The 72,089-nt window shown below is 42.3% G+C and overlaps 1 protein-coding gene across 4 annotated transcripts; it reads left to right on the top strand.

Moving 5' to 3' along the window:
• The first annotated feature begins 13,562 nt into the window (after positions 1–13,562).
• CCDC180 (coiled-coil domain containing 180) lies at positions 13,563–67,612 on the top strand. Of its 4 annotated transcripts, none has more exons than XM_075185347.1 (37): positions 13,563–13,655; positions 16,666–16,784; positions 17,016–17,206; positions 18,704–18,792; positions 23,682–23,791; positions 23,887–24,015; positions 25,414–25,524; positions 26,081–26,176; positions 28,751–28,914; positions 30,416–30,535; positions 31,671–31,750; positions 33,767–33,855; positions 35,452–35,574; positions 35,874–36,047; positions 36,176–36,291; positions 37,621–37,747; positions 42,650–42,991; positions 45,776–46,017; positions 47,065–47,240; positions 47,766–47,946; positions 48,114–48,260; positions 49,624–49,768; positions 50,845–50,961; positions 51,194–51,292; positions 52,842–52,928; positions 53,778–53,965; positions 55,154–55,224; positions 61,536–61,605; positions 61,787–61,861; positions 61,994–62,060; positions 63,195–63,339; positions 63,414–63,574; positions 63,908–64,045; positions 64,441–64,552; positions 65,434–65,539; positions 66,378–66,522; positions 67,338–67,612. In XM_075185347.1, exons 2-37 carry the CDS (start codon positions 16,716–16,718, stop codon positions 67,467–67,469), a joined length of 4,734 nt encoding a protein of 1,577 aa, XP_075041448.1. In that variant the 5' UTR covers positions 13,563–13,655; positions 16,666–16,715; the 3' UTR covers positions 67,470–67,612. The 4 variants fall into 4 exon arrangements, with proteins under 4 accessions (XP_075041448.1, XP_075041447.1, XP_075041450.1 ...); XM_075185346.1 differs by having other exon boundaries at positions 65,413–65,539; XM_075185349.1 differs by lacking the exon at positions 42,650–42,991 and having other exon boundaries at positions 65,413–65,539.
• The last annotated feature ends 4,477 nt before the right edge of the window (positions 67,613–72,089 follow it).

Genomic DNA, 72,089 nt, shown 5'->3' with positions numbered 1-72,089 from the left:
TTGTTTAAAATCAGGCCCACAGCCAAATGGCAACCACAAAGCCCACACAATCAATCCAGTTCAATGCATTGGTGTCAGACGCAAGATGACCTTCTTTTGGGGTCCGTCTCCACATTACCTTTAAATCCACATTGGGACACCAGATAAATAATGACACTATCCTCCCTTTTCAGTGTGTATTGTCTCGCCGCCGCATTAAGTATAGAACGAAGGGGGGCAAGGCGAGAGCGGGGGAGGCCGGTGAGGAGAAGATTGCAATAGTCCAGCCGGGAAATGATGAGCGCGTGGATAATAGTTTTGGTTGCTTCATTAGATAGGAAGGGCCGGATGCGGGCAATGTTACGAAGTTGAAAGCGACAGGATTGCGCAAGAGATTGAATGTGGGGGGTAAAAGAGAGGGAGGAGTCGAGGGTGATGCCCAGGCAGCGTATTTGGGGGACGGAGGAAATGGTGGAGTTGTTAATAGTGATGGAGAGATCCAGATGGGATAAGGACTTTGACGGAGGGAAAACAATAAGTTCTGTTTTTTCAATGTTAATTTTGAGAAAGCGAGAGGACATCCACGAGGAGATGGCAGAGAGGCAGTCAGATACACGAGAGAGTAGGGGGGGGGAAAGATCCGGAGAAAAGATGTAAAGTTGAATATCATCGGTGTATAGGTGATACTGAAGGCTGAATGAGGTGATGAGAGCACCAAGAGAGGAAGTATAGAGTGAGAAGAGTAGAGGGCCAAGAACAGAGCCCTGAGGGACTCCTACAGGGAGGGCAGAGGGGGGGGAAGATGAACCTGACATAGATACAGAGAAAGAGCGGTTGGCGAGATAGGAGGTGAACCATGTAAGGACAGAGCCAGAGAGAACGAGAGAATGAAGTGTCTGCAAGAGGAGGGGGTGGTCCAGGGTGTCAAAGGCTGCGGATAGGTCCAGGAGGATGAGCTGGGAGAAGTGACCCCTGGATTTAGCAGAGAGGAGATCATTTGTTACGTTGGTCAGGGAAGTTTCAGTAGAGTGGAGGGGTCGGAAGCCAGATTGGAGAGGGTCAAGGAGGGAATTGTCAGAGAGGTGACAGGTGAGGCGGTTGCAAACAATACGCTCGAGAAGTTTAGAGGCGTAGGGGAGAAGAGAAATGGGGCGGTAGTTGGCAAGTGTGGTGGGATCGAGATTAGGTTTTTTTAGAATAGGAGAGATGAGGGCATGTTTGAAGGAGGAGGGGACTGTACCAGTGGAGAGAGACAGGTTGAAGAGGTGAGCTAAGTAAGCGCAGACAGTGGGGGAGAGGTAGCGAAGAAGGTGAGAGGGGATGGGATCCAGGTGACAGGTAGACGGGGGAGAAGAAAGAATGAGGGAGTGGACTTCATCGCCCGTAGTAGGGCGGAAGGAGTCCCAGGGTGGGATAAGGGGAGAGGGAGGAGCAAAGAGAGGGGCCGGTGAGGAAGGGGATGAGGATATATCGAGTCGGATAGTCTCAATTTTGGAGGAGAAAAATGAGGCAAAATCTGTAGCAGAGAGGGAGAGTGGGATAGGAGGAGGGGGAGGGGTGAGGAGAGAGGTGAATGTGGCAAAGAGGCGGCGGGGATTAGAGGACTGAGAAGAAATGAAGGACTTAAAGAAAGATTGTTTAGAGAGGGAGAGGGCGGAGCAGTAGGAGGAGAGGATAAACTTGAAGTGGAGGAAGTCAGCCACGGAGCGAGATTTCCTCCAAAGGCGTTCAGCAGCACGAGTGCACTTCTGGAGGAAGCGGGTGGAATTAGAGTGCCAGAGTTGGGGAATTAAGCGGCGGCGGCGGACAGAAGTGGCAGGGGCAACAGCGTCCAAGGCAGTGGTGAGAGAGTGGTTGTAAAGAGAGGTGGCGTTATCAGGGCAGACCAGGGAGGGAAGAGGGGATAGCAGAGTTTCAAGAGAGGAGGAAAAGGAAGTAGGGTCAACAGCAGCAAGATTACGCCTAGTGAGGATAGTTTTAGGGAGGGGGGAAGCAGGGGAAGAGGACAGATTGAAGGAGAGTAGATGGTGGTCAGAGAGTGGGAAGGGAGAGTTGGATGAAAACAGTGTAGTGTGTACCCAGCTTTACATTTTGAATAGATTTTGTCTGTTTGGCAAGGCTCAGACCATTGTGAATTATTAAAACATTACAGGCTAGTTAAGTTATTGAGACAAATGAGCACTTGGACATCCATCACTAGTTGAACTAGATAATGTGTTGTCGTGTATTTACAAGGATAATAGGTTGTTGTTCTGTGACTGAGGTAATAGTTAGCAATATTCACTGTGTCTTGTATTACTAAACATTAATATCCAGACACACAGCAGACAGTGCACACACCACTACAGCCTTAGGCTCTTTGGAGAAATATCTGCCTATTGGAATAAGGACTGGAATGACCATTGATCTTAGTTGTTCTGCTAAAGTTAGGCCATGTCTGCTGATTAAGTGTGCTTGCAAACAACAGGGTGAATGTGAAGCACTGGCCGGGTGCCAGCCACTGTGCCTTCGTACTACCAGAAAAGGTGTAAGGCTTTCTTATATTTTAGAAAAATGCCCAAAATCAGACCAGTACTGATTGGAAGTTACAATTCATGTCCTTGGTGCATACCTTGAATGGAATAAACTAGTCCATTAGTCGCTTTAGAACCTGTGACTGGTGTTACATTATTGAGAGATAACATATTTAATTTATGAAATCCCCTTGGTTTGAAGTATTTCCATACATAACCAGGAACACTGCAGGTTGAACATCCTTTGGTTGGCACCATTTACTCACACAGACCATGAGACACTGCAACTGGTGTAATATGTCTGCATTTTGAAGCCAGTATGAGCAATTTTCAAAAATCCACCTAATGTCTCTGCCATTCACATGACATAATTATACATTATAACATATTACAAACCTGAATCGTTAAGTACATTTGTGCAGAAATTTGGAACTTTAGTCTCCTGTTCCAAACCAGGTTTAAATAAAAGACATAACAATGTGATCACTATGGAGAAATTAATGTAATGCATGGCTGCTTTGTCATGTAGATTGTACGCTCCTCTGAGCAGGGCCATCTCTCCTCCTGTTTCCACCACTTCTAACTCTGCTCTCCAGCTACTTTGCCCTCCTCCTCGAGGGTCCTCCTCCCCCCTCTGGGGGTCTCCCTGTCTTCCGCGCCCTCCTTTTGGGCCCCGTCATTTGCGGATACTCCCCCCGTCCTCACTAGCTGTGCATTGAGCTTACTGAGTTACTGTGCTTTATGTTTACTGTACTGTGCTGTCTCATCTTGTATTGTAATTCGTTTTTGTCCCTGTACGGCGCCACGGACACCTTGTGGAGCCCTATAAATAAAAATTAATAATAATAATAATAATGTAGGACACCACTAAATAGTTTTTGGGCAAAGACTGATATTTAGAGTTGACATTTGTGTGCTACATGAAAAACAAACAGTATTGAACCTAGGTGCAAAATCTGCAAACATTTTTTGCACATTGGCATTTTCACATGGTTTAGTCCAGGACACTTCAGTAATAAATGTCGGGACTAAGTTGTTAAAGGAATCAGGCCCTACCAGACAAACTTTGTAGGGATAATTGCTACATGGATTCGGTGTAAAAGTCATATCTTATATCCGTAAGGGTTGAAACTAAACATGTACATGCAACACAGATGAAACCTTGCCTTGCACTACAGTTAAGTTGTACACACATCACAGGAAGACACAATAAGGGGCAGACAGGTCTAAATATCTTGCTATTTGTCTGAAATGTGTACATTAAGCATCCATGATACTCACTTAGAAAGGTTGTAGACTACTGTGACATTATACACTTGTCCCTGTGGAACAAACTATTGGAGTGTCCTCCTGGATTTTAAGTACTCACGTGTGTACCTTGGAGGTTTGGGTTATTGGCTTGTTGTGGGTGAATGCTTGGGTATGTGTATTATTTCCCTCCTCACAATCTTTGCCACAAATAGACATAGGCGTCTGAAACATCCGCGTGAGATGTGAGCGCGCCCATACGTGCTCAGATAACCAATTAGAGCGCAGAGTACTGCAGAGCACTTCTTTATCTGAAAATGAGGTCCGCAGTGTTCTCTCGCAGAGAGTTACGTGTTCTGACCGAGGGCATGAGTAACATGCCCTCGGGCAGATACGTGTAGAATGAGGTGAAGCTGCGAGCGTACCTCCGAGTCCGTCGGCGTATACGCCTCCAATTCAACCGCCGGTGGACGGTAGCGCAATTGCAGAGGCGGTGGAGTGACCGCCGCCACCGTCAGCCACAGCTGCTCCACGAGCTCCGGGAGGAGGTCATAAGAAGTGAGTTCTCTATTAATCGCAAAACACGTGTGTAAACATATATTTTTGATATATGTATCCAAATATGTTCACCCAAATCACCTGACATGGCCTACCAGTACATATCAATCCTCCTCCACACTAGAAAGGTCATTCCCCTTCCAATGCACCCAACCTGCTTTGGCTCCTGTCTCCTAAATTTGGCTGCTGAACATTTACTTTCCTAAATGATTTATTGAGAAACTTCAGAACATTAATGCAGGTTTTTGAATCAAGCTCTCCAACTCTTGACCCCAGTGCTGTAACTTGCTGACCTTAGCTTAAAAACCATTTGCAGATTATAATGGCAGATGTGTTTTTATTATTGCCAAAACATTTGAAAGCCAGCTTTGAAAACCAAAAGCCCTTAGCTCATTTTCCAAGATTTTGAAGGTCCCATAAGGTGCAACTGGCTATTTGCAATGTGAGGGAATCCCAACAAAGGACGATTTCAAAAGTATTGTCATCATCCACAGTATTTGATATCCCTCAACCAATTAAGTGGCGATGTACAGAGAGAACTCATTCACATCTTTACCTGCCCCATTGTATCTTACAGACTAAAATCCCCTACCATATCCACACTGGCAAATTTTCAATTTCTGCAAATTAACCGCCCAGTAGTATGTTTTGGGAGTGTTGTAGTCAACACATGCAGCTATGGAGCAAACATGCAAACTCCACACAGCTAGGGCTATGGTCAGCACTCAAACTCCTGACCCCAGTGCTGTGAGAGCAAAGTGCTAACCACTAGGCCACTGAGATATTCCACATCCATACACCAAAAACAAACATTTGTTACAGGTCATATGAAGTGCTTTGTGTCTATCATGTTTAGCTCCTTTCTTTTGTAGTAGTTAATATTTGTCTCTGCTGGCAATGAGAAGTTTATTTAAAATGTCTGATCACATGATTATAGTAATACTATTGTTTATTAAGCCAGTGTTTCTTTGAACAATACCCTCCGGACACCATGGAGGAGGAGGAGGAGGCCGACCAGGAGGAGGCGAGGCCAGACGTGGTTGCAGCGGGCAGCCAAGAGGCGGAAGCATTAAATGCTGGACATAATTGGATAACATTGAGATGACCATTATACTTGTAAAGAATCCCTGCTGACACACATGTTAAATACAAGTGGACATAAATGTCAGAGGTTTCAATCATAATGGTCATACAATTTCTTTTAAAAAAATGATAAAAAAATACACGGCCAGAGGCAGCTAAATACATGGCCACGCAGGGCAGGGCCCACACAAGCAGAGGAGCCCGATAGGTTTGTCAACTTGTCAGTATATTATATTGATTTTTATTTTAATTATAAACCAATTCGCTTGCAATAAAGCGAGCTAAAGTTTTGTTTGAACACTTAAAATAAGCATGAACTGATTTTTCGTGAAACTTTTTTATTTTATTCCTGTGAGTGGTTGTGTAGGAAGGGCCCCAATGTAGTGCTTTGCCCTGGGGCCTATTATGCTGTTAAGACGACCCTGTCCACGCCCCTCGCCCCTGGGCACACCAGAATTTTATATATCTATAAAAATGCAACACAAAAGCCTTATCAATGTCTAATGGGTGGCCAAATGCATTGGGAGCAAGAGGCCCAACAGTTTAAAGTTATGTAACAGTACACATCTGTAGTAAGTCCTGTCTGCTTGTAAAATTAGTGTGCCATGGAATTATTTGTTTTACAGCACACGTTGAGCAAGAGTGGATGTTGCCAGCCCTCCCCCCAATGGCCCAAGAACCACATTGACTGATATTTACAAAAAATTAAAAAGCATTTAAAAAAAAATTGTTAAATATTCCTACAAAAAAGAAAAAAATATGGGCATGGGCATATGTAAATTTGTAAATATGTAAATAGTTTGGGCCCAACTAAATGTAAATAGTTAAATTTTTTATCTTTTTCAAGAAATAATCACAAGTTAAGAAACTAAATCATTGGTGTGTGTGTGTCTTTATTAATATATTACAAATGCACAACATGCGGTCTAAGGTCAATAAAGAATGGATATGGATTCCAAAAAGACTAACATTCAAGTGACAGATTTTTGACACAAATCCATTATCGTTGCAACATTTATATAGCCCTACTAATTGTGGCTATCAGCAAATAAAGATACACAAAGTGTATTTTGGGTATTAAGAGAATGTAAAAAAAAAAAATTCATCAGAGGGTACCGGCCTACCGAAAAACTTCCGAATAAGTCCCATCACCAATCCGCCCCTGACTCTCAGGCTCTCTCTCAGTAGCACAGACGGTTCACTTGTCACGCTCACCTTATTTTTGTCACCGTGCTGGTTGCTCCCAAGAGAGAATCACTTGGCTGGGGGACCTACCTGGAAATCAGGAGTCTCCAGGACATTCTGGGAGAGTGGGAAAGTACGGGTGAGAATTATCCTTGCAGATGAGGGCATGCATGAGCTGGCTTGATGGCATGCGCAGTGGAAATTGGAGCCTGGGTTTGGGGTTTTGGTTCAACTAACGTGGGGGAAAAATAAACAGAGTTTAAAAATACATTTATTTATTTTATTTTAAATGAAAAGAAAAACTTCCGTCCACAGAGAGTGAACCTGCATTAGCATGAGTGTAGGAGGAAGCAGCAGGCCGTGCACCTACCAAGACTGGAATATTTTCTAACTTGAGACACTTCATAACAATGGACATGGGAGGATGGAACGGGTTTTTTTTTACCCATTCAAACTTTTTTTTATTATTTTACATAGGCTACCACAAAGACAGATAACAGTAAAACATACAGCAAATAAAACATTCTTAATTATTAACGAGACAATTTTTGTGTACTATTGTGTTAATTAAAAGGACATTGTATTAAATTTTTAAATTTAAATAATATTCAGTTTATATCCAATTGATGAGGATGATTGTTATTATTTTGCTGCAGGATTCATGTGGAAATAAAGCATGTTTTAAATATCTTTGTATATTACGTACATTGTACATATCTACTTATCTAGTTGATAATCCATCAATCATTAACGTGCCCGTAACTCCAAGACCCAATGCTCAACTCTTCAGGGAACGTAGACTGGGGAGGAGGAGCCTATTTCCATGACGCACCGGTATTTAGGGTCTGTGATCAATTGTCCTTGTAGGGAAGTTCTGGAGGATGTTTCATACAAAATCGTATCTGTTATCATTAATGTTCTGGTCATTTTGTATAAACAAGCTCCTTTTTGTTAATATATAGCTCTTCTACGTACAGTATATAGCTGGTAATGTTAGTAGCTATGGACATATTACAGCTTACAATGTTTATAGTAAGCAGTGTCAACAATTCTTTTGCATAAAATGTGTATTGCACATAATATAGAGGGAGCCCGGTTTTATAGCTCATTTGCATGTTATATTATAGCTCAAAATGTTTATTGCTGGAAGAATATAGGTCTCAGTAGTTTCTTTTGCAAAGAACAATAAATATCTCATTTGCATACCATATCTAGTACTAACATAGTAACATATGTAACATAGTTGATGAGGTTGAAAAAAGACACCAGTCCATCAAGTTCAACCTATTTTGGATCTCCTGCGATTCCTCACTTATATTTGAAATTGATCCACAGTAAGCAACCGCCAATCTGTTTCAATTGTGAAAATTCCCCCAGACCCAATATTGCAGTCCTATTTTTACCCTATATCAACTACTATCCTTCATTTCAATTAACGGTCGTATCCCTGGATACACTTTTCCGCAAAAAATTTGTCTAACCCCTTCTTAAACATATCTATTGAATCTGCCATCACAACCTTCCCTGGCAGTGAATTCTATATATTGACTGCCCTTACTGTAAAGAACCCCTTCCTTTGCTGGTTGTGAAATTTTCTCTCCTCTAACCTTAGGGCAGCGGTTCCCAAAGTGTGCGCCGCGGCTCCCAAGGGTGCCACGGCGCTGTCACTGGGGTGCCGCGTCCAGCCAGAGGAAAAAGAAAAAAAAAAGAAAAAAACTCCTCTGGCTGGCCGCGGCGGAGGGGGGGGGGGGGGCAGTGTGGCAAAGGTAGGGGGCAATGTGGCGATGGGGGACAGAATGGCGGCAGAGTGAGAGAGGAGCATAGAGAAAAGGGCAGAGAGAGAGAGTGGCAGCGTGAGAGGGGGGCAGAGTGAAAGAGGGTGGCAGAGAGTAGCAGAGAGAGAGAGGCAGAGGGGCAGGGGCAGAGTGAGAGGGGCAGAGTGAAAGTGGCATAGAGAGTGGCAAAGTGAGAGGGGGGCAGCGGGGACAGCATGAGAGGGCGCAGAGGGGACAGCGTGAAAGGGCAGAGTGAGAGGAGGCAGCGTGAGAGAGGGCAGAGGGGCAGTGTGAGAGAGGGCAGAGTGAGAGGAGGCAGCGTGAGAGAGGGTAGAGGGGCAGAGTGAGAGGAGGCAGCGTTAGAGAGGGCAGAGGAGCAGAGTGAGAAGGGGCAGCGTGAGAAAGGGCAGATGGGCAGAGTGAGAGAGGGCAGAGTGGCAGCGTGAGAGAGGGCAGAGGGGCAGCGTGAGAGAGGGCAGATTGAGAGGAGGCAGCTTGAGAGAGGGCAGCGGGCAGAGTGAGAGGAGGCAGCGTGAGAGAGGGCAGAGGGGCAGAGTGAGAGGAGGCAGCGTGAGAGAGGGCAGAGGGGCAGCATGAGAGAGGGCAGAGTGAGACGGCAGACGGGGCAGCGTGAGAGGGAGTAGAGGGGCAGCGTGAGAGGGGGCAGCGTGACTGGATGCAGAGGGGGCAGAGTGTGTGGAGATGAAGGAGGTCACAGTGTGAGTTAGTTGTTAATTATTCTTTGACAGAAATATAATTGAAAAAAATATATAAAAATATTATTTTTTCCTTGGATCTATGCGTATTATTTTTGCATACAACTAAATAAGTATTTCTGTCCTGACCTAAATACTTATTACGTTTTTTTGACCCAACTACTTATAAAACAAAACTGCTCGGTAATTTTTTTGGAGGGGTGCCTTGAAAAAATGATGGAGACTCTAAGGGTGCCGCCAACTGCAAAAGTTTGGGAACCACTGCCTTAGGGGGTGACCGCGTATAGTCCTTGGGGTAAAAAGTTCCCATGAAAGCTCTCTGTATTGACCCATAATGTATTTGTACATAGTAAACATATCTCCTCTTAGTCGCCTCTTTTCTAAAGTAAACATGCCTAAACTGGCTAACCTTTCCTCATAACTTAATGGCTCAATACCCTTTATCAATTTTGTCGCCCTTCTCTGAACCCTTTCTAGTTCCAAATTATCTTTTTTATAGAGTGGTGCCCAGAACTGTACTGCATATTCAAGATGAGGTCTTACCAACGATTTATACAGTGACAAAATTACACTGTCTTCGCTTGCATCTATGCCCCTTTTTATACATGCCAATACTTTATTTGCCCTTCTCACTGTCTATGAGCACTCCCAAATTCTTTTCCTTTATAGATTCTCCTAACTTAATTTCATTTAATTTATAGATTGCGTTCTTGTTTTTGATCCCTAAATGTATAACCTTACATTTATCTATGTTAAACCTCATATTCCATTTGGCTGCCCAATCCTCCTCTATTTAAGTCCTTCTGTAGAGAAGCTACATCTTGCTCTGATTTTATTACCTTACAGAGTTTAGTGTCATCTGCAAAAATAGAAACTTTACTCTCTAAACCATCACCAAGGTCATTAATAAATATATTAAAAATGAGTGGCCCCAGCACGGAACCTTGGGGTACTCCACTTAAAACTTTTGACCAATTAGAAAATGTTTCACAACTCTCTGTTCCCTATTCTCTAACCAGTTTTCGATCCAAGTACAAATGTTGTTTCCTAGAGCAAGTTCCCTTATTTTGTAAACCAACCTCTTGTGTGGCACTGTATCATAGGCCTTTACAAAATCTAAGTAGACCACATCTACTGTGCTGCCCTGGTCTAAGTTCTCACTAACTTCCTCGTAGAAACTAATTAAATTAGTTTGACTTATCCCTCACAAATCCATGCTGATTCCCACTAATAATCTTATTGCGCACCAAGTAATCCTGAATACTATCCCTTAATATACCTTCCAGTAGTTTCCCCACTATTGATGTCAGGCTTACAGGTCTATGTATCTGGTTGTGATCTCGTCCCCTTTTTAAACACAGGCACCACATCTGCTATTCGTCAATCCCTTGGTACTGAGCCTGATGAGATTGAATCTATGAAAATTAAGAATAGCAGTCTATTTCTGAGTTTAGCTCCATAAGAACCCTTGGGTGTATGACATTTGGACCTGGAGCTTTATTTATCTTAACATTCTTTAGTCGCCTTTGGACTTCTTCCTCTGTCAACCAAGTATTAATTAATGGTACAGTTTCATTTCCATTTTTATGTATTATTCCTACTATTTGTTCCTCTCTAGTAAATACTGAAGAAAAGAAAGTGTTTAATACCTCTGCTTTTTCCTTAGTATCATTTATCAATTCACCCATCTCACTTTTTAGGGGTCCTATATTAACTTTTATAATCCTTTTGCCATTTATATACTTTTTTTGGGGGTTTGTCTTACATTCTTTTGCAACTATTTTTTCATTTTCTAATTTAGCCAATCTAATTTCCTTTTTGCATGTATTATTACATTCCTTGTACCTACGGAAGGACTCCTCAGACCCTTCAAACTTAAACAATTTAAATGCATGCTTCTTACTTTGCATTTCTTCCCTTACCTTTTTTTTTTTATTTAGCCACATTGATTTAGACTTATAACTGTAAATTTATAGCTGTCAAGTGTTTATAGCACAAAAGGAATAACTGCTTATAAGGTTTGTGATGAGTACTGTTAGAGGGTTTGTGATATTTTTGCCCAGGAGAGCAGAGAGATGGCTGCTTGGAAAGTACTGTAGAGGAAAAAGCTGCAGTAAATGCCAGCAGAGTCTGCCACTTCATTGGAAAGAGCTGGCAGACTAACAGAGAGAGCTGCCAGTCTTATAGACTTAGCTGTCTGTCTAAAAGACAAAGATGCCAGTATCAGGGTGAGAGCTGCCAGATTTTGCTAAGGGTCCCGATGATGCCCTGTTCCGCCCTTGCCTCACTTTGAAATTATCCAACATCCCCACCAGGGGCTCCACACGATTTTCAGGTATTTCCAATTGACCTGAAAATTGACCCACAACCTAAAATGGATGCCTGGATGGTTTTCAGAGCAGTTTGCTTACATCATGCACAAATTCTGACAAAAAGCTCATCTGATCGAGGGGATCTGGACTGTCAAGCAACCAGGAATTCTCTGGAATATTTGGTACTTTAAAAGTCTCATAAATTTGGAAGTCTCTGGAATATGGGCAAGTATGATTAAGTTTATCTTGATAAATCTGCATATTAGATATGCCAATCATCATCTTCATCATCCTGACACAATACTCAGACAGCTTACATTTCCTCCTTCTGTGACCCACCACCGCCTACTCCTGTGCCCTGAAGCAAAGTTTTTGTGCCAAAAATAGGAGCTTCATACTCATCTTAGCAATAGTTATTAATATTATCTGTATACAGCCTTTACCTCCAATAATATGATTAAAAAAGTCTTAACATTTGTAAAGTGTCCCCTTCACTCTTTGGGCCTCAGCGCTGGTGTACTAGCTGCACGGTGGGTAATACAGTTACATATGGTATAAAACAGTCAAAGGGACAATTTGCTGCTGAGCTTGTGCATGTAAGCTTTTCACATGAGATACTGCATCGGAGGACCTTGCAACTCTACAATCCTCACCGTATCATATTTACCAAATGTGAGTCTAACATGTTTTTTTTTTTTGCAATTTAAACATTTCAATAAATATTAATTTACAAAGATAAGAATTGTATTTGACATGCAAAAAATTGGGATTTTTTTTTGTGCAGTCGGTCAATATTTAAAAATGGGGACAACTTCATCACAAATCTTCAAAATTTGGTACTAAAATTAGGGACACTATTTTATATTTACCGTTTTGCGCCCCCTGAAGTATCATCTGTCGTCGCAATTTACTAATAAAGTCACAGCGGGACAGCGCAAGCGATAGGAGACTGTCCCAACGATGACTTTTTACTACTGAATTCTCCAGTTTCTCCAGAGTCTTTACTGCGCATGCGTAACCAAGGCGCAGAAGTCATTTGAGGAAAACAGCGTAGGGTACAGAAGAAACGCTGCTGCAGAGGGATCCAAAGACCCCTCTCCCGCGATGCCCTCCCCAAAGGATTGAATGCGTTAGGCATCGAGGTCAAGCATTGACTATGATGGGGACTACGGTTTAATGTGGTAATTTACCTGATACAGGCGATATTTTCTGCGTTATGCTGTTCTTAAATGGCGTGGGGTACAACATGGCAAATCCGAAAGTTTTGACAACACTTAGGTAGGGAATTCAATTCCCCCTGGAGTAGTGCTGCGTTAAACCTATTACCGTTAATACGGTAAATTTAACCCACATTTCTGTTCGCGGCTCCCTGAGCAGCGAGCAAAAACCAGCGTTAAAGATTACCGTACTAACGGTAATTATGGGCACTATTACCGCAGTAACGGTAATAGTGTGCAGGCCACGTTACTTTCGGTAGTAACGCTGCCAATTAAATATGCCCCTTAGAGTGACTTTAAAATGCCGATTCTTCTAATCCCAACGTACAAGATAGAGACTGCAATACTTACAGACAACATTTCCGGCAAGCTTGCTATAAACGCTGACAAGAGAAAAAGCCAACATTATGATGGTCGTCACTTAAAATGGCGACAGTTACATTGCTGGTATTAAGGGGGCAATGCGAGGACCCAGCGCCTGTACAATGTCTAAGCCTTAGTAAAAAAAGAATTGGCATTTTAATGTCGCTCTAAGTTTTGTTGCAATTTTTTGGCTGCAATAATGACTAGCACCACTTATATGAACATTTTATTTAAAAAATAATAATTCTGCATGATTTAGGGGTTCGCAAATAGGGGCCTTAGTAGTAACTAGGACATTATAAATAAGTGGGTAACGAAGACTATTAGCACTCTATGGAAAGGGAGTCAAATTAGGAAGTATGCAATGCTGAATGTCAGAGACAGCACACCTGTATAAGCACTACAAGTCCCAGCAAGCCTTGTCAGCCCTGTGGCATGCTGAGACTTGCAGTTCCACATCAGCTGGAGACTCACAGGTGGCTTAAACCTGCTAACTACTACTGCAGCAGTAATTACACTGATGGGAGCAGGGGAGGAGCTCTGGGTTATACAGCAGAGGACATAGAGGGTAACATCGCGAGATTTACCGGCGGTGATACAGGACTGGTCTCGCGAGATTTCCGGGTTGCCTGGGCAACGGGACGACGCTAATCCGGGAGCGACACTCAGGGGTCCACTGCAGCCGGGATGTGCGGCTAGGACTCGGGTGAGACATGGGAGAGCCGGTGCTTTATATTTATATTACTGATCATGGACACAGAGACAACACATTCCACTGACAATGCAAAATATTATATTAATACAGTGTATGAAGTTGTGCAGATCCTATGTACAGTGGGAAATATATTAATACAGTGTAAGAAGTTGTGCAGGTCCTATGTACAGTGGAAAATATATTAATACAGTGTATGAAGTTGTGCAGATCCTATGTACAATGGAAAATATATTAATACAGTGTATGAAGTTGTGCAGGTCCTATGTACAGTGGGAAATATATTAATACAGTGTAAGAAGTTGTGCAGGTCCTATGTACAGTGGAAAATATATTAATACAGTGTATGAAGTTGTGCAGATCCTATGTACAGTGGAAAATATATTAATACAGTGTATGAAGTTGTGCAGGTCCTATGTACAGTGGAAAATATATTAATACAGTGTAAGAAGTTGTGCAGGTCCTATGTACAGTGGGAAATATATTAATACAGTGTAAGAAGTTGTGCAGGTCCTATGTACAGTGGAAAATATATTAATACAGTGTATGAAGTTGTGCAGATCCTATGTACAATGGAAAATATATTAATACAGTGTATGAAGTTGTGCAGGTCCTATGTACAGTGGGAAATATATTAATACAGTGTAAGAAGTTGTGCAGGTCCTATGTACAGTGGAAAATATATTAATACAGTGTATGAAGTTGTGCAGATCCTATGTACAGTGGAAAATATATTAATACAGTGTATGAAGTTGTGCAGGTCCTATGTACAGTGGAAAATATATTAATACAGTGTAAGAAGTTGTGCAGGTCCTATGTACAGTGGAAAATATATTAATACAGTGTATGAAGTTGTGCAGGTCCTATGTACAGTGGAAAATATATTAATACAGTGTAAGAAGTTGTGCAGGTCCTATGTACAGTGGAAAATATATTAATACAGTGTATGAAGTTGTGCAGGTCCTATGTACAGTGGAAAATATATTAATACAGTGTAAGAAGTTGTGCAGGTCCTATGTACAGTGGAAAATATATTAATACAGTGAATGAAGTTGTGCAGATCCTATGTACAGTGGAAAATATATTAATACAGTGTATGAAGTTGTGCAGGTCCTATGTACAGTGGGAAATATATTAATACAGTGTATGAAGTTGTGCAGATCCTATGTACAATGGAAAATATATTAATACAGTGTATGAAGTTGTGCAGAGCCTATGTACAAGTCAAAATACAATTATAAGTATGGTGATTATTGTGATTACATAGGTAAATATTATAAACGAGGCTTTGGCAACTTTTGGCCCTTCAGCTGTTGTGGAAGTGGAACTACAAGTCTCAGCATGCATGCCCTCTCAGCCTGTAGTTTCAAAGCAAACTGGTCGAGCAACAGGTTGCCATCCACTGTTTCAAACTGAAATGTGTTGTATCTGCCTGACAGTCATTTTTGTTTTGTGTGATGATCTTTATTTATTTTAAAAGACAACCAGTGGTGGGAGTACCGTTGTTTCAGGGGTGCGGTGACTAAGGTGCTCTAGAGGTGAGGGGGGTTCATGCATATGCTCAGAAGAGCAGAGCGGGGGCCTTTGGAGTAGATGGACCAACATTGTTGCCCCCACCCCAAATGTTCTTAAGTGGTTTGGAATGGAGTGTTATGCTACATAAGAAAACTATTTTTCCCTAAGTGGTAGAAGAACCAAGTAGGGGGGAGGTTCTTTGGGACTTTATTTTATCTTATGTACAGGTAAGGAGCAAGGGAGGGCTGTCAAATTTTAGCCCAGGGTATGAGACTTGGTTCAGCAGCTTTTTAGGAACACATTAAAGGAAAAAATTGCGGGTAGCCCAGGTACTCAACCCTAAGTAGCCCACATTGGGACCGGCAGATGACCCCCTTTCCCGACAGTCGATGGTGAGGGGGTTTCTAGGGAATAGGAATCACTACATGGTAACATTTGACCAGTATCCAGTAGAAATGTAGATGTTGTAATATGAAAAATGTAATGGGAATATAAGTAAATGGCACTACTGCATTTTTTTACAATAAATGCAGTAGGAGAAGTGGCGGTATGGCACACCCTTATATACACCCCCACTTCCACCACTGCCAGTATCAATACAATGATTTATATGGGGGTTACAATCACTGTGACTATTAAAAGGGCAATGTTTGATGAGCTCCAAGAAGCATTGAGGCGTGTAGACTGGGCAAGTGTAAATGGATCGGATGCATTTCTCACAAGACATAGTATTTGTAGCTATAATTAGTAGAGGACGTTATGAGTTTGATTGAGCCAGAGAATTTGACACTTTTTGGGTCAGGAAAGCATGTTCCCCTCCTGTGAGACCATATTGGTAACATTCTTTTTTGGGAGTTTTGCCTTCCTATGGATCAACACAATTAGAGTTTATGAAAGGTTGTACTTGATAGACCTGTGTCTTTTTTTAATCTTACTAACAATGTGACTGTATTTTCAGTGTCAAAAACAACAATTAGATAGTTAAGACATACAAATAATGTTCAATGTAAAACAAGTTTTATATAAAGAACAGTGTAACCTAAAGACAAGCAAATATTTCACTATATTTATAATAATACCGTTTTTAACAGTATGATATATTTCTAGGCTTTAATGTCAGGTATTTAAATTCCATTGGCATTGGATTGTGCTGTCTTTGTAATTAAACTGTTGCTATCACATTAAATGTATGTTACCCTCTGCACAGAGAAATAGCGTGGGTTGGCGTTCATACCTTTTAAATAAGCACTTCAACCAGCCCAGATTCTAACACTACAGTTTGTGATAACTCATTATGTCATATTGTAAACATATGACTGTCCTACCTCCAAAATAATGGCTATGGGGATAGCAGAAGTCTGTATCAGCAGAAGTGAATGACAGAGTGGATAAATAGGATACTTTCTTTTGAAATTACTAATACACAGGCAGTTTATAGTTTTATATTGTATTTATATGTGTTGCCTAAATGTGTCGCTACCTTTTCTAGATGGCGGAGGTTAACACGTTGATGGTGAGTTTTTATGACGTGTGGATATCATGGCTCTGGTCGGGGAAGTACATGTTGTTCCAAGCGGAAAAGTCTACAGACAGATCTTTGATGCAGAGGTACGCACAAGACACTAAGAGACATTATTGTGGTTTTAAAAAAAATGTTTTATGCATTAGAAAATAAAACTGACTTTGGAGATGCTGACATCTTGCTTGCTCTTCCGATGTAAATGACAGATCTTCATTAGACACCAATAAAACAGTGCCTCTAGTGGGCAGTTTAAGTAATTGTTCAGACCAGTGTTTCTTTAAACATTAAGGCAATGGGATCCTTTTATCATGTTACAGGTTCAGCTGGTGCGGTCTCTTGGCCAGGCACGTGCTCGGGTCGCACAGCGTGAGCTGGGTTTGGACAGTGGAAAGATTCCCCTTATCAGAGATGCCGACACCCACTCCGCTGGCTTCTTGTCCCATCGGCAGCGTCATTGGGTGGACAGCATGCCGTATGACGGCTCTACTGAAAACCCACTTGCGTACAGGTGAGTGTGTAGTGAATAGTATAATACAACATATGTTAGTGATCGCTCCTCTGCCTTTTGGCTACGATCAAGTGCAGTTGTGGCAGAGCTGTGCTTGGTTTTCTGGCCAGGGGCCCGGAGGGCAGCGTTGGAAGCCCGGAATTAAATGTGTCTCCGGACTAGTGACCCTGGGGTGCCAGAGAATCACAGTGTCACACTTGGCACGTGACTTTTAGCACCCTGAACATTTTTACCACTTCCTTACACACCGCCTCCTTTTGCCCTGGCCCTCTGGCTGGGCGGGAGAATTTTGATATTTGCCAGGTCATTGGGCTGGAGCCGTAACTACACGGCACTATTTATTTTTACTCGTTTGTCACCTTCTTTTATGTTTTTCGTTTCATGGATTTTTAGGGGTGGGGGTAGGCCCTTATGGGATCTGTATTCCCAAAGATCTAGGGGGGACTGTGTGGTCCTTTCGGTGAATGGACAAGTTGTTGAGTCCTGGGTGAAGCTCCGGTGGTTCCCTGGGCAAATGGGCCCCCCCTAGCCTTGCGGTGAATGGGGGTCTGAAGACCCTTGTCCTTCTCCCAAAAAATAATACATTTTTCTTGCTTATGCTTAGAGCATCCAGTGATTATAAGAACTAGGAGCTATTCAATACATCATTGAACTTCTATTCATTTAGCTTATAGATATAGAAGTTCAGATACATTGATGGGTTTAAGAAAATAGTGTAATGATTTTTATTAGAGCATAACAACAGATCAGTGCATACGGAGACCATTAGCAGCTGCTGAGAAATATAGGAGCAATAATGATTAATTATTAAAGTGAATGGTAAAAGTACCCAACAGCAGCAATGTGGATTAGCAGTGATTCACTGCTAATTTAACAGTTACATAATATGGTGTCAGTTTTCAATGACTCATTTTAAATGTTTCGCTAATTATTGATAATCGTGCAATAAAGTAATATTTTTCACTGTTTATAAAGTATACCAATAAAAGATTGATATGATTTTAATTTAATCAAATCATTAAGTGCCTCGAAAATACACACTTTCCTTTCTTTTATAGATGTATCAATAGAACATTGGGTGCATTCACTACTATGGTTCCAGAACCCTGGGTTTGGGAGATAGGTTTTAACATTCTGAAATCTCACAAGAGTGTTGCTCTACCATCATGGCATCAAAAGCATTCTATCTGAAGACACACCGAACTGGAACTGAAGGAGCCTCTTGTGGAAGTAAATGAGGCGTATAAGGAGGAGGTTGTCATTGATTTTAGTTAGATTAGGCCACTGCAGTTAGATTACCAAGGTATCTTCTTATCAGACCACCCGCGTCAGCAAACCGGTCTACCTTGATTCTTCAAGTTCCTACCTTGGCTGCTAAATCATCCTGCTTCCTTATCAGTGTTTTGTTCTCCTTTTCACTTCTGTTCATCTTGATATCAGGAAACACTTTCTTTTTGTTTTCTGACTTCATGTACAATCCGCTATTTTTTATCACAGAGAGAAAACAGCATCAGCTCTTCGTAAAATACAGGAAAGTGAGGATGTGATCGCAGCCAGGGAGGTGAGAGGTCTCTGTGATGTTATTGGTAAGAAAACTAACGTTTTTGTTGTTATTTTAATTTTAATTGATTTCAAATAACAATTTATTTATTTTTCCATTTTAGACAGAAGTTTGACATGTTGATTAGTAAAAGAGGCAGCAGGTTTTCAATATCAGTGTTGATTAATGAGTTTTTTTTTTAAGAATTTAATACTAGGAATATTTTCTAATATAACATCAGGTATGTAAACGAAGATAAATTGTCGCCATTTGTAACAGAATACAATCATGATATGAAGGGAAACGGTGAATTTGAAGAGAGAGGGAAGGAAGGACGGTCTTATGGACAACACGGTGGCTCAGTGGTTAGCACTTCTGCCTCACAGCGCTGGGGTCATGAGTTCGATTCCCAACCATGGCCTTATCTGTGTGGAGTTTGTGTGTTCTCCTTGTGATTTGTTCTCTGGCTTTTGTAGCTGTAAGCCATGTTGTTCTAATAAAAGTATTAACGTTTATAGATGATTTAGCGGGACTATTCAGAATATTGGACCCATGTTATACTAATAAATCTCATGCCTGAAAATGCATATTCAATTTTGTTGGAGGAAAATATTTAATAATGATAGGAAACAAATCTATGTTATCTTTTCTCCAAGAACACAATTATTTTCGTAAGCGGTCATGGTTGACAGATTAGGTTCCACAGGTGTTGGGACTCTGCCCTTATTTTTTATTTAGATCAAATATTTTTATTCAAGTGTTGTCATTACATGAAATAACATGACATACAAAGAAAATTAATTGTAGTTCCAATGCAAATAGTGATTACACGTCAGTTAGTGCAAGATAGAATATTGCTCATACATTTCCGATTCAATAACATAGCGTCACCAGTATTTGTAGATTTGACATAGAAGTGTCCTAGGGTTGTACAGTAATCAGTAGTCATTAAGATAACAGCACAGTGTTGATAAACGTAATAATAGTAACCTTTGCCCAGCCAGTGAGATAAGAGATAGCGTAAAGTAAATAAGCAGTGGGGGTGGAATTATAAGAGGAGTTCGAGCAGGGTGAGGGGAGGGGGGGTGCAAGGACCTCCAGTCTGGATCAGAATCAGCTGACAGGGACCATATTGCATATTGTGATGTAGCCAATCGTGACCAAACTTGACAATATTTTGGCATAATATTTATGGGCTGGTAAGTAAATCGCTCATGTCCCACAGCTTCATTAACTAGAGTCACCCAGTCATTGAAATTAGGGCCGTGACGAGTCATCCAGATTCTAGCGATAGTAACCTTAGCCAGAGCAAGAAGATTAAGTACATAGCATGTTGCATTCCTACCAAGCAGCAAGTCTACCCCCATACCAAACAGACAGGGCCTATGAAGCATTAGAGGAATCTCAATACCTGTGTTACGTATTCCCTCCATCACTCTCGACCAAAAATTTCCCACCACAGGGCAGCTCCAAAACATGGAGAATGGGACTCTGCCCTTATTTTGACTCAGGCCTGCAGTACCTCTGTGCCACCAGAGGTGCTGCTGTTATACCCAAACATTTTCTCCTCACCTGCAGGAGTTAATCTCTCCCCCCTGTTTAATCACCTGCTGGTGATTCAATGGCTGTTTATTCCTGCCCCCCTCCATGCACCTTCCTGGTTTACTAACCTTACCTGCTATCCAGCCACACCCGGATTTTTGTTTGTTTATACCCTGCATTATCTGGACTTTGTTTTTGCCAGAATAAAACAGTTTTATATTTCACCATACTCCTGACTCCTTTACAGAAAGACCAGCTCAAATTTAAGCAGTTTACTAGTGCCTGTTTCACGATAGCCGGATTATGGGAATGGTCCTGATTGCTGCTATAGTGACAGCTTACCCCCAGAGAGGTGCGGAGTCTAATGGTGGAGAGGTGTTCACCAGGGATTCCCACAAGGGAATATTGTCTTGACAACTCTCCACCGCAGGTCACGTTCGTCTAGGGGGCGCAGAGCAGCGAATGCATAGAACCACCGAGTAGTTGTTTAGCCAGAACAATAGTAGAGGTGGAACAGGACCAATGATGAGCGATGCTCTGCAGTTAAGCCACAGGTCTTGACTGTGAGATAAGCTGAGTCAATATGGTGGTGAAGCCATGAGCTGCAGAGAGCAATAGCACTGAGATACACACAGGTGTTATAACGCTGGAACAGGACCAATGATGAGCGATGCTCTGCGGCTATAATGCTATGAAGCAATGAGCTGCACAGGTACTATTGGGAAGCAGTAAGCAGCACAGGTATTGCTGAGTAGTGATGAGCTACACAGGTAGTTGCAGAGAAGCAGTAAGCAGCACAGGTATTGCTGAGTAGTGATGAGCTACACAGGTAGTTGCAGAGAAGCAGTAAGCAGCACAGGTATTCAGAGCTGCACAGGTAATGCTGGGAAGTAGTGAGCTGTACAGGTATTGCTGAGTAGTGCTGAGCTGCGCAGGTAGTTGCTCAGAAGCAGTGAGCAGCACAGGAGTACTGAGTAGCAATAAGCTGCATGATCCACAATGTCAGGAACAACAGGAGTCAGAGGAGATGCTTCCTATCAGGTAGAGAGACCTGATGATCTGACACCCATTAAAGGGAGGAGAGCCCTTATAAGGGGAACTGGCTGTAGATGATCCAATCACTGCAGAGCAGAGGTTTTAAAGGTTCCCAGGGAAACGCATACGCAGACCACTAGGCAAGATGGCGTCTGTTAATAAAAGAATGCCAGGCTGAACAGCAGATAGCGGTAACCAAGGGAAACCAAAGCACACAGTGAACCACACGGCAAAACTGGTGAGATGCATGATTACTTGTTTTATTTTCGCCTTGGCTCTACCATTGTTCACACAAACTACATATTTTTTTATTTTTTTTCTGCTGAAACCATGGCTGGTTTCATACAACCAGAATCATCATTTATGCAGGTATTACAGTTGGAAATAATATGGTTCCGCTAACAACTCATTCAGCTACAGACTTTGTTACCTGACCTGCTGAAATGTGTCTCTGCTCAGTTTGTATCCAGTCCTGGTAATTATACCTGTAATAATCAGATTCCAGCAAATGTCAGTGCTTCACACTCTGTATACAATTACCAGACCAAAGTCCTGACTACAGAGACACCTAGATCTGTAGGTGGTCCTTCCCCGCCCATGCTTGACTAAGAAAGAACATTTTCTTAGAAGGACTTATAACCTATGTTTCTACTGTGCCAGAACGGGAACATGTTTTGTCCGGCCTGCTATAGGGCGGGTGCTGTCCCTCCAGCATGGGCAAGAGTTGCCCCACAGTGCTGTTCGGTTCGGCCAGGGTTGCCTCACAGCGCTGCTCGGTCTTAGGTGCCTAGCATTGGTGCTCTACCCAGGCCTCCTTCAGATTTCTATGCCTAGTCTGGGCCTCCTTCCCAGTTGCTGGACCTGAATTTAAAGTCTATGAAATGGCTGGAATCCGTTTCTTAAAGTGGGCTATGCTAGGACTCTCTCCTTATTTTGAATTGGGCCTGCAGTACCTCTGTGCTACCAGAGGTGCTGCTGTTATACCAGGACATTTTCACAATGTGAAGACCACTGAGAGTGCGTATGTGGAACGATGTGATTTATTTATTACACGGGTTACAATAAATGGTAAGGCAACAAATACAAGTCAGCAGGGTATGGCAGTTATAGCATGGAGTCTCAGGAAGCCACAGATGAAAAGTATGGTCAATAGTAATATAGTACAAAGAGACAGTGCTGAGAAGCCGGATAAACCACGGGTGTCAGGATACCTGGTTTACTCTGGAGACACGAGGCACCGGTTGAGTCACTGGTGTCAGGACTACAGGTTACTCGGGAGGCACGAGGCACTTGGTGAGTCACTGGTGTCAGGACTGCAGGTTACTTGGGAAGCATGAAGCATTGGGAGATTCACTGGTGTCAGGACTGCAGGTTACTTGGGAGGCATGAAGCACCAGGTGAGTCACGGGTGTCAGGACTGCAGGTTACTAGGGGCACAAGGCACCCGATGATTGGCAAGCAGAGAAAGTGTAGTGGTCTGCAGGGCGGAGTACTCAGGGGTCCAGATAGGCAGACAGCCAGGAGTCTGGATCAGGCACAGAGATGTAACAACTGCAGACTCAGAAGCTAGATAGCTGGAGATGCCACAGACTGTAGGTGCTGGATTGCTAGTGGTGCATTGGAATGCAGACACAGTAAAGCAGGAGGGTCAAACAAGCCAGGGGTCAAAGTCACACGGTCCACCACGATACCAGGGAGAAGGCAGAAGAGAAGTCACAACAAAGCTGTGTCTGGGTCATAAGATGAGGTACAAAACGAGGAGCAAAGCAGAGTTCAAAACCAGGAAATCATTAAGGATTAATACACAGGAAAACCAGCAGCAGTAAAGGCAACAGATGAACTGGCAATGACTGCTGGACAAGCCAAGGCCTTTAAAAGCCAGAGAAAGGTGTAAAGCATCCCGGAGTAACAAGTTAACTCTAGCAGGTAGAGAAACAGTCTAAATACCACAGTGGCTCCTTTGCTGGAGCACTGGTACTACAGGCTGTATACATGAAACGACAAAGTCCACATAGTTCTTGGCAGACAGTATCTGGGGAAGGCACAGCAGCATCTAGATGCAGGGTTGCAGAGGCAGATCGTGACTCTATTGATTATAAACTAGTGACATCATGCCTCAGTGAAATAACTAGTTCACTAGTGAATTAATAGGCTGAATATTGGTTCAGTCCACAAAATGGCCACGGTGTGTAGGCTCTACTTGAAATAATTTGAGCCACTTCTTGCTTAATTGGTTCCAGGTGCAAGATGTTGGCATTTAGGTGCAAAACTATTGTAAATTAGGGGTACATAGCATGAAGATTTTTTATAGAAAACATAACCTCTTTAATATTTATAATTTTTTCATCATTATTTTAGTTCCTGAGAAGAAAGACAGTGGTATCCTACAGCGTATCACCTCGAACAGACAAGAGCGGCATCACCATGCAGTGTCCAGTCTGCAGAAGGAATTATCTGACATTAGCAAGGTTATAAAGAAATGCATGACCCTTGGTTGGCATTTGTATAACTTTTTTGTGCTAGTTTTCATAAGTTGTTTTTTTTTACTTTAATCTCTTTCCAGGAAATGGAGATCTTGGTTTTGGAGGTCGGGAGGGTTCTTCAGGAAAAGATATCCAAGTCCGATGCAAAGATTGACCTATTGTTCCAGCAGTGTGAAGATAAGAGTGACAATAAAACCTTCACACTGATAGTAAATATCTGACCTTCACGTTTTTTAAATTATCATCTGCTTTCCGGTCGTAAGTTTTATTGAATACTATAAAGGATAGGTTAAAAGACTGTCCCAATACCTCACTGGGAGCAATTGAGAATGATCATCCCATTTCTGACCGTCAATGTGTCCAATTACCTGTCAAGTGAAAGTATTCTATTACCATGGAAACGACTCCCACAGTCACATGACTCCCCCTGGTGATTCTCATTCCCTAGCAGACAGTGTAGAACCACTGATAATTATGTACAAAACTAACTGCAGGGCAATATATCAAAGTAATTAATTTGTGTGTTATTAAATGAATTGAACGGGTCAGTGTGTTTACTACTATAGAAATGTAGTACAGAGCATTACGTACATACACCAGTTGTCATCACACAATGGAGATGTCCATTTTTTGGGGGGGCTCAAACTAGAATGCAGCAAATCAATTCACTGTGTCCCTCAGTAATGTCACTGGTTCTAATAGCGTGCATTGTCCTTAATATTGGTTCAACTGTCTGCCTCTACACTGTGTGTACTTTACGGAATAAAATGTATTGCTGGCCACAGTCATTGCGATATCACAGCAAATGTGGGACTATGACCACTGTCGTACATACTTTCCCGGAATGTCCAGGAGACTCCTGAAATTCAAGTAATTGTCCCGGGTACCTGGGAGAGCAGGCCTTTCTCCCAGATCCCACCCAATTCTAGTGAAGTTGGCTGGGTGGTGGCTTTGATGACAAAATCCGCCCTGAATTGTGCATTTTGACCACCCCTCGCAGTGCTGTGCTGCAATTGCACCATTGTGCCGCAAGGACAGGACTAAAGTGATGCAATTTGCTGTGCCACACCCCTGCTGCACTTGCCATTTGAGATTTGGCAAGTTTGCCGTCATATCCTGTCTACAATCATGTTGCATTCCAAAACATTAACAGGCCCCAGTGATGCCGGCTATTCAGCCACTGAAAAACTGGATCTCGTCTAATGTGGACAGACAGGGTCATCCGTTTGGTCAGCACATGCAGGGGCAGGCTGGGCAGGGGGGCATCTGCCCCCCTGTGCTGGTCCCATGATTGGCTACCGGGCTAGGTCACTGGGCCACCTGCATTTTTTCCTTTAAAATAGACTGCTGACTCAAGTTTTGGACTCCGGGCTGAAATTTGACAGCCCTCCCCTGAGCACATTCCCAGTTTATCTCTTTATTGTGGGTATCTCTGTAGTTTAGGATAAAATATTAACCACAACAAAACATCTTATTTGAGATGTGGTATTAAAGCAGGTTCAGAGCTATAACTCTGCACTTGCTCCTTCCAGCCAGCTTTATAAAGCTTTTTTTTTCAGGACTGCCAAGTTTGTTGCTTTTTATTTAAGTCCCATTTTTTATTTTAGCTTCTAAATCAACTTTGGGATCAAGTGGTTGAGGAATCCAGTTGTAGAAAACAATGGATTAAAGACACAGAGAAGACCTTGTTTCAGCTGGAAGAGAAACGAGCAAACCAGGTAAGATAATAGTCTAGGTCCATATTTGTAACAAAAATTTCTTAAAGTCATGTATAGAACTTCTTGAGACTGAGTCATTAAGGAGAGCAAAAAAAAAAAAGGAGTAAGTTTGCTCCTGGACAAACCATGTTACAATGCAAGGGGTGCAAATTTAGTTTATTTTTTTGCACATACACTAAATACTGTTTTTTCAGGTAGCACACACATGCTTTATTTTTGCACTGAAATTGAAAGTTGATCTAGGACATGCTCTACCCCAACTATTAATCTGTCCCCACATTTTAAATTTACCTCCCCCTTCAGTGCAACATGGTTTGCCCAGGTGCAAAGTTACTCCTTTTTTATGCTTTGCTCTCCTTAATGACTCAGATTCTTTTGTAACACAGCTGGGAGGAGCAAAGGGACTCCATATCTGCTCTTTACCCAAATCTAAATATGTGTCGGTCTAAGGTTGGGTTACAGAGGAAAAGAGAAGGTTAATTCGGTTTGCAATGACTTGACTATGTGGCTGATTTAGTGGACATCGCTGGCCTAAACAATAATAATAATTTTGCAGGTTGCAGATGTGCTGAAGAAATTCACAACACTTTTGAAGGACATTTGTTTTATCATGCCGTCTGATGTGTACAGGTTTATACATAAAGAAGCCATGGTAAGTCGTCCATATGTCTATAAGTCGTTTATAATGACCAAAACTCATTCTTTGTGAAAACAGTGGAATTGCCTGAAATTAGGAAAATCCCATGTGAACCAGATGTGTTAACATTGTTTGGTTTATTTAGTACAAAATGACAGCTAGAATCTGATTGGTTGCTATAAGCAACATCTCCACTTTTTCAGTAAATATACACCCAGGTCTTGGTGAGTTGATTTGGTTATGTTTTTTCCGGTGCACAAGCAGTTTCCAGTTGTGGCAGATTCGGGTCAGATTTACCAACCACGTACAAGAGGCACTGCCTGGGATCTCTCCGTGATAGGCTGCTCCGAGAACACTGGGTGAATAATTGACAGTGCTGCTCAGTAATGCAATAAGGGGCAAGGGACATGATTAATAGTAAACATTTTATTAAATAGCAACTATTTACGTAGAAACATAGAATCTGACGGCTGATAAGAACCACTTGACCCATCTAGTCCGCCCATATTTTTTGTTTTAACATTTTATTTTCAAACTGTATAAGGTAGAAATTCAAAACACATTACAGAAAAAGCACGTGTTTAATAGAGGTAAAGAATCGTCAAATTGAAAAAGGGTTTTAAGTTTTGTATGAGTGGGGGTCTAGGGTTTGGGGGCAGGGGGGAGATGGGGAGAGATTGGTGGGTATAGAGGGGGGGAGTGTCTAATTCAAGCATTCCCAGGGACTGCAGAGTGGTGAGTGTGGCACCAAGGGATCCACACTGCTTGATACTTGGGTACAGTATTGTTTAGAAGAGCAGTAATGTATTCCATGGAAGAAATGTACTGTATGCAGTTGAGCAACTCAGTTTTCGAGAGAGAAGTAGGTTGTTTCCAGGCTCAAGCAACGAGCAGTTTGGAGGCCTGTCAATGTGTGCTATTAAACGGTTACTGGATTTTCTATGACCTGGTATAGGTTGGTTAAGTAAGATCTTCAAAGACGCCCTGGGGACTCGTACACAAGTAGCCTGGTGAACGATATCCAGGGTAAGGTCCCAAAATTCATGTATAATTGGGCTTTCCCACCAGATATGAAATAACGTGCCCTAAGCTCCACAGAGCCTCCAGCAGCGGTCAGTCACTGAGGGGTACATACGGGGGAGTTTACCTGGAAACATATACCAGCGAGCATAAATTTTGCACCAATCCTATTGAATACCTGAATCACTGAAGACCTTGGCTGTGCGGGTGCGAATGATCGACCATTCCTCACTGTCCAGGGAGATCCCAAGGTCACGTTCCCACGCCTCTTCGTGGGTAGTCTGCCCATTTTATTAACCTGTGTTAACCTCAAACCCTATATTAGTTCTTTGTAAGGATATCCTTATGTCTATCCCAAACATGTTTAAACTGCTCTAGTGTATTCGCCTCTACCACCTCTGATGGGAGGCTATTCCACTTATCCACTACCCTTTCTGTGAAGTCATTTTTCCTCCAATTTCCTCTGAACCTACTTCCCCCCAGTGTCAGTGCATGTCCTCGTGTTCTAATACTTCTCTTCCCCCCCAGTGTCAGTACATGTCCTCGTGTTCTAATACTTCTCTTCCCCCCAGTGTCAGTGTATGTCCTCGTGTTCTAATACTTCTCTTCCCCCCAGTGTCAGTACATGTCCTCGTGTTCTAATACTTCTCTTCCCCCCAGTGTCAGTACATGTCCTCGTGTTCTAATACTTCTCTTCCCCCCAGTGTCAGTACATGTCCTCATGTTCTAATACTTCTCTTCCCCCCAGGGTCAGTACATGTCCTCGTGTTCTAATACTTCTCTTCCCCCCAGTGTCAGTGCATGTCCTCGTGTTCTAATACTTCTCTTCCCCCCAGTGTCAGTACATGTCCTCGTGTTCTAATACTTCTCTTCCCCCCCAGTGTCAGTACATGTCCTCGTGTTCTAATACTTCTCTTCCCCCCAGTGTCAGTACATGTCCTCGTGTTCTAATACTTCTCTTCCCCCCCAGTGTCAGTACATGTCCTCGTGTTCTAATACTTCTCTTCCCCCCAGTGTCAGTACATGTCCTCGTGTTCTAATACTTCTCTTCCCCCCAGTGTCAGTACATGTCCTCGTGTTCTAATACTTCTCTTCCCCCCAGTGTCAGTACATGTCCTCGTGTTCTAATACTTCTCTTCCTTTAATTTTAATTTTGGGTTTACAATTAACAGGGTAGCATGTCACTGGTTCCTATTCTCATAAATATCCCACAAAACGACTGCCTACACACGGTGTAGGCAACAGCTTTGCAAATGACCCAATTTGTCTTCATTTGCTTTCTTTAGTTTTGTTGTATTGTAGTTTATGAAACTCATTTACTAAGAACAGCCGCAATTGCGCCACTTTGTTCTGCTTTCCATATAACAAAGTGCTGTAGCTGACACCGCCTTAATGCACTAATCTGAGCAAAAACAAAAAAATAGGCACACATACTCAAAAACAACTGGATGATGTCACAAAACGTCAGCCCTTGTTTATGCTGCTTTGTAAATGAACCTTTGCATGTTTGCTGAATACGTTAGATGTGTCTTATTGTGTATCTGTGTTCTGTTTGTGTTTTACTTCTAGATGATCAATCAGGCCATACTAGCCAATCACCGATCTATCGCCAAGCTGTCTCTTAATCTGATGGAGGCTGAGCTGAAAAGAGAGGGATCGCAGCGCCTCCGGTGGCAGGATCTCATAAAGGCTTGGAAATGCTATCAAAAAGAAATCATAGTACAGGAATTCAGGTATGGTCTGGTATATTTATACTATGTAGAGGACTGGGTTTACAAATGGGTTAATGCCCTCTCTACTATAAATTCTATTAGACGTCACTGAGGGGTTCTGTGACGATATGGGGCTACAGAAATCCATGCAGTAGATGGTGCCTTATTTCTTACAATACATAAATTTATAGTTATAATGCGCCTTTTGTGTGTGAGACATCTTCACATTTGCATTTTTAATGTTGGTAAATCTTATTATAGGTGCAAACTAAAATAGAGCTCATTTTGTGTGCATGTGCACTGCGACAAATTTGACACAAATTGCAAAGTTCACGGCACAAATGCACATACAGCGCTAAATAATGTCACATGACTCACTGTTTATACGAGTATTATTTACAGGTGTCTATGCAGATAGTAACATCACTCGTGTATTGCATATTGGATTCACCTTGGTAGAGTGTCTTTGACACCACTGACCTCTAGTATAAGTCATCAGGGTTCCGAGCACCACAGACAGTTAGGCTGGGTACACACTACAGGGTTTACAGCCGATTATAGAGCCAATCACACAATAAACCAGCGTTCGACCCAATATCACATTAGTGTGTAGGCTGCAACGATGAACGATCATCATTCCAAAGCTCATCGTATCATTTCATTTGATTTTTAAACCGGACTAAATATATTGTTCAATAATGGAACTATGTTCCGCTGGTTCAGCAGTGTGTCTGCACTCAGGACCAGCAGTGCAGCCAGATCTCCATAGAGTTTACAGAGTCACGATCTTTTCAGCCTATGGTTATAACCAGTGCTTTTTTGTAAGAAAAAAGGCTGGAACTCACATCACGTAGTCAATCACTGTACACACACCCACATACGTCAGTTGTGTAATGAAACAGTTGTGTCACCACCCGCAGTAAGCTCTCAGCTGAGCAGCGCCACAAGCCGAGCAGCGCCATCACAACCAGCGCGGACGAAGTACGCATGTATTGGACTCGACACACAAGGAGCCCCTATGCGCCGTTTTAATGATTTTGCCGCCAACCTGCTGCGCTCGAAAGGGCGATTCAAGTCCACGTGGACCAAACATGTTCAAAAGTTACTTTTAAACTTTGGAAAATCCATTGAAAAAAGGTGCAAACAGACAAATCAGCAAATTGGAGCCACTGAGTCAGATTTTCTAAGGAGAGATATATATGTAACTCATTTGGGGTTAGAACCCAGGGACGTAACAATAGGGGTGGGGCAGCTACAGAGCCCAAAGGGGAGGGGGGCCTGGCACTGCTTGGTCATACACCGAGGCCCCCGCTATACCTGAAGCCCCTGCTCTCAAAAGTGGCCTCTTCTGAGCCTTTGGGCTGGCCCCCTTGCTCTTCTCTATCGAGAGGCGAGAACCGATCCAGATTTTATTCTGGGACCCGTCTTTGTACTCTTCCACCTCTTGTAAGAACAGCAAAGCAGCTCCTATTTGCATTAATGTTGTTCTCTGATCCTGTGAGACTGTTTATTTGTTCCACAGGGAGTGTGCAAAGAATGAGATGGATCAGATGCCGGCCGCAGTGAGCAGCGAGTCTGATCTGCTGATGGATCGGTACCGGCCTATCAATGATGAAAGACTACAGCTTCTGTGCTCGATCAGGTACAGGATGAGCGGAGATGTTATATGTAGTCATTAACGGGAACAAATGTAATTGCGCAACAATGACGCGGCTCCTGACTGTGATGTTACAATGTTGCAAATTGAGAAAATTTAATTTTATGGCCTATTACATATGTACGTTTTTTTTAAAGCTTTTAAGACACCTGGTTAAACAAAGAATAAGATAAGTAAATAGACATGCACACACTCACTTTCTAGCAATTGTTTGCTTTGCGTTAATGTCAATTTTACCTGCAGCATTCTGGACTGTTGACAATTGTTAAGAAACAATGAAGTTCTGTGGTTCTCGTTAAGTAAATAGAATATTGTTGTTCAACAGCTGTGTATACAGGCCCTTAAGGTCACCCCTTTTATTGGTTAGAATAATCTTCTGTGGCAAACTGAGTGAGACAAATTGTTGTATTTTTACATTTATATATTTAGTCAATGCAGCTCAGGAACATGAACAAATACTTTTATGTGGGTTTATTAGTTTGTACTGCTGAACAAACTGTGGATCACTGTATATATGACATGTGCCTGGTGGATTTGCTATTGGCTAGCAGATATTTTCTTTAACTGTAAAGATCATTATTGTCAGTTATTTATATAGCGCCACTAATTCCGCAGCGCTGTACAGAGAACTCAGTAACATCAGTCCCTGCTGCATTGGAGCTTACAGTCTAAATTCCCTAACACACACACAGACTGACTAGGGTCAATTTGATAGCAGCCAATTAACCTACTAGTATGTTTTTAGAGTGTGGGAGGAAACCGGAGCACCCGGAGGAAACCCACGCAAACACGGGGAGAACATACAAACTCCAAATAGATAAGGCCATGATTGGGAATCGATTTCATGACCCCAGTGCTGTGAGGCAGAAGTGCTAACCACTGAGCCACTGGGCTGCCCACCGTAGTGTATAAAGAGGGAAATCCGGTCATTTTATGAGGCCATATGCCTGTGTTATGAGTCCACCTCGTTCATTAACATGGCCATGGTGAGTGCCCCATTTGATGCTTTTAGCTGAGCTGGACCTGATGAAATAACTTCTTGTGCAGCAATGAATTAAATAATTAAAATTATGACTTGTACCTGAACTAGTTCTCCTAAACAATTACTTTTCTTTTTCAGTGATTTTGTACCTCCTACTTGCACTGTAACAGCAGTGACTGGCTGGCATAAATCTCTCCTGGCCTTGAACAAGCAGATAGGTTAGTAGCTGCATTATTCCTCTGTAATGTGTATTTCTCTCATTCAGCGTTGGGTGTATAGGCGCTATGGGTAAAGCATGTTAAAGAGGGCGTGGGTCACTGAAGAGTTAAAGAACTGGCGGTTCCAATGCGCTATAATGTAGCGCATTGTAGTAAAGACCCAGCTGGGCGTAATTCTAGCTCGCGGAGTCAACTCCAGGGAGCGAACACTTCTTGTGTAATACTAGAGACTGTCTCCATCATGTGACTGCAGCATTTACCGTATGAGATTGTACAAATTAAATACTGCAAATCGTTTTAGTAACCAAAATATATTTTTTGCTGGATATGTTAAGATTAAAGAGGCTTCTCTCTATTTTGTTTTTCTATTATAATCTTTGTGTGGCATTTAGTTTAAATAAAGAGATGTCCCCGGGAGGTGCTGGTGAGTGTGCTGGGAGACCTGCGTGATGCCCACTGTCTGATGTGCGCACAACCTGGCATTTTCATTCCTGCCATATCAGTTGGCTACAGCACAAGCTTTGGACTGCCAGGTGGCAGACTGATCCTCTCCAACAGTGATCACTAATACAAAGAAATCCATAAAGTTGTCGTGAGCAATGACTGTAATTTCGTACTCACTGTTGTGCATCGGTCGGAAGTTTATACACACTACACAGCGGAAACAAGATTGGAACGAAAATATTTAACGGTACGACCAACCAAATGAGGCGACAATCGTCCATTTGGGCAGACTTTCGACCATCGTGTCACTGCACACACTGACCCGACTTTTGAAGGAGCGGTCGTATGTCGGCTGGTTGAGCCGATTATTGGACAAAAACCCTGTAGTGTGTACCCAGCTTTACCCAGATATGTTCTCCTAGCTCCCCCCCAAATTGGACTCAAAATAATGAATAATACAGTCGCCTGCCCGCTAGTATGAGATCAACTAGCTGTGAGATAGACATAACTGTTAATATAAAGATGTTTTTATAGCCTCACAAAACTCATGAATGGTATAACCGGCTATATGCCAGCATGAGATTAATCATTGTCCTCTTTCCCAAAACAATATAATTATTGGTCTGCTTAATTATGTTTGTAAATAATAGTGACCAGACCAGGTGAGATGGGGGTTATAAGATAATGACCGTTTGATATGATATGTTGAACAATAATTAAACTGACAATCATAAAATTGACTGTGAAAACAGCAGTTATCTTGGACACGGGCTCAAGGAATCAGCACTTTTTCTGTTTAATCAGAATAAAAGACTTGATATCAGCCAGAGGACGTAATACTGAGTTCATTCACCCTCGGTTTTAAACTGTAAAATTTATAGCTTTGACCAACCCAATATAAGAAAAAGAATTTTGAATTGTAACAAGGAAATGAATCAAATGTTATTGTAAATTATTCAGTGCCCCCAGATAAAAGAGACTCTGTGAGAGAATGTCATACATACTGTTTAATTTATATGTGTATACACTATCCTACCAATGGACCTTTCAGGAATTCTTTTTTTATTCTGTAATACTGTTCAAGACAAGTTGTTATTAATGAAACGTATTTTTTTAAAAAAACAAAAAACTCTTTCTTCTTCTTTAGTTATGAACTCCGGTTTTCCCTCTCTGGGCTAGCAGCCTTTGTATTTTTCTTAAAAGAATCAAAAGGGATATAACCATTTATGAAATAGTAGTAAAAAATGAACAGTTTGTTCTCATATAAGTAATTTTGAATATTCGTTCTGTGTGGAAGTTCACCGACCCTCCTTCGTTAGTAACCGCAATGTCTGCAGGAAGAACATTATTTTTTTATTTTTCTCTTAATTGCCACATACCAAATAGGTAATAAAATCTTTACTTGGTGGAAATACCATCTGACTCGTTATTATGTAAAATGTGATTACAATATATACAACTCATTATTTTATGTGTTAAAGACAGTGTTATGTGGAGGAGACAGGTTCATGTAACCCGGTGAGTTTATACACAGTATTAACCAGTGTTGTTTCTGATCTTCCCCTGGTGTAGACGCTGTTTGCGGACAATTCTTACACAAGCTTCATAGCTTCCAGCAGGACGTGATCCAGAGGTGTATAATGGGGGCCGAAAAGAGTAAGGTAAGTGGTACATGGTGTATTCAGTAAGAGTGGCTGCTCTATAGCGGCCTAGATTAGAGATAGACACAAGTCCAACTGTATTGCTTCTTCTTTTTTTTTTTTTTTTTTGCGCACTTTAAATGCCAGTCATCATGATCAAGTTGATGATGATGACTAACATATCTTTCAGTAACCACATAATAATAAACTTAAATCCGCCCCATTCTTACAATGTATTTTGAGCTGTCTGTATCTTAAGATTGATGCAACTCAAAATTCACCAGTACTTTTGGACTGCACAATTATGTTTTATTCTAAATTAGACCCTATGTCATTATTTTATGTTATACTAACAATTTGTACTTATGATGTAGACAGAAGTTGTCAGGGAGAGTTCCCTTCCCAACTGAGATTACAATAATAATAATAATAATAATGGAATGTTCTCCCCAGAAAATTTTTCCAGCCGGGTGGCATTAAGAAGCAGCTGGGTGGGGGCAGTTGTAATATTTTGCAGGAATAATGAAAAATAGTGGAGGTTATTGCCCACACCTGCCAGGACTGGTCAGACTGGTGCTCAGCGGTCTAACAAAACAAGTGCTGGCTGTAGTATTCACATAGTGTCTGTTCTAATAGGAGAAACAATGGTTTATTCTATTATAATAAGACTCTGTTGGGCTCCAAGAGCCGGGTGGAGCACCTGGGAAATAGGTGCTGGCGAGAACACTGTAATGTTATTTATATAGCACTTTTCTCCCACACATGATGTAAAATAAACATATATATATAGGATTATAGAGTACAGAAAAGATAGCTAAGCATTTGGGTTCTTTAGACAGTAACGGGGTATAAATGAAATGCCTGAGCAAACACTTAAGTCTTTAGTCTGCTTTTGGAGGCATGGAGTTCCGGAGAGTAGGAGCTGCAGCGATAAAATCTCGATGAAATGACGTATGGAAGATTGTAGGTACTGTTAGTAGTCCTTCATCTGCGGAGCCAAGTTAGCGAGTCTGTAGTGCCTTTCATTGTGTGATTTTATATGTTTGCAATGTGGGCGTTAAGACACTTAGGGGCATATTCAATTCTCAGCGGAAACGCCAAAAATCTCGCGGTCCACACACGATTACCGTTATTCCGGTAATCATGCGCGGAAAAACAGTTAATACGGTAATTTTCTCGCTGGATTTCAGCTCGCAGCTCCCTGAGCCGCGAGCTGAAATCCAGCTATCTATTACCGTATTAACGGTAATAGTTTTTCCGCGGCACGGAAAAAAAACAATTGAATATGCCCCTTAGAGAGAGATTGAATTCACCACGATGTCCGGCTACGCACATTGCCGCCTATTAAGGTAAGGAATCTTTGCTCACTTTTTCTTTGCACCTCTATGCTGAGCAAGGAAAAATGAGCAAGGATTTCTTGCCAGACATCGCCCCTGAGTGTCTCTACGGACTGTTCCGGAGGCATATTGCGCTGAATTGAATCTCCCCCTTGCTGTGTGCTTTGTGTTTCTGTGATTCTTTATAATCCACCCATAATAGCCAGGTGGACATAGATAGATGACCGTGTTTGTACATAGGCGCTGGCTGGCCTCTACCTGTTTTCTTGCTGCTTTCCAGGCCCAGCTGTCGAATATGGACATCTGCCCAAAGGAAGAGGCTGAGATTATCCTGACAAAAGAACTCTCCCCAATCATTGAACATTTCCAGATCAAATATGAAAACGAACAGCAGCGATTTAGTGTAAGTGTGCTGGAAATCAATAAAATTACTCTCTAGAATGCCCATTATACAATCTTTTGTCACCGATCTGGGGGTAAACGTATTACGTGCCGATTTCTGCAGGTCACCAGAGATCGGCGAATTTGCACTGAAAATTTAAAGCGGCAATGGCTTTAAAGGCATTATTTTGCCTTTAAAGCCATTGCCGCTTCAAATTTTCACTGCAAACTTGCAGAAATCGGCACTTAATACATTTACCCCCAGGTGTATGCCGGTTAAACTCATCATTGTACTGATTAACTTCCTCCTTTCCATTTCAGGAAAATCTGAAGACTGTATCAAATCAGACAACCAGACAGATCAATATGTTGTTTAAATTTGCCAAGAAAGCTGTTCACTTGTGGGATGTCTTGGAAACTGGACTCTCCCAACAAGAGAAAATCCTGAAGGAAAAACTGGAAAGCTGCCATCGGAAGCATGATGCCGAAAACCAGGTACAGACTCTCTTTGTGTATTATACCAGTCCTCTTGTGTCTCCCTGCTTCTTACTTCCAGCGTGTCTAATATCTCCACCTCTATACTCCTAATAACTCGTTGCTCTCACTGTCCTTTCTACCTGCAGACTAAAGAAGGTAATCTGGACATTGTTCTAGACACTCTGAGACAGGAGAGCACAATGGAACAGTTACGTGTCCTTATGGGGAAGGCAAAGGCATGTTTGCAAGACATCAAAGCAGGGTGGGTGCTGATTGTGTTTCTGACTTGCAATAGAAATATTCTTATTCCAGAGACCATCTGAGTGTTTTATGTCACCTTTTAAAGAACCAATAAAAATAAAATACATAAAATGTAAACTTCATTGTATCGAAGAGCCACTACTGTCCATGGTAAAAGATTTTTTTAGGTAAAGTTGAGAATGGGTGGAATAATTTTGTCTTATGAACACAGACTTCCTGTCTATATTATACACTTTTATACCTCTAAAAAAAATATCCACCTCTGTAACATTGTGGCGCACTTCTATTTTTCGTAAGCAGCTCCGGATATCGTAGAGTAGACACTCTCCTTGATGTACGTTGGTTGGACAAAGTTATTGCATATCGCTTTACTAGGGACATCACTGAGTCACAGTGTGACAACATAACATTACAGTGTACTGAATTATTTACATATGAGTCACTTGCGGGATTGAATTCCACAAAAGCCATTTCCATTTTAAACCAAATTATCCCAATCAGGCAACTTAATTATAACAAAAGTCCCTTAAATTCTGGAGAACAAAACTTCTAGGAAATAAAATTTACATGGTGGCCCATTTAATCAATGCTTTATCCATTGGGTTTTCCGATATGACATGGTGCCATACTGTGACCAATTTCTTACCTTTGTACTCCTCCAAAACTAGTGATGTTAAGCATACTATAGCATATCTCCTCCTTGGGCTCTCTGCCCATTGACTCCACCCCTCCATTGCCTTTGCACCTTTTTCAGTGGCTCTAAACTTGTTATTTGCGCCTACGATAATGGGCACAGGTTTCAGCCTGCGGTGAGTTTACCCCTTGTACCTCAGTAGCTGTGTTGAGAGTTGTAGTGTTGTTTACTGTATTGTACTGTTATACCATGTATTGTCTTGTTTCTTTTGCTCTGTACAGTGTTGCGGACCTTATGTGGCGCCCTACAAATAAAGATTAATAATAATAATACCATATATTTTGCCGGCACCATGTGTATCATGTCTCCTATCTGGACATATATTGTGAATTGTGTATTTCTGACTGCTAGATAGGTCTGTAATGTCTAATGTGATTGATATTAATAGCAGATTGATATTAATAGCAGATATTCCTTCACAGAACACTTTCACGAGTCATGTGACAAAAGTGATATCACTACTCTCCAATGATAAGTTATATTACGGGAGAGATATCACTAATCTCCAAGAATAAAGATATGTTTGCATGCTGTTTTACACAGTCGTGACACTTGTGTACTGTGGTGAATTAATGTGTTATTATATAGGCTAATGAATTCGGTCTAAAGATATCTAATCTTTTCTTCACTGAACAGATACCAGAAATTTCATAACAATCAAGTTGTTATTAATGAATCCTACCCTGCCATGGTACTGAATGAACTATCGACTTACAGTTCGTCTGTCAGCAAATTCTTTAATTGTAAAGAAGTGTATGGACAGGTAAGGTCAAAACGTCTTTACTGGGAAAACGGAACATCTTGACTGCATGTGAAGTTTTTAATTTGTCCTTTCGTTCTGTATACCCTTAACAATATCTTTCAGAACCTGGCCCATCAAGTGACAAAAGGCAATTTCAGAATTCAGTTGTTTATGAAAAACATAATTATGAAGGTGTTGGCAAACCATAGGCTTTAACGTATTAAGTGATCTGTTTATCAAATATTAAAGCTAATTTTCCATATTAATTATTAATATGACTTACAAAGCAATTACACTGTGTGGCAAATAACAATATAGTCATTAATGGATGCACATAAATTACAGACTTTGATGCATATACCCTGTTTAATTTCTAGTTTCATAAAATTGCAATATGTCTTTGTGAATTCACAGTATTAGCTTGGTGTGAGTTCCGAGTCTAGCCATGGGTTAAAACGTGAAACCTGAAACTAAATGAATGTATGTCTGAATAAAGAGAAATAAGGGTCATGTCTGGTATGTAAATTAAGGGAAACTTATGTTTTGTGGAGGTAAAATCATCTTTGTAGGACATTCTGGTAAGAAGTTAGGTCAGTGTAAATAAAACCTGACTTGAAAGGTGTTTGAACAGAGGTCATAAACAGCTAATTTGCATTTACACAGACTTTATGGTACTAACATTGCAGTGGAAGGGGGCTGTGGGTATCCACAGCAGTTTTAAGATGTCTTTTAAATCTAAAAGATTTGTTCACTTCTGGGAGTCAATTTTGCATTGAAATGCGTGCCTTTATTCCTGCTTTTACCAGCAAACAGAAAGCGGATCATTTGTGAGTTTAATATTTCTGTGTTTTATTCCTTATTTTTTTTTTTTACAAGGAACTATTGTATTATATCTTTGTATGTCATTTTGTTAATTGTTTTACATCTTAAAGATTGTGGATTTATTTTCCATATTAAGTTACACTTATTAAGTTTATGTCTCCTGTGTTCTTACAAATTCACTTACCTTGATTTTAGAATGCTACATAGTTGAAAAAGAGGATTTGAATTGTAATAGCAGTGAAGCTGGGGAGATCCTCTGTTTTATTTTAAATTTTTATTTTGAAACCGCATACAGATGAATAGACATACTCAGGTTATACAGAACTGTGATACAGCTGAAACGTGGGTATAGTGAAATTTTTACAAGTAGCACTTTCAACACCACGGAAGTGAAAATAGCTGAATAGCTGAGCGGAATTAAGACATGAAACAGTCAAAAAGCAGCGGTGGTTTTATAAAGCTAACTTTTGGGGGGGGGGGAAGGAAAGGAGGAAAATGGAGAGTGAGGGTCGGGGGGGGGGTGTAGGGGGATAGTAGCATTTTAATCTATTAGGATTACAGGTCAAGTAATTCCAGGGATAGAGGATTGTTGCCAATTAAACCAGGGTGACCACACTTCCCTAAATTTTGGTAAGGTATCATTCAGTAGGGCAGAGATATGCTCCATATAGGAGATAAACCATATACGGTTAAGCAGTTCTGCTTTAGATGGGGCCGTGGGTTGTTTCCAAGCTCTGGCTATGAGCAATTTGGAAGCCTGATAGATGTCTGCAATTAAGCAGTTCTCAGCTTTGCTTATATCGGGGATGGGCTGGTTTAGTAGAATCTGAGCAGGCTTCAAGTTCTTACTAACTTTAATCCCTGTTGCTTTATGAGCAATAGCCAGAGTGAGGTTCCAGAAAGTTTGAATGACCTGACACTCCCACCAAATATGCCAAAAAGTTCCCTTGGCCCCGCAAAGGCGCCAACATCTATCTGAAACCGATGGGTATATCCGATGCAACCTCTCCGGAACCAGGTACCAGCGCGTATAAATTTTATAGCAGTTTTCTTGTATACCTGCATTAATGGAGACCTTCACTGTTCTTGTACGGATAGTAGACCACTCCTCGCTGTCCAAAGGCTCCCCCAGATCGCACTACCATGCCTCTTCATGAGGCTCAAGAATTTGATCAGGTGGTGCTGTGAGTGTACGATACATGATTGAGATGTTACCCCTACGGCCTGCGGAGTATATACAGTGTCGCTCAAATTGAGAAATGCTACGGAAACGGGAGGACCGGGTTTGTGATTGTATAAAGTTGCAAATTTGTACATATTGAAAATGAATGGGAGGTGGGGGGTGACATTTAATTTGAATATCTTCGAACGAGGCAGGGGCGGTTTATCCCTTAATATGTAGAAAGCGCTCAATCTTATGTGTGCGCCACCATCCACAAATCGCGGCTGATCTCCCTGGTGGAAATAATGGGTGAGTCCATATGGGATTCAAGGGAGATGGGTATGGGGCTAGATTGTGTCTTTTATTAGCCAGATCCCATGTGTTTAGAGTAAAGGAGATTAATGGGCAGGAGTATACTGAAGCCGGTCTACAAGATTTAGGAAGCCATAATAGGTGATGTACGAGTGTATCTGGGGTCATAGCATTTTCTATGTCCACCCATTTTTTTTAGGCCTGGGTTGAGATGCCAAGAGATGACATTGCTCAGTTGTGTGGCCAAATAGTATTCATACATTAGCGGTAGACCGAGGCCTCCAGCCTCTTTGGGTTTAGCTAACAGCGATCTACTTAATCTGGGTTTCTTCCCTTGCCAGATAAAACTGTTGCATGACGATTGAAGAGTGAATATATTTTTCCAGGGAATTGACACCAGGAGCGTCTGAAATAAATACAATAGGCGGGGGAGGATATTCATTTTGATAACTTGAATTCTACCTACCCAGGAGATGTACATAGGTTCCCATCTAGCTAGATTGTGTTGAATGGTTGTCAATAAGGGCATGTAATTTGCTTTATATAGACCTAGGAAGTGTTTGGTGATATTTATCCCCAGGTAGCTGATAGAGTGAGGACGCCACTGGAAGTTAAAGGACAGTTTTAGAGCTTCTCTATTTTTACGTGGGACGTGAAGGAAGAGCGCTTCGGATTTAGAATCGTTAATTTTATAGCCAGAGAACTTACCAAAATGTGCAAGTTCTAACATTCGGTTCTGGAGTGATACAGTGGGATCAGTCAGAGTGAGCAGGACATCGGCTGCGAAAATTGAAATTTTATAATGTGAGGCGCCCAGCCGGATGCCTGTGATGTCTGGGTTAAGGCGTATTTCGGCTGCCAAATGTTCAATACACAGTGTGAACAGTAGTGGGGATAATGGGCCGCCTTGCCTCGTGCCGTTATGTAACTGGATACGGCTGGAGACCTGGCCATTGGTCATGACCCGGGAGGTGTGGTTATTGTATAAAGCTGTTATAGCTTGTAAGAAGTGGCCTCGTAAACCAAATGATTCTAGCGTGGAAAACATAAAAGGCCAGGCTACCCTATCAAACGCCTTCTCTGCGTCCAAGGCTAGAAGCAGTGAGGGAAGTTTGCTAGAGTTAACAAAGTGGATTAAATCTATTACTCTACGAGTATTATCAGGGGCCCGTCTGTTGGGAATAAAACCCACCTGATCGGGGTCTATAAGGTCTGCCAGGACTCCGTTTAACCTATTAGCTAAGACTTTGGCAAAAAGTTTGATATCTGTGTTAAGGAGCGAGATCGGGCGGTAGTTTGCGAGATCATCTGTTTTATGATAACTCTGATGAAAGTAAATTGTGATAGATTCGTTTAAAAGGAGAAGCTTTAAACTAAGGTTATTTTCCTCTTTTACAAGCAAGTACCCACTACTCTGGTGTTTCTAACCAGACACCACTCTACCCTGTCCCCAGCAGTTATCATATACCATCCAAGCCCCAATTGGGGAGAAAGGGCTACAGCTGCGGGAAATCTGCAGATGTAGTTTTCAACACCCCAAGCATACTAGCGCCGGGCAACCAATCAGAGTCTGGGAGTCCAACTTGCTTGTCTAACCAGTGGAAGTGACCCAACAAAGACTGTTCCCACTCCAGACATCCTTATGCAGTGCGAGGATGAAGTGAGTGACTTAGAGAAGAGTTACTTGTGTGGGAATGATGCCACCACAAAGCATGATGGGTCACCTGCAGCTGGTCCACTTGGGACCTCTATGGGAATAGGATCCTGCTATGATGCTGCAAGGTTGCACAGCCAAAGTCATTGGGGTAAATGGAGTCAAGGGTGAAGTGTTCATGACTAGGGTATTTCTCATCTGTCAGTCAGCCATGTGATCAGGTCTTTATGGATGGCCTCCCAGCAGATGTAGTCCTGGGAAATCTTTGTCATAGGAGGTTGACATAGTTTGGAGTCTCTATAACCTGGCATGAAACTGCCAGCCTATACTCTGCCAGAGGAACTGCCCCAACGTCACCCAGCCCGGAGGAATAGACCCAAGCTGCCAGACCAGCTAGATTGCTCAGCAAATCCTTTGTCACTGGAGAGACAATGTCTCCAGCAGATCAGAGGATGTTGTTTCAAGCCAACCTGGTCCTGTGGGATTGCTTGGTGATGCTCTTGCTCTTCATAGGAAGCCAACTCCGGCAGTGAGTAGTAATGACTGCTGTATGATCTCATGTCTATAAAACCTATTGTCTCCAACATATGAAACTAACCTGTAGAAACTGCATATCTAGTAGAAAGTGAGGGTCATAGGAGAGAGTTCATGGCAGCTCAGCTCTCTTATGTGTCTCTGCAATGCATGGCCAAAGACCAGACAGCAAGAGTCACAATGTTTCCTATTGGCCGATGATCTCACACACAGGCCATTGCAGTCTTCGGCCAAATGGTCCAACCAAATCACAAGGTTTGTGGCCAACCGTAGGGGTCCCTGAAGAGCTCATTGACCATATAAATGAACAAGGCTCTACAAAATAAGCGAAAAATGAAGTTAGATACTGTTTTTCCTGTAAACTGGTTCTCTCTGTAAGTGGAGTGTATGTCCATTGAAAATGTTGTTGTTGTTGTTAATTCTAGCAATGTTTTCAAAGGATTTGCCCTTAGAGATAGAAGAATCTGATGGTAAAGACGTTGAAACCGTATCTCAAGCACCCGCAAACACTTCAGTGGGACCTGTGCCTGTATTAAGACCAGCAGATTCTTCACAAGACATAGACAGCAAAGATGAGCTGGATCTTGGTGCAGAAAGTGCTGATAGGAATATTCTCCAATCCCCTGAGGTAGAGACCACATGGAATAATAATGGAGGGAATGCAGCCAATGACCCATTTCAGCAGTCACCTGACCTGAACCATGTGGACCATGAAGACAATCGGACCTTTGAGTCGCAACGTCATGATGTTCCGGAAAGCCACGCTAGAGTGCAATTTAAGGTAGGTGAATGTTTTATACCATACTTTAAAGAGCGCATAAACAATATTTCATTTATATATACCAAAGCCAGGGATGACATCATTACATTTCTTTTCTGAAATGACTAAAGTGTTAAATTCTGTAGTCCGCAAACATTTGACTGCTCTGTTGTTTTTCTAACTGCTGACATGTTTATAAAGCTGTGTAAGGGACATACATATTCTGGGCCTGAGTAACTGACCTGTGTAAAACCATATTGCATTGGAGGGGGAGGTAAATTTAAAATGTGGAGATGATTTATAGTTTGGGTAGGGGATGTCCTACATTAACTTTAAATTTCAGTGCAAAAATAAAGCTATGAAGTATTTGAGTGCTGGATGAAAAAAACAGCCAGTATGTATCTTATGTGCAAAATAATAAACTAATTTGCACCCCTTGCATTGTAACATAGTTTGTCCTGGAGAACATTTACTCCTTCTTTTGTCTTGCTTTCCTTAATAACTCAGGCCTTCTGTCTTCAGTCTGGACTGAGTAAAAAGCAGAGGGACAGTGAACAGAAATTTAAAACATCAAAGATCTAAGTGACTTGCTTGCAGTCCCCTAGGTAACGACAACAACATGAACATATTTGAAAGTGATGCCACTTTTAGTTTGGATATGGTGTCTATCGCTATTTGAGCTTTCTGACTCATATTTAATTGTTTAATGCAGTTTAGATAGACAGTATTTTCCTGAACTTCTCTGCAGTTTGAATGCTGTGACTGGGTTATCTTGTGTATGTATGTATAATTTATTATTTTCATCAGGCACCTCTTACTTGTATGACGTTTATGGTATTCTGTCATGTGCAAGCTGATTTTTAGACATAAATCTGCAAATATGTGTTTGTGAATTAATTCCTAGAAATAGTGTGACATGGCTCTCAGAGAAGCTGTTTAGATCAATGGGATTTGTTTATGTTAAACTACCCAGAGGGTAGATAATGGTAGCACCTTGTACCATTTATGGCAGGAGGCAAATGTGAAAGCCTTTGAAAATCTCTCTTTCAAGACAATGAAATCAAACACATTTTTGGGAGGCCTCAGACATGCCGACTGCAGAGACAGGGTTGTATGTTAATGACAGATTCCAGCTGAATGGGGTCACAGGAAAAGATCATATCATTTTCTCCAATATTATTCTTACCAGAGGCATGTGTGGTATGCAGATGAAGGGAAACTTATGACCTGTTGTGTGGAGGTAAAATCATGTTTGTAAGCCATACTGTTGAAAAGTTATGACAGTGTAAAGAAAACCTGACTTAAAAGGTGTTTCTATAGCAGAATCATAAAACCCTAATTTGCATTCCTGAGACCTGATGGTTCTGACCTCACAGGAAGGGGGGCTGTGGGCCCTGCAGCTTGGTTTTAAAAATGTAGTGAACATGTAAGTCCTGGTTCACTCTGAGAGAGTCAATTTGATTGAAGAGGTCCCATTTTTCCTGCTTCTCCCAGCACCAGAAACTTGATTATAAGTGAAGTATCAATTCTGTGTTTTATCCTTTTTATTTTACAAGAAACAATTGCTTTATATCTGTATGCCTTTTTATTAACTTTTTATCTTAAGCATTGTGGATGTATTTTCCATATTAAAGTACACTTAATAAGTTCAAGTCTCTGTGTTCTTACGAATTCACGCAACAGTTTGGTCCAGACGCTACATAATTGAAAAGGGAGAACATTGTGGTTTATGCGAACTCTGATTAAAGTAAATTGTGTTAGATTAATGCTAGGGAGAACAGAAGGCTTCCTAAATAAGAGTGTCAGCTCTTGTCAGAAAAACCTTGGTGGTGGCGGCATAGTTAGTACCGCAAAGTTAGTGTGTGGCATAGATAGGGAAGGATTTAATCATTTTAGACAGACCAGGTGGTTGTTTTTTTGGTTAACCCTTTGTCACACACGCATCACGCAGGCTCAGGTGAGTGCTGTTCGTGACAAATCTATAAATAATAGGTGCAGGGAGGACAAAAAAGAGAAGAGACAGTTCTGAGTTGAGCCTAGCAAACAAGCAGTAGTTTAATGAGGTAGATTAGAGGTAAGGCAGAGCAGAATAATTATTTTGTAAAGTAGCAGAATATTAAAATTTACACAGCATTTATTGATGGTCCCAGAAAGGTATTTCACAGAGGGGTAAAGGGGGAATGGAGTTGGAAGAGTTAAGTTGTTCCTTTCAAATACTAGGTCGTTTCCTAAAATACTGATCCTTATATATATATATATATATATATATATATATATATATATATATATATATATATATAGTTCAAATTCACCATAAGAATGAGGAAACATTGGGACTGTTTCTATTACACTGTGTTCCGCTTTTGTGGGTGAAGCTTTGCTCAGATGTATTTTTTTAGTAGATTTCATTTTTCTTTTTCACTTGATTGAAATGAGACAATCCTTCCTAGCTGTGCGGCAGAGGGGTGCAGGCCCATCTTCAGAAAGACTTGCGTCAGGTCAGAGCTGGCGGTCCTCAGTCTCCTGTTTTATGCCTCCACAATGACAAAGAATCTGATTTCTAGGCCCCATCAGAGCAATGTCATACGTTCCACACACAAAAAGTGACACATGTAGTAATAAAACAGTCCCCATGCTAGATGTGCGCTTCCTGGGACCACCAGCGTATCGCGGTGAGTATAGCGTACACCTCATGAATTAGGCCCTGTGCGTTTTAATTAAGCTCTCCTACCTACATTGCTGTTAGGCCTGCAGAAACAGAGATTACAGTGCATCATGAAATGTAACCTTTTTGCTTGATCGTAGATGAAATCCCTGGTAGAGGAAATCCCTGCCTCCCCCGTCCTCCTTGAGCGCTTCACAACCTCCAAAGGCAATACATATACGGTACTTCTAGATAGCAAACAACTGAAGTCTAAGCCGTCCATGGAATCTCAGTCAGCGACTGATACCGTGTTCATCACTGAGGCGGTTGTAGATGATGAAAGCCCTTTGAATCTGGACGTAATGGTTTTGCCCGAGGAGTTGACTGCTGATCTTAAAAAAAAGTTAGTGAACAATAATATTTCTTGTTTTATACTGGACAGATAACATATGCAATGTCAGATGATTTAAAGAACGAATATATAAATCTTATTTAAAGGTCCCCTCCCAAAAACATGCCCCAACATGGTTGGTCCAATCACAGACTGCTCTGCTTACGGCTCATCATGAGTCTTCCGCTCCTCATCTGTTGACAGGAGGGGAAGGCTGACAAGACAGTACAGGAGTCCATTTAATAGGGGCAACAAGGAGAGCATGGGGCTGCTAATATATCACTGCAAGTCTTCATGAGAGGACACCTCCAGCACCAATGACTTGCTGTGTGCTGCCTCCCTCTGGTCTACAGACCTAGAAGAGGGGCTAGCAATGAATACTGTCAGTCATGCGAGTGCGAGGTCACATGACTGATTGGCCAAAGATGAGGATGGCTTTGTGTGGAGAAATGTTGCTTCTCTAGCAGGGCTTCTTACTGAAGCCCTGCTCATCTATCCGTGTGGGAGAAAGGAGGACATTGTTGGAAAGGGCATTTTAAATAATATTTTACATTCAATATTACTGATGCTGTAATTAACATTAGTCTGGAACTAGACATATTATACAATAATAACATCTCTTCTGGTAATTTCACCTTCACCACTAGGGGTGCTGTTCCAATACTGCCAGTAGATGATAGTATGGTATTTCACACCTTTTTTTAATAAATACAAATATACAGTGTAATAAAGGTTATTATGTAGAATAGTTTTATACAACAGTCATCGAAAAATACATTGATTTTAAACTTCTATTATATTGTGTATGTTATATATTGGGAAATTTTGGTACTACAGGCATGGAATTAATTTTACAGGATGCTTTGGAATTGGAGTTTTCGAACAATTCGGAGCACAGTGCCCACACTAAATTACTTACTGCGCACTTTCCCCACACTCCTATCTAAACCATTTAGCAGTGCTCCTCACAGTAACTGCAGGAGGAAACATATCAGTGCTCCTGACACCGAGTAGAAGAGCTTTTAGCTGTATGCTATAGTGTATTCATCTGACTTTCAGAGTCTGCCTGGGCTTCTATGAGCACCTGGAAAGTTGGTTTGATGACACCGTGTCCAATTCCCGTGCTATTGTTCTTGCCAAGGAGGAGAAACTGAAATCTGAGTTGGATCTATCCTATCACCTCCACGAGCCACGGAGCCGGCGCATAGAGACGGATATCCACAATGTCAGAGCAGGTACAGAGTTGGCTACATAATAATGACCCAAATTCCAATATCCGCTGGACAAGTCACCTGTCTCCCCAATCTTTCAGATATATTTATTATATAACCCTTCCGTGACTCTTTATTTGGTTTTTAAGTCGAAATATTCTACTGATTTTGATGTGTCAACATGATGTAAAGTAGTATTACACTACATTAGCAGTATTTCACAAATACATAAATGTTTCCATACGTTTACAGATCTTAAAATGCACCTTGTTTTATAAAATGGGGATTATTTCTACTTTATCTTTCTATAACCACTAAGGCAGCTAATCAGGGGAACGATCGTCAGTTGACATGTGCTGCTGCTGCACTTTAGTGCCTTTTACCAATCGATATTTACGTATGAAAGTAATTAAATAAATTGTTAAATTAATTAATTGCGTTGGAGTGTTTAATGAGGTGAGGGGTCACATTGCCTGGAATCCACCCAAGTAAAAATATCTTCTACTTTCTATTCTGCTATAACTTTTACACGTGGCCTCTACTCTGCAGCCGAATTGCTCCTTCACTCGGATCGCGTTGATCGTCACTGTGAGGGGATAAAACAAGCCCTCAATGATCTGAAGGAAGAGAGCGCTTCACTCATCAATGAGATGAAAACAGAGACTGACAACTTCCGCAGCAAGATCAGAGCCATGGAGAGCACATTCCTGAACACCAACAAGTCCGAGAAGTGAGCTGTGTTCTGTTCACAATTCTCTTTGTAATCCTTAAACCAGTCACACATTCAGCAAAGAAGTCTGAAGTGCTTAACTAAGCACATAAGGCAGCGCAGTTTATTCTGACCAATCCCATCTACCTTTTCTTTGTCATTTCTCGTTTTTACACCTTTTATTTCAGGCTGGTGGCGCTGAACGACTCTCTGCCCTCCATCTTGGACAGTCACGTTAGCGGAGTGCAAACCGCCATGCGGTCCTACAGGCAACACGTGGAGGAGATGCTGGGAAAGTTGTGCGACACCAACTCGGATTTCATCAAATCTTTTCGGTAAATGCTGTTAAGAGTGATCCGGAGAATGCTCTATTTAACACTTCTTATAAACCCGCCCCTCGGAGGGCGACAGGGCCAGTAAACCCGCAGGTTATACTTTTCGGAGACATCTGGAAACACAAGGCCATTTCCTTCCAGGACATTATTACTGACTACTTAGTGTTGGTGACTATTAGTAGTGACTGGCCACCGTTGGTCCGTGGGCTTGATGTAGCTCTCCACGGTTGTTAGAGAAAGGAAGGGATCACAAACAAATCCCATAGACTATTGTATGACATCACTTATTTAAATAGTATTCAGCCCATAACAATAAAAGCAGTGTCCACAATTAAATTGGTGCCACTGAGATTACGTAAAAACGAGTCAGTAGACATCCGCTAATTCAGGAACATTTCTAAATAAGTGTAATCCACCCCTTGAAGCTCCTTAGCATATGTCATCCCGCAAAACGATATCTTGATTTTCTGACTCAGATGTAGGGTCATGCGCATTATTGTAGATGGCCTGTGTTCTGTGTGGAACGCTTTCTTCCACTCTGCCCGTCATAGGGAGGAAGAATATACCCCTCTTGTAATTTACACCATCGTGATGGGTTATTCCTTGCACGTGTGCAGAAAATCAGGCAGACCTGGGTAGGTGGGAACATTATATCACAAAGCAAGAAGCAGAAGACTCTCCTGTACCTCTACGTCTTCTCTGGTTCTCAAATGATCCTCCTGTGGCAGCTATGGTAATTATATTATATGTATATACAGTAAGGACGTTTATATATTTAAGTGTAGTACGCCCCCTAGGAACGCAAACTAATGAGACTTATCTCCAGATACACATTTGGGAAATGTCTTTTGTGGGAAGGCCTGCTGTACATGATGATGACGATGGTGGTGATGCTAGCAACGGTATTTATCCGTTTCTGATTGGCTGTTAGCTTATTGACCGCTGATCGTATTTCACTGATTAGCATCACAGCTATATTATGTCAAGTTGCGGCCATCTAATCCGATCTCTTGTCAAACCCATTTGGATTCCTGCAGGGAGGAAGATTACCATTAGATTTATAAAGCAGTAAATGAAGGATGTCAGGGTGTTTGTATTTCATTAAATTTTATATAAAATGAGATGTTCACATTTATAACGAACACCGTCAAACCTCAGTCTATTCCCTGGCATAGAAATACTGCTGTGTTTTCAGTTGGACATAACTTGAGATACATACGACTCAATATACATACGTAGGACCGCAGTTTTTGCAACCACATTTTTAGGAGTAGGTTTAGAATGCAAAATGCACCAAACTGTAAATCAAGCTCTAAAAGTGTAACATTAATGGTTCTGTCACAATGTAAACTGCATTTTCTAGATTGTTCTCAGAGGGCGGTAACTTTTCGCCTGCTGAAATTGAGGTTCTGCGCAAGAGACTGCATATGGCGTCGACCACCATCACCTTGTTTGAGGGGTCCATCATGGTGGATTTGGAGGGGTTGGAATCTCGTTGCTTAGAGCAGGTAATTTGTGGGCAATTCAAACTGTGTGATAATGGGGGGTTTCCAGCTTTAAATGTCTTTCATTAGTTTGTATATACCTTCCTGCAACTTTCACTTAATGCATTGCTTTATTTTTCACCTTAAAGAATAAAGAAAAAGTGAATTGTATAAAATGTTTTTTCAGAACAAATTCACTATAGCATAAATTCAATTTAAAGAGTGATTTTTTTTCCCATTACACAAAATTCAAATTTGATTAACTATATATTATGTATTCTGTGAAAGTTTATGAAGCGCACTGCAAAGTATCTTGGTTTTTAGTGAACTTAGATGGTTCTCCAGGCACACTGCAAGCTGCTCGCCTTCCTTGTGCTCTCAGCAGACGGCCTCGCAAGCTAGAAGCTCATATAGGTTTATGTGGAGACAGAAAAGATGTCAGAAGACGCAATGTGCTAAAGTCTAAACAATCAAAACTGCCCCTTTCATTAAATGAAACTGTTCTGATGTTCTCCTAAATTACTGCTCGGTTTAGTCTCATTAATGACTGAATTGAATCATGAGAGTGAGGCGACATCAAGCGTTTATTACATGTCGCACTTTTTAAAGGCTTTTTACAGATGTTGAAGTGAGGCCAGAGAGGTTCCTCACAAGTGCAGCTGGAAGTTGCAAAATGCATCCAAATATAAGTACGGGACTAGCCCCAGGGGAAAGCGCCCATGTAGTTTCCAGGAATGCAGGGAACATATATATATATATATATATATATATATAATTATGATATTTTCGTCATCGTAAATGAGTCCTGTGGGTGTAACTAGGACTTTTTGTACCCAGCAGGTTTTGTAATTACTCCCATTGCAAATTGTATGTCGAACCCTTTTTGACCTTGCTATGACACACAAGGTCAAGACAATTATGAAACCATTCCAGGGTTGCTCCCTGCATACAGCTGTTGTTCCCAATATAATATGCCCCTGGCCAACTTGCCCTGGTCTCCTAAGCCTACTGTCCATCCTTGTTCCACCCCTGTTTGCCGGTATTACAAATAATTATTTACATATTACCATCATGCATGTGTATTCTGTCAATTTACATAGGCCACAGAGGTCGTAAAGAAGTTTGAAGACAGGTTCCTCAGTTTAACTTTGGATAAGATTTTCTTAGAGAATATTCAGAAATTGCTGACAAATCTGCAGGTGAAGATGAAAGCGCTGGTAAGTGCGAGGACTATACAGGAAAATATAGAAAACAGACATTTGTATGTTGCAAACTATCGTAATGGTTTTCACTGAGCCAATCCTAGTTCTGGTGACGTTAAAGTCTTTGTACTATGTATCACACCCTTTACTGTTTTGTAAGTGCTGAAAAATAGAAATTGTTACGTTAATTATGGGGTGCATTATCTCAGCTTTATGTAATCACAGTCATTTGTACATTTGTTTGCAGGTTGTGACCAGCAATTCTCAGTCACAGCAGATAAACTGCTACCTGGAACAGCTCCAGGTGAAGACAGATGCCTGTGCCTGTCCCAACATGGATAAAGAAGTATGTTTATTTGTACCAAGCAGCCAGCTACTGGTTTATTCATTTTTAATTATATTGTTATTAAGAGTTTTTGAAAAACGTAAATTTGGAGGGAGGAGCGATACAGAAAAATAGAAATAAGGGTAGATGGGGGTTAGGGAGATTCCAAAATAAGAATTAGCAATACACCAACACAACTGCTTTTCAGTTTTACAGGCGAAAGTCACATCAGTGTTCAGCAAGGTTAGCTGTGGATCCCAGAATTAGGGTTTATGGGCTCGGGAGGTCGGAGGGGGGTGTTAGTAAGAGAAGGAGCCAGGGGGTAGGAAGTGATCGTCTCATCCAGAATTAAGGACCTGTATCCTAAAGTTGAGTTTGTACAAGCAAATAAAAAGAGTTATGAGGTTTATTTCGAGACCTCATACTAAGTAAGGAGACCATATAGTGCGGGATTGGGACAGTCGTTTAGAATACTTCAGATATATTGTAAGCAATATACCTGCCATACTCCATACGGGTGTAATCACAGGGGGTCGGTCTGTTTCCGATTAGAAGCATTGAGCATTTTGCTGCGCTGAGGATATGGCTAATAAGGGAGACTGTGCGCTTGTGTGTTTCGGGGGGAGTTTCCACACCAAACAAAGCTTGATTGAATGTGATTCTGTAATATTTTCAGAGCCTGCGATCGTTCTTTAGGTAAGGTATGAAACAGATATAAAATTCTAGGTAACATATTCATCTTTACTGCTGTAATTCTGCCGAGGTCGTAGTGTCTGATCAGGAAAACACCCTGAGGTAGATTTTTCAAGCCTTCTAAAGACGAAAAGTGGAGGTGTGGCCCGTAGCAACCAATCAGATTCTAGCTATCATTTCTAGAATGTGCAAGATAGACGATAGCTAGACTCTGATTGGTTGGGCCAAACCTCCACTTCTCCTTTCTAGAATGTTTGGTATATCTACCCCCCAGAGTGTCAGAGGGTGCACAGAGGGATAATATAAAGCTATATCAAACCTATATATATATTCCCCTGTGCTAGGAACAATTGAGCAAATAGAAAATGCTGTTATTAGATCATTATAACTAGTGTAAAGTCTCCTGTGTAAGTGATCTAGTGTCACAGTTATGCCAGAATAGCAGCTGGAAAGGTCCTCAACACGTCACACATCCACCATTTTGTTTGGGGGCCTTTGCGCAGTCCGATGTAATACCTGCGCGGCACTCAGACCACCACAACCTGCCCATTAGCCAAAACAAGTGCTCAAAGCACACATGTAGTCACAGTGATGTCACAGTTGCACAGTTTTGGATTTTGCACAGTCTTCATCTTATCCCCCATTGGTAAAGGCCCAGTCATGTGGGATACATTGGTGGATATTTATGAAAGCTGGTGGTTGAAAGATGGCTGCTGTCCACATCGACCAATCAGATGTTTGCTTTCATTTTGTAGATTGCACTAGACAAGTGAAAGAATCTGATTGGTCAATATGGGCAACACCAGCTTTTCGTTTCAGTTATCATAATTGTCTACCTATGTATATCACATTAATACTTACCTCCTTCTGGTAACAGGCAGTGACCAGTGAAGATCTATATGCCTTTGTGAAAACTGTAATGGAAGAAGTGGACAAGAGAAGCCAGTATCTGTCATGTCTCCTGGTAAGTGAGCTGTTGTATTGTTAACATTATACACTATGAGTGATTTTGTTTCAGACAAAAAGACCTGTTCATCAGCAGGGTCCCGATCCTGGCTAAGCGATACTCAGCCGCCTCTGCGATACTGGCCAGTAGCGGTCAGGGGTATCTTACGCCCTCGCCGTGCCAGTCTTTGCAGGCTCGCCGACGCAGTGCGCGGTGGACATGAAAGTCCAGATTTGAACTCTCTGCTCCAATATTGTGAAAGAAAGTTTGAAAATAAATTGAATTTATTTAAAAAAAGATTACAAAACAGTTTAAAACCTTTATTCAAAAGAAATTGTATTATTCAAAAAAGAAAATTTTTTTTAATGATTTTAATCTGTTGTCAGCCAGCTGAGATGGTGATAACAGAACAGGTAACACAATATTTGTTTATTAGGCTTCCCATGCAAAAACATATGGAAGCCTTTGCCTGCGAAAGTCAGAGAAACTTTCCACTGTGAGGTTTCTCGCTAATCGTAATCGTAACCCTTTAATGTACTGAACAAAAAAGAAAAAACTCCCGGGGGAGTGGGGGACAATGGACGAAAACTCCAGGGGTGGAAAGAACGACACAATAAGGTAGCCGGTAAAAGATGTAAATCCCGGGCATAATGACACCCACTTATCTATTCTAAATACCCCAATTCCCAGAGGTGAAACTTTCATTGAAGTCCCATAAATACAGATCTAAACTTATTATTTGTGACCTCAGAATGTCTTGCACATTTGTCACCTTTATGCTTTTCAGATCTTTCTGGATAACGGGTTTTTGGATAACAATCTTCGTACCTGCTTTTATTTTAACTCCCTTTACTTGACCTCCTGTAGGAGCCCGGTCCAACTCTTTCAGAAGCCCCACTGCAAGGCCCTATCGCAACAGCGTCCCGAGCAGATGTCACATCGCAACAAGAAAACAAAGTCTCATTTGGAAGCCCCGACAACCTGCTAAGTCCAAGCAGAATTGGAAAACTTGTTCTAGATGACGCAGCCGTGAGTGTGATCAAGAACATCATGAAGTGAGTGTGCAACAAACGCCCTTACACCGATAGTGTGCTCACCTGTTATCCCATAGAGGTCCAGTTCTGGAGGTCTGAGTAGAGGAAATATTTCCTGGTTTCCCTGTTTCTGGCAGTATATATTGAAGTCGTCCTTCACAGTTGTCTATTTTGGTAGTCTAGAACAGTGATAGGCAACCTGCTACACTTCAGGGGCCACATTATAGGGCCTCCAGCCTTCTAAAGGGCCACCCATCACCCTTAATCTCAGTAATAAGTTAAAACAATCTGTATCTGTAATCACCCATCTGTAATAACATACCAGCAAGCATTTAAAACAAGTGTTACACCTTATATAACAAACACATTTGACAATCGAGCAGGAAGGAGCTGGGGGCCGACGGTGAAGGTTCAGAGGGACGCATGTGGCCCTAGCTTCCCCCAGAGTGATGTCATGTCTTCCACTAATATAAGTCTAGGTCATATTTCTTTGTCGTCATCTTCTGGCAGTTTACAGAAAGGTCAAGGTCTGTCCATTTTTGGCAGGTTGGCATGAGTTTATTTTTCCCACTTGTCCAGTTTTGGTCCTCTAGAGTGAAATCATATGCAGTATTACAGTAGAGTGGAATGAAATTTTATGTTGTCCGGTTATGATAGTCTGGAATAAAATACTATAGTTCCCAGTTGGCCAGTTTGACAATCTAAAGTGGGTTACTAGAAAGACATATGATTTATACAGGAACTTTATGATACCTCACATTATAATAAACAATCCTCTCCTCATTTAAAGGCCCAGCTCACGTCTTCACGTCGCTAATCCTAAACTGCTATTTGTTTTATATAAACTGGTACCAGCCACATTCATAAATATAAATGCCAAGCTTTTGGGCATTGGTAAAATGTTTTTCAGATAAAGCTGTGATTTGTTGAGGAAGCATCTCTTCCATGCACATCAGACTTCCTGTCTGTAACACAATTGAAGAAAACGTCAGGGAACCTCAAAGAGTTTAGCTTGTGCTCGGCTAGATTATAAGGGTGCATACGAACTCAAACACGTTCTTTGATGTTATGGAGGTTTTGCTTTAGCTAATGGTAAAAGGCTCCATACTGAATTTCGGTTTTGCTGCAATTGTAGTGGCCTTGAACTTGCAATTAAAAAGTCAGCAACAGCCACAGTGAAACATACAGATATTTATCACATATTTACAGGACACAGCAGGCGAATGGGGCATCTCATCAAGAGCACGAAGTTGGAAAAGCAGAACAGACAACTGTGACAGGTACGGAGGATTTCCCTGTGGAACCACATTACACAGACCAGAGTGTCACCTCCACACTGTATATTAGACAGACAGCAGAGAACTAAACTAATGTTACATATACTGTGTGTTACAGCTGAATGGCTTCTCCTCTATTCCACTAATTACTGCATGACCTTAGACACCTTCTACGTAGCTATGAATATTCATGAGTATTAATCAATATTAACCTTAACTGCTTGACGGCTGACGCCCTCCCTTTCCTGCTACCCACACCCTTTTCCTTGAAATAAAGGCATGAAATTTGTCTGTCGAAAAAGAGGTCACAGCTTTATTTTACAATCAATCTTTTGAAAGGTGGTTTGGAAAACAGCATCCGTCAGCTCCAGCTATAACTGTAATTATCATAACCAACAAGAGGGGGCGCTCAATGCCCCTGACGTCTCCAGGCCTGAGAAATCTCACCTCCCTTAACCCAGGCTGCTTATAAGACCCTCTATAAAGGTGGTATCAAGCATTTCATCCACACTTTCAAAGGGGGGTATCCCCATGACCCCCACTTGGGCCCTCAATGGCCACTGACTGCAGCGTTTTCCAACCTTGTTGTGTCTCGTCTGCAAATGAAACACGTTAACATACAAAACAACTTATAACCTATCTGTGGTGTATGTGGGAGGGAATTCTGAAAAATAATTCTACTCTACACTCCTGGATTCCATTCATTTAACTTCCTGTAGTCGCCTCTGGCCGTCCCTACTACTGCTCCCTCCCTTCTTCTATTGGCTCCCTCCTAACTAGCTCCCCCTCTATCTCACACCTGATCTACCTAACCCAATACCCTTTATCCCCCACCCCCACTTTCCTCTTTCTTAATTAGTGTAGAGCTGGCACAGCCTTGGCAGTTATGTTCCTTTGGTCCCAATCAGACCTCTGTCTTCTTACTATATAGCTCCTACATATTACTTTGCTTTGCAAAGAATATTCAATCATCAGTCCCTGCCCCAGTGGAGATTGAAATCTATTTTACCTACCACACAGGCGCACACTCTAAGGCAGGGCCGGACTGGGACTAAAAATCAGCCCTGGCATTTCAAGCATACAGGCCCATCTCTGTTGAGGAGCAGGACAAAACAGTGTGCCGCTGCACAGCAGCGGCGCCGCCAGGGGCGCGCCCACATTATGTTGGGGACATGGTCAACATGGGTCATTGATACATACATTATAATAAAACATTACATTTATCAGGCCCTCCCTATCATGCCACCCCCCACCATAGAAACACATTACAACAGCACCAGCCCACTGCACTTATCTATGCTTCTGATGCTGCTGACATCCATCAGGGTGGGAACTTCCTGTAGAGTGAGCAGGGAAACTCTTAGTCTCACAAGATTAATACATCTCATGAGACTTAGAGCTCCTCGCCTTGCTCTGCAGGCTGTGTCCTATCCAGGAACTGGGAGTAGCTATCCGCTCCCTCCTGCTAACCAGAGCTGGATTAAGGCTCGGGGGGCCCGGGCACTTAAGACAGGGGGGCTCCTATGATGTAATATGGTTATTAGACACATTTTCAACAAATACACAGGCAATACTGTGAGCACTACTATTAGGTGCACACAGTTCTGCCTTCACAAGCAGTACAATGTGAAGTAGGACATACCTCCCAACTGTCCTTGTAGTCAGACCAAATCCTGACTAAGCGGGACAGTCACCCACCAAATTCAGGACAGTTGGCAGAATGTCCTGGTCTCTCTTACCTGTCTTGTCATTGTCTCCACTTGTGGCTGCTGGTGTCTTTAGATCAGTTGCTGCTTGTCTACATCCTGGAATGTTGGGGGCCCTATTTGGAAAAAAAAATGGTTACATGAAATTTAGAAAACTCCAACCAGCAGCGGTGTTAAATCAATATAACACCCACTTTTTAAAATTAGGCCTTACTCCAGCCCCAACATTAAAATGATAGTATTCACATTTGATAAATACATCTGTTTCCCTCCCTCCAAACAACCCCAGCAAGAAATTAAATAGCATTTATATTTAATAAAAATAACCATTTCCCACAACCATCTCATGCATTAAATAATTCATAATTTCCTTTAATAAATATACCTAATTTTCCCCAAACAACCCCACATTCACTTAATAGCACACATTATAGTCATATACTGTCCCCCACACACATTATAGTCATATACTGTCCCCCACACACATTACAGTCATATACTGTCCCCCCCACACATTACAGTCATATACTGTCCCCCCCACACACATTATAGTCATATACTGTCCGCCACACACATTATAGTCATATACTGTCCCCCCACACACATTACAGTCATATACTGTCCCCCACACACATTATAGTCATATACTGTCCCCCACACACATTATAGTCATATACTGTCCGCCACACACATTATAGTCATATACTGTCCCCCCACACACATTACAGTCATATACTGTCCCCCCCCACACACATTATAGTCATATACTGTCCCCCCACACACATTACAGTCATATACTGTCCCCCCCCACACACATTATAGTCATATACTGTCCGCCACACACATTATAGTCATATACTGTCCCCCCACACACATTACAGTCATATACTGTCCCCCACACACATTATAGTCATATACTGTCCCCCACACACATTATAGTCATATACTGTCCCCCACACACATTATAGTCATATACTGTCCGCCACACACATTATAGTCATATACTGTCCCCCCACACACATTACAGTCATATACTGTCCCCCCCACACACATTATAGTCATATACTGTCCCCCCACACACATTATAGTCATATACTGTCCCCCACACACATTACAGTCATATACTGTCCCCCACACACATTACAGTCATATACTGTCCCCCACACACATTACAGTCATATACTGTCCCCCCCACACACATTATAGTCATATACTGTCCCCCACACACATTACAGTCATATACTGTCCCCCCCACACACATTATAGTCATATACTGTCCCCCACACACATTACAGTCATATACTGTCCCCCACACACATTATAGTCATATACTGTCCCCCACACACATTATAGTCATATACTGTCCCCCACACACATTATAGTCATATACTGTCCCCCCCACACATTATAGTCATATACTGTCCCCCACACACATTATAGTCATATACTGTCCCCCACACACATTACAGTCATATACTGTCCCCCACACACATTACAGTCATATACTGTCCCCCACACACATTATAGTCATATACTGTCCCCCACACACATTATAGTCATATACTGTCCCCCCACACACATTATAGTCATATACTGTCCCCCACACACATTACAGTCATATACTGTCCCCCACACACATTACAGTCATATACTGTCCCCCCAGACACATTACAGTCATATACTGTCCCCCCACACACATTATAGTCATATACTGTCCCCCCACACACATTACAGTCATATACTGTCCCCCCCACACACATTACAGTCATATACTGTCCCCCCCACACATTATAGTCATATACTGTCCCCCACACACATTACAGTCATATACTATCCCCCACACACATTACAGTCATATACTGTCCCCCCCACACACATTATAGTCATATACTGTCCCCCACACACATTATAGTCATATACTGTCCCCCCCACACACATTACAGTCATATACTGTCCCCCACACACATTATAGTCATATACTGTCCCCCACACACATTACAGTCATATACTGTCCCCCACACACATTACAGTCATATACTGTCCCCCCCACACACATTATAGTCATATACTGTCCACCACACACATTACAGTCATATACTGTCCCCACACACACACTACAGTCATATACTGTCCCCCACACACATTAGTCATACACTGCCCCCACACACATTACAGTCATATACTGTCCGCCACACACATTACAGTCATATACTGTCCCCCACACACATTATAGTCATATACTGTCCGCCACACACATTACAGTCATATACTGTCCCCCACACACATTATAGTCATATACTGTCCCCCCCACACACATTATAGTCATATACTGTCCCCACACACATTATAGTCATATACTGTCCCCCCACACACATTACAGTCATATACTGTCGCCCACACACACATTATAGTCATATACTGTCCCCCCCACACACATTACAGTCATATACTGTCCCCCCACACACATTACAGTCATATACTGTCCCCCCCACACATTATAGTCATATACTGTCCCCCCACACACATTATAGTCATATACTGTCCCCCCACACACATTATAGTCATATACTGTCCCCCACACACATTATAGTCATATACTGTCCCCCACACACATTACAGTCATATACTGTCCCCCACACACATTACAGTCATATACTGTCCCCCCCACACATTATAGTCATATACTGTCCCCCACACACATTATAGTCATATACTGTCCCCCCACACACATTATAGTCATATACTGTCCCCCACACACATTACAGTCATATACTGTCCCCCCACACACATTACAGTCATATGCTGTCCCCCCACACACATTACAGTCATATGCTGTCCCCCCACACACATTACAGTCATATACTGTCCCCCACACACATTATAGTCATATACTGTCCCCCACACACACATTATAGTCATATACTGTCCCCCACACACACATTATAGTCATATACTGTCCCCCACACACATTATAGTCATATACTGTCCCCCATACACATTGGCCATTTTTTATTTTCCCCCTCCTACAGCCATTTCCCCCCATGCAGACATTTTCACCCCCAATTCCCCCTGCAGACATTGTCACTTACACCCCCCCATCCCCCTGCAGACATTTTTAATCACTGCCCCCTTGCAGTTATTTTTACTCATTCGCCCCCCGCCACCTCCCTCCCTCCCCTGCAGTACCTGTCACTATCCCCGGACACACCAGCTCACCTCAACACCCTGCGCCCTCAACAGACCGACGGCTCGTAGGCGGCTGCATTTTTTTTTATAACTTCCGTGCGGCTGCGTGATGTGACACCATGACACCATGACATCATGAAGTCACATCGCGCGAAAAAAAGAAGAAAAAGCTGCGAGAGTGGAAGCGCAGGGACCGGACCGGCCCAGATGCCCAGATGGCCAGTCCGGCCCTGCTCTAAGGTTGGTTTAGTCAGAAGCCAATTAACCTAACAGTATGTTTTTTGGCATGCGGGAGGAAACTGGGGCATTCAGAGGTAACTCGCGCCAACACAGAGAGCGCCGCGCCTGGAGTCCATCACGTAATTCAAGTAAATAAGTACATTGTATTTGTATTTAGTCTTTTCCTTAGGCTGTGCTGTTAATGTTCTATATTTCAAAAACATATGACAGGTATGCACTTATACAGTATTTAGATGGGAAATGGACTCTGCTGCCATCTAGTGTTCACATCAGTCCCTGCTCCATTGGAGCTTACAGTCTAAATTCCCTACACACAGAGAGACTAAGGTCAATTTTGATAGCAGCCAATTAACCTACCAGTATGTTTTTGGAGTGTGGGAGGAAACCGGAGCACCCGGAGGAAACCCACGCAAACACAGGGAGAACATACAAACTCCACACAGATAAGGCCATGGTCGGGAATGGAACTCATGACCCCAGTGCTGTGAAGCAGACGTGCTAACCACTATATAATGTACAATTTACTGTAATATTAAAGGGGTCCTGTCACTGGGGTGTAGGGGAAGAAACAGAGCTCTGTCTAGCTTATATGATAATCACTTCCTATTCTGACTGGGCAGCGCTATGTCTCTCAACTGCCCGCTCCAGCATGGCAGTACTCACTACCGGTCTACAGCACAGGGAGAAGGGACATGTAGCACTAGAAAGACACAACTTTGCCCATCTTATATCACATAGTGTTACAGCTGGGCAGGGCTGTGTCCTTCCAGCAGTGCCTCCCCCTACACATCATTTCTGTCAGTGCTCCCTACTGGTCTACAGTGATTTGCAGGATGGGCGGTATTAGTGCAGAGACAGAGCACTGGTCATTTCAGCAGTTAATATACTGAGTGCTCCTACTGACCTCTCTTAGGTGAACAATGAGGATGATTAGTGGTATTTTTATGGGGGGGTGATTTGTTTTGTAAAAGATTCAGTTAGTCATCGTTTTATAGTACATAACTATTACTAATCCTCTGTTATTTGGCAGGTCCTCTTTATGTAGTGTAATGTTCTGTGGGTAGGAGGAGGATACAGCTAGTTTACATATATAAGTCCGTGCAATAAATCAGAGCTAAGTGTATTTACTATGTATAAATGAAAATAAATGTTTTCATGTTCAATGTTCCCTTTTTTTCACAGTTTCAGTATCAAATCAGAGTCTACCCATAGTACCACGTCCACCAACACAACCCAGTAGTGGAAATAAGCAGTAAGTTGGGACGATTGAAGGGGAAAATGTTAAATTTTACAATATCAATAGTTTTAAAAATGAACGTTTCTTTAATAAACCTTCTCTTCGTCCTGGTCCTCGGCATTGTCCATGTAGTCAGTGATAGTTGTAGTGACCCCGTCAGTTAACGTTGTCTCTGAAACACTCTGTTCTTTCTCAGCATGCGGAAGCTTGTGAAGCCCACCCGGTTGGATAAGAAATACCAGATTTTTGGAGAGAAAAAAGAAGAATCTGAGTAAGTTGTAACTAATAATTAATATTAATGCAGTGAGAAGCTTCTTATTGAGTTAATAAATACATTTTTTTAATCTGTTTTTGACTTACTGTGAACAAATTATATATATTTCTGCACTTTCTATTTTTACAGTAATTTTAAAGGGATCCTGACTTCTATTCTCTGGGAGAGCAATGATAACTTGCTGTATTTGGCTGAGGTACCTGCACACATCTGCACATGAACCAGATATCAGGACCATACATCACTAGACATATGTTACCTTGTGTTCCATTTCCTCCCTTTTATGCTTTTTACAAGTCTGCATGACGTTAGCCATCTTCTTAGCAACTATGAATGTTCGTGAATATTAATGAATCGGACGGATGTGTGTATGCTTGACCTCAGCTCTCCCTTCCTCTACATTGCTCTCAGTCGTCCGCCACTTCCCTCCCCCGTTCTACCCTTCAAGTTGTAGGCTGCCAGCCATCAAGTATCAACCATCCCTGACATTAAATAAATATCACCTATATTTAATAAATAGGCCTCCTTCACCCCAACTAGCCTGATCATTACATTATTAGCCCTCACATTTATTACAGAAAACCCACATTACATTATTAGCCCCCAAATTTATTACAGAAAACCCACATTATATTATTAGCCTGTACAATATATGAATAGTTCTTATCAACCCAAAATTACACTAATAGTTCCACATTTAATTAAAAGAGACATCATATTAAAATAATAGCCCCCACCAGCTGCTACATTACATGAATAGTCCCCATATTAGTGCTAATTGTAGGTATATTGGTGTAAAGGAACTGCCTAATTATATATAACAGATAAGTGTTATACGGTAAGGGGGTAATATAAAGTAGGCTGGAGACCCCAATATTCGCAACCACTCACTATTGAAGGGCATTGGTAGGTAGACAACGGGCATAGGGGAATGTGACTGGCAATCTTACTTATTGGTACAATGCTCTGCTATCACCTCTTGATGCTAGTGAATATTATGTAAATCTGTACAATTGTGCTCATATACATACCTGTAATTAGTGATACATGGGTCTGGGGGCAGGAATCAGGGAGTTTCTCACTTCTGTAATCTCTTTTGCCCTGTAAACATTATATTGCACCATGCAGTTTGCGTGTAAACGGTTTATATGTAAACACTGCACTGGAATTTTGTAAACATTGTCTGATTGTTTGCATATATCCTTTTCTCTATTTGAGTTGCAGACAATACAGAGACATACAGTAGGTTTTTGCTACAGTTTACAAAGGACCACACGGTACTATTTGAATAAACATTAAGTCTATTTTTCATATAAATCCTGTGTTATAGGAATTCTATAAAAAGAAGGAGCGTCGTCCCATTGGACGCCCGGACTTACTCCAGGAAACGTTTGAGGATTGTGCCGACATGTTAGTGCTCAAACTTCAGTCGTATGAGGAACAGGCTTTGGAGTATTACAACAATTGCTTGTTGGGTAAGTTGCCCCTCGGGTGCTATCACGTTTATACCAAAGACATGTTACCCTGACATTTACATGTCAATCTACAGAGTTCCGGGAGCAGCTGGAGCAGGTGGAGGTGCTGATACGAGAGGTTCCACCACTTCTGATAGAGACCCAGAGACGGGAACACTTAGAGGCCATGCAAACCAACATCCAACAGGCTCGAGAGCTCTTCACAAAGGACCTTGACAAGTGGGAAAAAACAAAGGTTCTTGCTTAACACTTTCCAGCCAATTGTGTATAAGTCGGTTGAGGAATATTGATTTATTTTGTAACTCAAGTACAGGAACGGCTCGGCCCTTTCTTTCATTTATCCTGAGACCCTAAATTAAAATGCACGTTTTAGTTTAAACATCACGAATGCTCATTTATGAGCTTGCAGCATGAAACGTAAGTGGTCTGCAGGTGCTATTGTGACTTCACAACTGTCAGATGGCGGAGCGAGTAACTTTGGCGCAGGATGTGTTGCCTCCACCAGGAGGAGCTGCTATAAGGATGGAACACAAGAGCTGCACTGATGGACCTGTCTTCTGTCTTCCAGGAGGAGTTGAGGAACCTGCTGAGACCCAGCCTGGGACACCCTGATAATGCTCAGGTTCTAGAGAACATCTGCCAGCAGGAAGAGAGGAGGCAGAGGGAGGAGACGGAGGGGATAGATCGTAACGCCAGACACTTACAGGTAGGAAACGACAGGGAACTAGGACACCTCAAATATGTCACTCACCCTGAAGGCTTATTTTTACTTTACAAACCAGGACGTAAGTTATTTCCAGCAAGTGATTGATTCTTTACATACATATATAATTTACAATTAGCAGAATTAGCTTACTTGGCCCATGTAAATCCATCTATAGCCCCCACTACAGTAAAGCCCATTGTGGGCGGAGTATTGTCAATTTAGATTACTTTATCCACTTTTTTTTTTTTTTTTTTAAATGAAGCATCTCCCTTAAATTAGACTATATAGGTTATACTGTAAGTTCTGTATATAGCAACTGATTATTTAACATCTTAAATATGCCATTTAATTAACAATTGTAATAAAAATGTAAATAACGCCGGTCACATTGACAGGACTGTGTCTCGGAGAGTATCCGGCGTTTCACCGCGTCACTAGCGTCCCTCACCGAGAACATGCTGCTGAAACTGGATGAGGTCCTCACCATGGACGACGTCTTACCCGCCAGTAGGTGGCAGTGATGCATCAGTATGGCACATTACGCCCTGCGGACAGTGATCCCAAGTGTGGGCTGATAATGACAGCAGTGGGGTCCTCCTTTATAATGATTACCAGCTCCCAGATTGCCCAGGGGGGGAGGGGGGGAAACAAAAATATGACACATTCCCCTATTAGAGATTACCGACCCTACTCTAAAAAGACCTGGGGTTCTTCCAGATAACGCTTGGGCTGTGGGGGTCTGGACCTACAAAAGACTCCTGTCCACTAGTCCTAAAAGTGTAAGTTATAAATAAGTGCACCCACACTTACAGAAATTGTACACTACCCACCCCTCCCCCACTTAGACATTGTCTGGCCTTTTGTTCTTGATCTGACGTAATCCAGCGCCAACTGTACAAACACAAGCAGCCTGTGCCTATCCTGCCATTGTGCCACTACAAGTATGAGTGTACTGGGACTTGTAGTTCCACAGCAGCTGGAGAGCCATGGGCTGCCTGTGTTGTGTACAGTAGGACTCAGTCAGCCTTTGACTCTCCGGCTGTTGTTAAACTACAAGTCCCAGCATGCAAGACGGCATGGCCACAGAGAGCAGCAATAGATGATCGCTAGTATAGACACGGCACCTGGGCGGAGGAGGGACGCTGGTGGTAGTGACGTTGTGACACATTGTCCCCATTTATTATATAGGGTCGAGTCTTAAGCCTATGTTTACTATAGGAAGATCCTGTGTTGCGGAGGGGGCAGGTCAGTGATTGGGCCCCAGGAAACAAAAACATGAAAATATAAGTTTAAACGATAAAATATAATTATAGTGTTCCTTTAAAAGTCATTATTTTACATTTACTTAATACCGAGTGACTCCATAGATGACTGTAATTACCCTGCAGAGACTGAGATCCCGAAGCAGAAGCTGTCCAGCTTGATCAGACGCAGGCATGCGGGCCGTCCCTTGGAAGACTCGGAGCACCAGTCACTGATTGAGCGGGGCAGCAGGTAACACAGTCCACGACCACCATACATGGATGTCAGCATTTCAACAACTTGTCATAACTAAAGATATGAGACAAAGCTGTGATTCATGGGGGGAAGTATTTTTTTTCTATGCACACTAGACTTACTGTTTTTAAATCTATTTGACAATGCAAGAAGCACGAGGTAGCTGATAATAATTTTAATAAACCTAAAATACAAATACATCTAATGTGCAAAGGCAGCTTATAACATTACCAAATGCATCAGTGACAGTTTCCAATGTCCGCCAGCAATTTAGATGTCTGTATTATATACATTTCTACTTGTAGCTGTTTGTCGGCAGTTGCTCTACCATCGGCATCTTCTGGCTAAAAGCAGCTGATTCAGCGTTAAATTGACGACACACACGGCAATATCGCAGCCAATGTAGAACAGTCAGCATGATATTGTAGTGTGTGTGCCCCCAACGTGACTGAGATACCTTATAAAGCAATCCAATGTAAAAGGCTTCTATCAACTCCCGGCCAAACTAACAGGATCATACAATGGCAGAACAAATCTGGCCGGATGACCGGATTAAGCCCGATTTTGCCATTTACCCATGTGCCCATTGATAAGACCCTGAGAGATGAATTCTCCCTTCCTGAACTGTACCATGATATGTATTGGTGAATGTTGTGTTCTTTAGGTTCATTGTCACTGTTGCCCTATTTACCTTCTAGTGATGACCCCTTTCAAGTCAGACATCGATACCGCGATATCAGTACTGATATAATACATACTTTACAAGCAAATCAGGGGGGTTGGCAAAATCAGTTGTGCAAAATTAAAATGTGATATTGTTCCCCCCCTTCCCCAGGGTCTGGCCAGGAATCTCACTTAAGGACTCTGCAGAAGCAAAGGGCGAAGATACTACTGGTTGCCTGGCAACTGCCTCCATCACCACTGCTAAGACCACCTTGAGCCACGTCTCCACGTTGGAAGCCCGGGATGGCGCTTACACGGTTAATGTTCAATATGTAACACCGGAGTCTCTGGCTGACTAACGTGACTATATACACACACATATACACGAGGCATAGGAGAGGTAACAGGTAATCTTGACTGCAGTTGACTATTTAGTTGAGTAGGGTTGCTTGAGCTTTGGCCTGGTGACACAGACCATTGGCTGCTCCCTATGTTACCTTGTGGGTAATCCAGTGAGCTACCAATGAAAACGTATGATGTAACAATATTTTATTAGCATTATTAACGTTTATTTGTATGGGACTACAGATTCCGCAGCGCCCGACATAGTAGTATAAATATGACATACATGAGAACAGGAGACATTACAAGTACATGGGTACACAGCAGAATAATACACACATGGAGGCAATTGGAAGAACAATCGCACGGCATACAGAAACAATTCAGCATCAGACATGACCGGGACAAACAAGGAACACAGACTGGACGGACACAAGACAGTGGGTAGAGGCCTCTGTCCGTGAGAGCTTACATTCTACTCTCTATGACTCTGGATCACTTCCACTGAGCAGGCCTTTAATAAGTTTAGAATTAGGATCATTTGCTCCCCTGCCAAGCATCCATTTAGGAGTTGGAGAGTTGCAGTTTCATTTTGACTAAGTAGATCTGTTCTGATAAGTAAGCAAATACTGCGTCACGGTGTAGTACAGCTTATAAAAATGTTTGTTTTTTACAAGGAAATACACATATGATATACCAGCAATGACCGGAGCGACAGTCAGGGATTTAAATCTCTTATGTGTCCCGGGAAAGAATGGGAGATGATAATATCTGCATGTTCCCTGTTTAGAAATTTCTACAAGATACAGAGATGACGCTGACCAGAATCCGAGAGGAGAGGACCCAGCAGCATCTCGCTGCTGAGCGCTGGGAGGAATGGTGGAGCCAGTCCGTGCTGAAGATTAAAGAGTTATATACATGAAGATATAAAGATCATTTCATAACTTATCTATAATAAGTCACTCGGACACCCAGGGACCAAAAACAAAAATTTCTCCACACACGTCCGCTTCATAAATCATATCAACGGTTTTATTTTTGGAGTAAAAATTGTGAATGTTTTAAGCATCGTCTGTTGTGTTCATTCCTCGAAGACTTTACTGCAGTATGTTTTATACAGAACAGAAGAGAGATACGTATGTAAACGCTAGTACATAAATGTATGTGGCTGGGTATAAGGCCTTAATCCTAATCATTTATATACCAATAATATTAGCACATTCTAACTATGCACAATCCCCAAGTCCTATTGGACGCCTAATCTTGGCTGATGCCTAATGTCTACCCCAATTCTAACACCCTAAAAACATTGTATATATTTGTGCTAGTGATAACGTAAAGAATCATTTTTTGGCTTGTGCCACTCCTACAGAACATTATACACTAGATACCTTTGAGATACAATTGCAAGGTATTGCCTGTGTTTTTCTGTGGTCTGTAACACACTAATGTCTCTATCATTCAGCTGTATCCAACACTTCCACCCCCATCCTTGCCAAACATTCAGATGGGTAAAAAAAGAGGATTTATGTACTTACGTTAAATCCGTTTCTCTGATTCCGTCTGGGGGACACTGCTTACCATGGGTTGTGGAGGGGAGCTTGGGAGTTGGCACCTAACTAGTTAAACTTTAGTACTGCTGACAAACCCCTCCCCTCTACAATCCCCCTGCCTCTTCCTGTCCAGTTAGTTTTAAAAAGCCCAAGGATAAAAAGGGCAGTCAAACAAGAGCACACAGAAGAAAAACAGAAGGGAGGGATCGCAGTGTCCCCCAGACGGAATCAGAGAAACGGATTTAACGTAAGTACATAAATCCTCTTTTCTCTTTCATCCGGTCTGGGGACACTGCTTACCATGGGGACGTTCTAAAGCAGCCCCCTAAGGGTGGGACTACTCTGAAAATCCCACTCGTAAAGCATTATGAGCGAAATCTGCATCAGCTGATGCAAAAACATTAAACTGATAAGAATTTGTAAAGGTGTGGACAGAGGACCAGGTGGCTGCCCTGCAAAGCTGGTCTGCAGAAGCTCCATTCCTTGCTGCCCACGAAGCCCCTACCGATCTGGTGGAATGGGCTGTAAGTCTCTCCGGCACAGGACGGTTAGCCTTTACATATGCCTGTCTGATGGTAGACGTAATCCATCTTGCGATGGATTGTTTTGAGGCTGGCCAGCCTCTCTTATTAGCGTCATAAAGGACAAACAGAGAGTCAGTACGTCTAATCTGGGAAGTTCTTTTGACATATATGCGGAGAGCCCTAACAACATACAACTTATCCATAGATTGTTTATCTGAATGAGAAGAAGATGAGAAAACCGGAACTACAATTTCCTGGTTAAGATGGAAAGCTGACACTACTTTCGGGACATAAGAAGGAAGGGTCCTTAACACCGCTCTGTCCTCGTGGAAAACCAAATAAGGTTCTCGACAGGACAAGGCTCCTAATTCAGAAACCCTACGAGCTGATGCGATAGCCAAAAGAAAGAGGACTTTCCAGGTCAACCACTTTAAATCTGCCTCGCTCAAAGGCTCAAATGGAGGCCCCTTGAGCATATCCAGTACCATGTTGAGATCCCATGGAGCTGTAGGAGGTACATAAGGAGGCTGTATGTGCAAGACTCCCTGAAGAAAAGTTCTAATATCTGGCAAATCAGCTAATTTCATATGAAAAAATACTGAAAGTGCCGATACCTGTACCTTTAGGGAACCTAATCTGAGACCTGCTTCCAGGCCCTCCTGAAGAAAAGCTAACAAGCGAGGAATACGAAAAGCGGACGAATTGCATGTCCTGTTATCGCACCACCTAATGTAGGCCTTCCAAATCATGTGATAGATGCGAGATGAAACGGGTTTCCTAGCTAACATCAAAGTGTTAACTACACTGGAAGAAAAACCTCTGGACCTGCAGAGGCTGGCTTCAACAGCCATGCCGTTAAACTGAGCTGAGGTAAACTCTGGTGCTGGAATGGACCCTGCAGAAGAAGGTCATCTCAATGCGGAAGGTGGACCCCTGGTCCTTCCGCCATAGACAATATGTCTGCGTACCACACTCGGCGCGGCCAAGAGGGAGCTACTAGTATTACTGGCAGATCGTCCTGCCTTACTCGTTTGAGGACGCGAGGAAGCATGGGAATTGGAGGAAACAGGTATCCCATCCTGAACTCCCATGACATAGTTATGACATCCACTGCCACCGCTAGGGGATCTCTTGCCCTTGCGCAAAACCTTGAAACTTTCCTGTTGTGCCTGGAAGCCATGAGATCTATGTCCGGAAGACCCCACTTCTGAACCAGAGACTGGAAGACTTCCGGGTGGAGTGACCACTCCCCCGGCATCATCTGGATTCGACTTAGATAGTCCGCCTCCCAGTTTTCTATTCCTGGAATGAAAACTGCTGATATTGCCGGAACATATAGCTCTGCCCAAACCAATATTTGAACAGCTATATCTATGGCAGCTGCACTCCTGGTTCCTCCTTGCCTGTTGACATATGCCACGGCCGTGGCATTGTCGGACTTTAATTCTTACCGGGTGGCCCTGAAGAAGGGACTGTGCTCCCCTGAGGGCCAAGAGAATGGCTTTCAATTCTAATACATTTATTGATAGGGCTGATTCCTGAACACACCAACGTCCTTGGAGTCGGAGGTGCAGGATTACCGCCCCCCAACCTTTCAGGCTGGCATCCGTCGTGGCTATGATCCACGACCATGGAGCGAAAGATCTGCCCACTTTCAGGTGATCCTGAAACAGCCACCACTGAAGAGATTCTCTCGCCCTCGGGGATAGGGAGATCTTCTGAAGTTCCAGGTGTAGGTGTGATCCTGACCACTTCGACAATAGATCCCACTGGAAACATTGAGAATGGGCTCGACCGAAGGGAATGGTCTTGAAGGAGGCCAACATCTTTCCGAGTAGCCTCATGCATAAATGCATTGAGGGGCTTGGGGAAGACAAAACCTGAGTAGTTACAGTCTGAATAGAGCTGATCTTCTCTACTGGGAGAAACACTCTTTGTTTGCTGGTGTCCATGATGAGTCCCAGGAAAACCATGCGCTGACACAGAACCATCTGGGATTTCTTTGAATTTATCAGCCAACCGTGGCCCTCGAGAGCCGCTCGGGTGAGGGATAAGTGATGAAGTAGGCAATTCTCTGATGAGGCCTTGATGAGTAGGTCGTCCAAATAAGGAACGACCTGAACTCCCTGCAGGTGAAGACATGCTGCCATTATTGACATAATTTTCGTGAAGACCCTTGGCGCTGTTGAGAGGCCGAAGGAGAGGGCCCGAAACTGGTAGTGGAATGATCCCACCGAGAATCTGAGAAGGGACTGATGGTGGATCCAAATGGGAACGTGGAGGTATGCGTCCTTTATATCTATGGACGCCATATACTGATCCTTCTCTAGGCCGTTTATCACTGACCTCAGAGATTCCATTCGAAATCTGTCCACCCTTAAGTGAACATTGAGGCCCTTTAAGTTTAGGATGGGACGAAAGGAGCCGCCCGGCTTCTTGACTAGGAACAGGTTGGAATAGAAACCCCGACATTTCTGGCAATCTGGAACTCTGCAGATGACCTTCTGAAGCAGAAGAGAAGCGACACAATCCTGTATAGCCTGTCTTCTTAATGGATCCCGGGGTAGCGGGGTCTGGAAGTAACGCTGTGGAGCCGGGCCTAACAGGTCTATCCTGTACCCTTCTGAAATAATTCCCCGGATCCAAGGATCTTGGGAAGACGCTGCCCACTGTTCCCAAAACAGAGACAGACGTCCCCCCACTGGGGCCCCCTGTGGTACAGGGTGGTCATCAGGAAGCAGGCTTCTCCTGGGTCTTGGAGGCCTGGCGCTTAGATGCAAACGAGGATCTCCCCCTAGTAGAGGAGCCTCGAGAATTGGATTGTCTGCCTCTAAAGGACTGTCCCCTATGAGAGGAGGTCCCCCGAAAGGGCTGACGGAAAGAGCTGGCCCGTGGGTTGCAGCTCCTGTAAGAATATACTGGCAAGGAAGTGCTTTTGCCCCCCGTAGCTTGTGAAATAAGGGTATCTAATTCCGGGCCAAACAAACCTGCTGCAGAAAACTGAATAGTTTCAACGGACCTCTTTGATTCCGCATCACCTTCCCAGGATTTCAGCCATAGCGTCCTTCTTGCTGAAATAGGCCGCCTGAATGGAAGAGGAAACCGCTGCTGAGTTCTGGGCTGCCTCATAAAGGTACCCCGAAGCCTCCTTCAAATGCAGGGCTAGGGGAAGAAGTTCGGAGTCCTGTAAGGCCTCTGCCAGCTGGTCTTCCCATGCTTCCATGGCTCTAGCCACCCAAGCTGAGGCAAATGTAGGTCTGAAAGAAGAACCCGCAGCCGCAAAAATGGATTTAAGCTGGGATTCAACCTTGCGGTCATTGGCGTCCGGAAGGGATGCTGAACCAGGAGCTGGGAGTAAGGTATGCTTTGCCAAGCGGGCAATAGGGATATCTACTTTGGGAATAGTCTCCCAGCGAACCACCTCTTCCTCCTGTAATGGATACAGGGAGGAGAATCTCCTAGGAA

Source organism: Mixophyes fleayi, chromosome 9 (assembly GCF_038048845.1).
Source record: "Mixophyes fleayi isolate aMixFle1 chromosome 9, aMixFle1.hap1, whole genome shotgun sequence".
Lineage (NCBI taxonomy): Eukaryota > Metazoa > Chordata > Amphibia > Anura > Limnodynastidae > Mixophyes > Mixophyes fleayi.
This window is presented reverse-complemented; position numbering and strand designations above follow the sequence as displayed.

What these genes read in the sequence shown, in the direction of transcription:
- CCDC180 (XM_075185346.1), top strand. Translation starts at nt 16,716, where the DNA reads ATGGCTCTGGTCGGGGAAGTACATGTTGTTCCAAGCGGAAAAGTCTAC. An exon ending in TTATACATAAAGAAGCCATG is followed by an intron (nt 26,177 to 28,750) that starts GTAAGTCGTCCA and finishes TTTTACTTCTAG; the next exon opens with ATGATCAATCAGGCCATACT. An exon ending in ACGCTAGAGTGCAATTTAAG is followed by an intron (nt 42,992 to 45,775) that starts GTAGGTGAATGT and finishes GCTTGATCGTAG; the next exon opens with ATGAAATCCCTGGTAGAGGA.